At 33.5% G+C, this 60,948-nt stretch overlaps 3 protein-coding genes and 1 long non-coding RNA gene across 6 annotated transcripts; 2 read left to right on the top strand and 2 right to left on the bottom strand.

The window, feature by feature from the left end:
* Positions 1 to 3,158: 3,158 nt before the first annotated feature.
* Positions 3,159 to 4,809, bottom strand: LOC112729117 (uncharacterized). 2 transcript variants are annotated; one of them, XR_003166370.3, is made up of 5 exons: positions 4,671 to 4,809; positions 4,111 to 4,203; positions 3,918 to 4,032; positions 3,572 to 3,641; positions 3,159 to 3,443 (listed from the first exon to the last, which is right to left on the bottom strand). It is a non-coding gene; the product is annotated as an uncharacterized lncRNA (long non-coding RNA). The 2 variants fall into 2 exon arrangements; XR_003166371.3 differs by lacking the exon at positions 4,111 to 4,203 and having other exon boundaries at positions 4,671 to 4,808.
* A 10,434-nt stretch (positions 4,810 to 15,243) lies between these two features.
* LOC140176587 (uncharacterized) lies at positions 15,244 to 16,752 on the bottom strand. Its single transcript, XM_072208112.1, has 3 exons — positions 16,407 to 16,752; positions 15,850 to 16,286; positions 15,244 to 15,768 (listed from the first exon to the last, which is right to left on the bottom strand). The coding sequence occupies exons 1-3, from the start codon at positions 16,750 to 16,752 to the stop codon at positions 15,244 to 15,246; spliced, it is 1,308 nt and encodes a 435-aa protein (XP_072064213.1).
* A 5,940-nt stretch (positions 16,753 to 22,692) lies between these two features.
* Positions 22,693 to 27,813, top strand: LOC112726577 (uncharacterized). Of its 2 annotated transcripts, none has more exons than XM_029290524.2 (4): positions 22,693 to 23,576; positions 23,677 to 25,984; positions 26,077 to 27,096; positions 27,343 to 27,813. In XM_029290524.2, the coding sequence occupies exons 2-4, from the start codon at positions 25,325 to 25,327 to the stop codon at positions 27,670 to 27,672; spliced, it is 2,010 nt and encodes a 669-aa protein (XP_029146357.1). In that variant the 5' UTR covers positions 22,693 to 23,576; positions 23,677 to 25,324; the 3' UTR covers positions 27,673 to 27,813. The 2 variants fall into 2 exon arrangements, with proteins under 2 accessions (XP_029146357.1, XP_072064706.1); XM_072208605.1 differs by lacking the exon at positions 22,693 to 23,576 and having other exon boundaries at positions 24,794 to 24,924; positions 25,340 to 25,984.
* Positions 27,814 to 28,961: 1,148 nt separating this feature from the next.
* Positions 28,962 to 31,519, top strand: LOC112726576 (vacuolar-sorting protein BRO1). Its single transcript, XM_025776005.3, has 3 exons — positions 28,962 to 29,746; positions 29,834 to 30,886; positions 30,984 to 31,519. The coding sequence occupies exons 1-2, from the start codon at positions 29,087 to 29,089 to the stop codon at positions 30,554 to 30,556; spliced, it is 1,383 nt and encodes a 460-aa protein (XP_025631790.1). The 5' UTR covers positions 28,962 to 29,086; the 3' UTR covers positions 30,557 to 30,886; positions 30,984 to 31,519.
* Positions 31,520 to 60,948: the final 29,429 nt, after the last annotated feature.

The following is a 60,948-nucleotide window of genomic DNA, read 5'->3' as shown; positions in this document are numbered from 1 at the left end:
TTTGGAGAATGTTTGGAAGAAATGATAAGATCGATTTGCCACTGCGGGTAGGAAACGTGATAGGGCAGCTATTCTGCCTGCCAATTGCTGGACTTCTTTTACTGTTTTTGGACTTGTCATGGTCAGTACTGCACTGCATTTTTCTGGGTTGGCTTCTATACCTCTTGAGGTTAGCATGAAGCCAATGAATTTTCCTCTTTGGACTCCGAAAGCACATTTGTCTGGGTTGAGCTTCATGTTATATGCTCGGAGTTGGTTGAAGACCTCTATCAGGTCGTCACAGTGTGACCCTTGTGCAGGCGTTTTTGCCACCATATCGTCTACATAGACTTCCACGTTCCTTCATATCTGTTGTTGGAATACTTTGTCCATTAATCTTTGGTATGTCGCACCTGCATTCTTTAAGCCAAAAGGCATTACCTTGTAACAAAAATTACCATGTTCTGTTATGAAAGCTGTTTTGCTTTGGTCTTCTGGGTGTATCAAAATCTGGTTATAACCAGAGTATGCATCCATAAATCCCATGATGATGGGTTCCAGCCGTTTCTTGGCTTTTCCCTTTTGGGACTCCCCGCGGATCTCAGACCTATCTTGGGTAGGTCGGGAGGTCGCCTGTGTATGTGCTTCATCTTCGCGTTTTGTCGGGCTCCTTTCTCGATTCTCGTATCTTCGGGAGGGGGAGCGGGTGCGGGATCGGATGACGTCTCCGTGGGATCAGCTGACGTCTCCGTGGGATCGACTCTTCGCTGCTAGCTCCCTTTTGAGGTTTTGTACTCTGTGTCTAAGCTCCTGCATAATCTTGGCACTGTCGGCTCCCGTCCCTCCGAAGGGACGTCTTTCAAGGGTCTTGGTGTAGATTGGTTGGTTTGGCTGAACGGAGAATCGTGGTTGTTCGCTGGCGCGAGCTGTCAAACTCGCCCTACTCAGGCGGGCCCCTCCTCCTTCACGAAGTTCCTCCGACGTGGGGAGTCGCTCCATGTCTGCTCCAGGGTCCCCACAGATGGCATCAATGTTCGTTACCTGGGAGACCTTGGGTGCTCGACGGGTCGAGTGGTGATGAGAAGATGAGCGGGTGAGACCATGGGCTGACTCGGAGCAGGTGTAGAGATGCGGGCTGAGAGCTGGCGTCGCCGGAGGCGGTGTGGACGGTGGGGTGGCCACCTACAAGGACACTCTGACGATCAAGTCAGTGTCCGTCTGAGGAGACAGCCAAATTAGGTAAGATGTTACGTACCTTGGGGGGAGAGCTGGCCTCTTCCCTTATATACTGTGCTTGGGTGGGCCCGTAGGTGACCTAGCCCACTGGCCAGGAAGCTTCTGTGAGCTATCCTAATCCTCACGGGGATAGAGTCAGGTCGTTCCGGTTTTCGGATCGGGGCTTCGGGTGCTGCCCCGAGGGTACCGACCCGACCGGTTGCTGGGTGTGGTGACTTAAGCCGCTTGATGGCAAGTCGCGCGTGCTTCGGTCGGGTGCCGAGGACCGACCCGTCGGGTTCTCCCTATGTGGAGGATGCTTCGGGACTTGGGTCGGAGGTGGTGTTCCGACCCATCGGGTAAACCAGTTAGACTGTGGCAGTCCGTAACACATATTAAATTTTTTTTCCACCAATTACTATATTAAATGAAAGTAAATTACAATAGTAAATAAAAAGAGATTGAGTTAGCATAAAAGTAAAATAATTAATAAAATAATTTTACATCGTTCTACTTTTATTTCTTATTAACATTTTTTAATTTAGGTGTGTACGTGCGTAATTATAAATGGACAATTATTTTAGATTTAGAAAAAAAAGATAACTATTAGAATTTAGAATTGAAAGTGAGCGGAGCTAAGTCGAATTAGACCAAATTCAAACTCGACTCATAAAAATTGAGCTTGGCTCACGGCTCGATTCATTAATAATGAAGCCTATTTTTAAACTCAAACTCGACTCATCAAAAGCTCACGAGCTGGCTCAAATAATAGTAACATAATCTATAAGTTTATATCAATAAATTATAACTTATATATTTTAAAAATATTCAAAATGATCAATTTTATGTATTATTTATCTATCAATAAATTATAAATTTTTTATTTATATCCTACATTAAAATTATATATAAAAAATAAATATAAAATTTTTTATTTATAGATTAAATGCATATAGGATATGTGTATTAATAATTATAATAGATCCAACTCACGAGCTAATGAGATGAGCTTATCCAAACTCAAGCTCGACTCATTTAATTTATGAGCTCAATTCTAAGCTCAAACTTAGCTCACTAGCTCACAAGTTTAGCTTATCAAGTTATTAATGAGTCAAACTTAAACTGACTCATGAACTGGCTTGACTCACTTCTAACCCTAATAACTATATATTGAGATTAAAACTTTTATTTGTATACTTTTTCTTTGAAATTAGTTATAATATTGGATAGAAGTATAATACCACAACCAGCATATTATTTTATGATCAAGACTAAATAATAATTATGCTAAAAAAAACTGAATTTACAATGAAATTGTTATTCCAAAACCGAATCCAAAGAATTATCACACACACTACAAGAAATATCGTTAAAATTGACGGCTTAGCCGTCGATAATATTAAAATTCGACGGCAAAATAGACGGCGGAGTTGGTCGCTATTAAACTTGTCGATTTTGTAAAATACTAATAAAATCGACAGCTTGGATGACCGTCGATAATAATTTAATAAAATCGACAACGCTTCTATCTATAATATGAATTTGAGAATTTTACATTCTCACTAAAATCGACAACATCGCCGTCGATATTATTATATAAAATCGACGCCAATTTTGTCGATATTTGATCCAATAAAATCGACAATATTTTTGTCTATAATATGCTTACTAAAATCGACAACGTTGCCGTCGATATTGGATCCCTAAAATCGACAACGTTGCCGTCGATATTGGATCCAATAAAGTCGTCACAGTTGCCATCGACTTTATTATTCATATACCGACAAATTCTATGTCTATATTTGGATTTTGTTGTCTATTTTAAAATTAAAAAGCGACAACTATTCCGTCGATTTTAATAGATATGTTTTAATTATTTTTTTCTTTGAAAAATAGTAAACAATTAATGCAAATAAATATAAAAATAAAATTTATACAAAATATAGATAACAAGACAAATAAACTTTTAAATATAAAAATAAAATTTATACTAAATATTAGGTAATGAATTTACAAACTTAACAAAATAATAAATAATGAATTTACTAAAGGCTATGATTTTTCATAGAACAGAAGCATCATGAACATCTAATGATTACAATGCATGGACAATTACACTTAATTATTCTAATATACAGCCATTGAAATAGTTGACTCTCCATGATTCTACGGTGCTAATTTTTCATCAGATCATTTGTCTTATTTACCCAAACTTGATAAATATCTTGCAAGAACATAACAAAGTGGATCTGCAACAAAATATTGAACATTAAATACAGAATGAATCTGGATACCAAATATAGTAAAAGATCTCATTCTATGCAATGCAAAAAGCATAAGCTCCTAGCTTTCAAATTGTTATTTTGAAATGGAATACCTCCTTAAACTCATTTCGAAACTCCCTGACGACAGAAATCACTACCGTGGCAGCCTCATCATAAGGATATCTGAAATAATACAGCATTTTAGTCTTATGTAATAGTGATGAATTTGTCACATATTCTTATTTCAAAAAACAATTAAGGATATCCAAAAGAAACTGAAGAGTTTCCTTATAAAAGAAGTAGAAGCATAAATATCAGATTCTCACTGCCTAGCTTCAGGGGAAAAAAATGGGACTTTTTTCAAAGAATTACAACATAAACTTTTCCACCGACTATTAATTCTGTGTGATCATCAATAATTAATCACTATTAATAACCTAAATCTATGAGATTGAGCACCTAATAATGACCATTCATATTTGTGAGCGAACTAACTTGTCCAAAGACACCACATGATATAGTTGGGAATGCTATATACTGAATGTTTTTATCCTTCGCAACCCTCAAACTATTCCTGCAAATCAACGAGTAATAATAATAAACAAACACACACCAAATGGAGTAAGTAAACACAAACACAATGTGAAGCTACCTATAAGCACTTGAAAGAGAAGCAGGGTTACTATTAGAATTGTAGATTGGTCCAACAGTATGAACAACATGAGAAGTAGGCAATCTAAAACCACTGCATAACAAGCAACTTCAGATTACAACCTTATTATCACAAAGATAGGAAGTGATTTCCATTGTCCTAATCTGATCTCTTACCAATCAAATTAGTTGTCAAAATTTATTATTTTATTTAAAATGGAACATTTTCGTTATAGTTGTCATTACTAATTTGTCAAGGTCTTGTTCTGGATCAAAATCACACAACTCCATTGGTTGGTCCATAAGGTTAATTAAATTTTATGTATATATATTATTCCTCTACGTAATTAATCAATTAATTAATAATATTATTAGCTTATAAAAAATACATAGTATCATGCAAAAACAAAAGTAAATTATTAGATGATAAGAATTTATATGATGCAAGTCAGGAAAATCACAAAAAAAAAACTAAAATTAAAAAAAAAAAAAGTCAATCCCAAATCAAAGCCAAAAGTAAAATCAAATCGACAGAGTCAATGATGCAAAGAGGATGCCTACCTTTGTCGGCAGCAGCAAGAAGGTTGGGAACTGGCAGAAGAAAGGAGAATCTCTTATTACTATTTTTCTCTAAAATTAAAAGCCACTCAAAAAATATCTTGAGTTGAGTAGACAGATACAAATTAAGATATAAAAAAGCTATATATAAAAGTTTTTTAGTCTTAAATTTAAGAGTGAATATTTATTTTGGTCCAATATTTATTCCGAGGATAAAGTATTCTTTGATTATTTACTACCAAAAAACAGCTAATTACAGATAAAATTACAATTTTATCTCTTTTATTGATAAATTTTTGTTTATTGACAAATATTAATTTACTAACAAATTTTTTACTGTTTATAATTTACTAACAATTTTTTTTTGTTTTTGACAAATTTTTCATTCATAATTGCAAGTTCATTCTTCGAAACCATATCCCATCCCGGATATGATGAAATAGGATGAATTGAGACAGTATTTTGTAAATACATCATTATCTTAAATATATTAACAATTTCTTTACTTTTCGATTGTCCGAAAAAAACAAAAGAAACATTTTGTTCTTTCTTCGACAATTTCTGATCTCTAAAACCCAGATGCAGTTCTGACCATCTATTAGAGAAACACTGATTGGCCAAATTCATCAATAATTTTTTTTGTCAATAATTAGCGTCAAATTTTTCGATAAATTTTTTAATAATTTTTTTTATTTGCAATACACCCAAAAAAGCATTAAAAATTCTCTTTACCAATAGATTTATTTATTAATTTTTACCAATAGAATATAATAAAATTTTTATATATTCAAACATTTGAAGAAAATATTTCAAGAGAGAGAGAGAGTTGTATTTCTCTTAAATTGCAGCCACCACCAGTCACAACAAAAACACATCATGGTAACTTAATAATGAAGATTTATACTTTTAATCTAAAATAGCAAATATTTAAATATGGGTCTTTGATCTAAGCCAAATCCATCTTTTTACCTTCTCTTTTTGTTTTTACTTAGCTTGTAGTTTTTGTTATTTAGATCATTTTTTAGGTTGATTTATTTGTTATAATTTTTTTAGTGGGAGTACATAAGGAGTACATAGTATATAAAGTGTAATAAATCAATAGATATTTTTAAGAGAGATTTTTTCATTCTCTTCAACAATAAAAATAATTTTTTTTCTCTCTCTTAATACTTTCTGGTTCATCAAACTATCAAAATCACCGCTTGAAGAACATGAGATTTTCTTCAGAAAAGCTTAAGCTCGATTCCAAATCACATACTGATCCGGCAAAGGTTTGGGATTGGTCGCAAAAACATCCATGTTGACAAGCAGTAAAAAACTCTCTCTGATATAGTATATGTAAAACCCTAGTAACTTCTGTTATTGGGACATGTGTGATTGCTGTCGCTTCCAATAATGAGATATTTTCATAATATGCTTTAAGGAGGAAGAAGAAAGTTAAAGAAAATGTCATGCTCTAAGTTGTTCACGCTGTGATGTTGATGGTTTAATAAACTAGAAGAAATCGAAAGAGTTTTATTGTTAAAAAAAATGAAAAAAATTCCCTTTAAAAGAATATCTGTTGAATTATTACACTTTATATATTATGTACTCTTTATGTACTCCCACTACAAAAATTACAATAAACAAACCTACATCTACAATTGATAAAAAAAATAATCTAAATAAAAATTTCACATTGATGTTTAAATTTCAGGGTGAATATTTGCCGGCAATCTCTTCGACAATGACCTACTCATAACTTTTTATCATGGGTGGCGTCGAGGCGAAGGGCGAGATGGAGGCGGAAGGCAAGACCGAGATGGAAAATGTACCCCATGTGGGGACCGCAATGGTGATATTGCTGGCAGCATGGTCGATGATGATGTCGGCACCGATTATGAGAGGAAAACAACCGCGACAGCGGGGTAGCAAGTGACTTCTTAATTTTTATTTTTATCAAAGAAAGGTAATATACATGGATAAAAATGAAGGGATGTAAATTAGGATGATTCAGATAAAGATGCGTAAAACGTTTTTTTTTAGATATTTTTTAATAATTAAAATTTAATTTTTATAATTAATTAAATCGTATTATTTTTGTCAAAATTAGATCGAACAAATCGATTTGTCCAAAAAAATCGATAAACTAAATTTTAAACCAGTATAAATTAATATTTTTTTATAAAAAAATAACTACAATACCTTTTGATCTGTTGGTTATAACTCGATTAAGGTAAAACTAGAAATCGAAATCTTATTAAAACTAAATAAACACACGTTCTATATCAGGAGTAAGGGGAGTATGTGTTAAAATCAAACAACCACGTGCCAACTTAAATCTGCATAGAAATCTTTCTACAGAGCAGCTTTGAAAATACTTGTAACAGTCCTAAACACAACTTTATAAATACAAGTAACTCACTAGGTCACAGGTAGAATGAATAACTTCATATTTATCTCTTACTCTTACTAACTTGAGTGTTGGAGTACCTTCCCACTTCAAGAAAAAACGAGTTCGAGCATCAGAAAAACGAGCTATACCTTGGAGTCGGCCACTCACACAAGAACACCCTTGTTATAAAAAATGACTAAAATACTCATTATTATATATAATAAGAGTATTTTAGTTATTTTATATAAAAAATATTAATTTAGATCGATAAATAATATAGAACAGTGGCTTATATATATATATATATGAAGAGAGGGTATTGTTTTGTGTAGCAAAAAAAGATGTTAATGGAGAGTGCTAAGAGAAGATAATGTATTTGATGTGAATAATTTTAATTATTATGAGTGTTAATTTTTACAAAAAAGTGAGACATAAATATTTAATTTGGCACTTATCATTAAAAATTTATGAAACTTTTAAAAGATAAAAGTCTAGCTATGTTTATCAAAATCAGTGAAACCGTAATTAATTGTTTTGTGTTTATGCTATTTTCTTGATGTGCTGATGTATCCATTGATGATATTCTTGACTTTGGTTATCTGACAAATTTTGGGAGTGCTAGCTCCATGTCATGGCTCAGAAGAGCAAGAGGTACCTCAATGGACTCCAATACTCAATACTTAAGCAAGGGAGCTAATAGAGGGTGGGTATTTATAGGGAACTTGGAGGTTGGATCTTTGGGACTTTCTGTTGTAATTATATGTAAGCATGGAAAATTATCAACTTATATGCTAGCATATACTCAATATTTATTTTGATATATGACACTAAAAAAGTTGCCGTTTTCAAATTCCTTTAGCAATTTCTTACATCCTCAAAATGTGTGTCATTGTCAAAAAGGGAAAAATTGTATTTATATTCATGCATGAACTTAAATATATGCATTAACTTATTTTTATTTTTTAAGTTGGGTGTTGAAATTTTGTTCGTTGATGCTAAATTCTTTTGTATGCCTCTCATCTCGTAGTCATTGTTAGTTTTTGTCGCATATTGGTAGGTAAAACGTACCAGATTTCGTGACATATGTACTACGGAGAGTAGTTTAGTCTTTTCTTTTATCTTAGAGATACTACTGATAGAGCAACAAATATGCATATATTTTGGTAAATGTGAATGTTGTTTTTCAATATTAACAACAACAAAGTCTTGTCTCACTAAGTGGGATCGACTATATAGATCAATCGATGTAATAATTAAACTCTATCATATATCATGTCTAAAGAGAAACCATTTACATGTAGATCTTATTTGATCACCTCAATAAAAGGTTATTCTAGGTCTTCCTCTGTCTTCTCCTCTTGTATATTTTCCATCTCATCCAATTTCTATCGATCTTCTTCTCACATGTCCAAACCACTTGAGACGTGATTTTAACATCTTTTCCACAATAGATGCTACTTTTAATCGTTCCTTATTCTATCCTATTGTGTATGACTACTCATCCATCTCAACATCTTCATCTCTGCTACACTTAACTTATGTTCGTGTTCCCATTTGACCGCTCAACATTATGTACAATAAAGTATATCCAGTATGATAGCAGTGCGATAGAATTTACCTTTAAGTTTTAAAGCATGTTTTTGTCACATAAAACCATACGCACTCTGTCATTTTGTCCAACCTGCAATTGAATCATATGATTTACATCTTGTTCAATCTCTCAATTATCTTGTATAATACACACAAGATACTTAAAATTTTTAACTTTTCGTACATTAGAGTTTTTCCTTTGACGACCGAACTTATATTCCATATATTTTATCTTGCTATGGCTTATGTGCAGACCATACACTTCTAGAACTTCTCTCCATAAATCCAACTTCTTATTTAGGTCTTTCTTTGACTCTTCCATAAGGACGATATCATCGGCAAAAAACATGTACCATAGCATAGGTTCTTGGATATGCTCTGTGAGAACTTCCAAAACTAATGTGAAAAGATATGGACTTAAGGATGATCCTTGATGTAATCCTATACCAATAAAAAATTCCTCTATCACACCACCTTGAGTCTTCACACCGGTTCTAGTCCTATCATACATATCTTTAATTGTACGAATATATGCGATCCTTACTCTCTTTATTTCCAAAAGTTTTCATAAGACCTCCCTTGGCACCCTATCATATGCTTTTTCCAAATCAATAAGCATTATATGTAGGTCCCTTTTATTACTACGATACCTCTCCATCATCTTTCTTAACAGGTATGTAGCTTTAGTGGTGGATCTGCCTGGTGTAGAACTTAATTGGTTCTCTGTTACTTGTGTCTTTTGTCTCAACCTTCGTTATATCACAATTTCCCATAACTTCATGATATGACTAATGAGTTTGATCTCTCTATAGTTTTCGCAATTCTGTATATTCTCTTATTCTTGTAGATAGGTACCAAGATACTCTTTCTCCACTCATGTGGCATGCATCTTTTTTTATCTTAAAATCTCATTAAAAAACTTGGTTAACCAATTGATGCCTTTTTCTATAAGGTCCTTTCAAACTTCAATTGGGATATTATCAGGTTTTACTGCTCTGTTATTTTTCATCCATTTTAGAGCCTCTTTTACCTCAAAGTCTCGAATCTTTCGGTAGTAGTTAGAATTTTGATCTTCTTTTCTCGTGTACAACCGATCAAGACTCGGAAGAGTTTTTTGTCCTTTATTAAATAACTCGTAGAAGTAGCTCTTCCACCTTTTATTGAACTTCTCATTTTGAGCAAAAATATCTCCGTCTTTATCCTTTATGCACTTAACCGAATCCAAGTTTCTCGTTTTTCTTTCACGATTTTTTGCAATTTTATATATAATTTTTTGAACCTTCCTCTGTGTCTAAAGATTGGTAAAAGACCCTCGTATACTCTTAAATACTGTTTTCCAAATAAAGCAATTTTAAAGTTATGTGAAACTATGACAAGGTATGGTCGCTCCTTCTTTCTCTAATTTATTTTCTATTTTTCCCCTTGCAAAATAGTAGATTAGATATTTCCTTTGACTGGAATGTGGAAGAAAGTATATCTTTTTGTGGTTATATTTTTTCATTGAGAAAGTATAAGGAGCTAATGGAAATTTTGTACAATGTGTACAATGGAGATTTATTCAGTATTAGAGATATAATCATTAGTGTTACCTTTTTCTATCAGGTTAAACTTTTGGGATGAGTGGTTTCATGATATGACATCAGAGCTCTAGATTCGAAAGGTCAAGAGTTCAATCCTTAGTGAATCCCAAAATCAGCTACCCGGATGGTTATTCTGGATAGTATGGGTGATGTTCATTTTATTCATATTGGACCAAAGATTTAGCCCATTGTACAAATTATACACTTAGACCATTGGCTCTCTAGCAGTACTCTTTTTCATTTTAACAAATGTCCTCGTTTTCTTTTCTTGTTTGAGATCAATTAATTATTGCTGCTTAAAACTATTGCTTCTACTGTTACTCAAATCTTTCTAAATTTATTGTTTGTATATGCACAATTTTCCTGATGTGCTGCTGCATCCATTGATGAGGTTTGCCTTCTTCATTGCAGTTTTGGAAGGTAGACCGTGGTTATGTTTTCTCCTCTTTTACCTATTTAGTTATTCTCAAATATTTAGACAAAATAGAAATGAAATATGTCTAATCTCATAAATTCTCAATGCAATTGCTTCTGGAATCGAAGGACTCATTTAGTTCTTTAATTTAAAATTGGATAATTTAATATCATTCTTAATTGGGTTTGCCTCTTTGTTAATTCTTTTTCTTCCAATTTTTCTGATTTTGTTGACCCAATTTTCCATATCATCTGATCATGTGGTTTTCTTACTTAACCTGGTTGAAGATTTACCTCTCATTTTATATTGTTGATAGATGACTATTCATGATTAAATGAGTTTGATGTCATCTGGTAGAGTAATTTTTCTTCTGATGTCACTTTACTTGTTAGTTGATATTCAAATTTAATCAAAGCAATTTGGTTGAATGCATTTTTTTGGTCCTGAAATTGCTTAACTTCATTGTTCCATCAATTGATTATTACTTAACATGTTTATATCATATATATGTATCATATGCATTGTTTTGTTTTCTTGGGTATTAAATTTAGGCATTATCGTTAGGTGAGTCATGTATGTGATCATTGACATACTTATAAGATATGGATGTGTTCGTTCCACTGTTTCCTTTATATTATAGTGAGTTCTATGGTGTTTTTGTTATGGTGTCTAAATTACCTAACTTATTGTTTAAAGTAAAAAATAAAATATTTAAAGTAAAAAGTAAATCATCTAAAATTTATTAAATATTATTTATTTACTCTTTTTAGTAACTTAGGTACAATGTGATAGGCACCATAGCATTCACCTTATATTATATCCCATTATTTGCAGGCCTATGCTAAACAGATTCAGAGATCAATTAGCTGGATGAGAAGTTTATAAGATGAATTTTTTTTATACTATTCGATCAGCCATCATATCTCGAATTGTTGAATTGGTTGAACCAAGCAGGTGATCCTTCTTTATGCTACATTTATGGTTTATTTATTTCTATTTATGTTGCCTAAATATTCCTTATTTATATTATTCTTTTTCAATTGCACGCAGGGAGGGGACATTTCATATGGTTATCAGTCATTTTAGTAATGAAAATTGTCGAATGATCACTGAACTTCACTCTCATCCAAGAAGTACTGTTCCTTTATTTAAAGACACTCATTGAGCTTCACTTGTTTCGCACTCTAGACTTGTCTAATTTGAGAAAGGGCAATCTTTCTAAGTGATTGTATAGAGAATATATCTAAGGGAGCTACTCAAATGAAGATGCAAAAAACATCTTTTTATGAAGATGCTTTGTATAAAAGTGTGATTTATTGATTTGGCCACACTTTAAATAAAAACAACACTTTTATAACATATCAAAATCTAACCCTACACTCCATCATCTAAGGGTCAAAAAGAAAAATCATCACATGAAGATAATTATAATATCTTCATGGGAGTACCCACCTATATCTAATTTCCTCAAATACATTAGTGAGAATCCTATTTATGTACCTGATGATCTTATTGAGCTTTACCTTAGAAGCTAGTTCTTGTACCAATGTTTTTGCTTTACCTAGCTATATTACATCATTTCTTAGCTTGTACTGTGGTCTCGTTGTATCACTCTTCACTCTTGGTTGTTAATATTTTATATTGGTATATCTTTGTCATTATAGTTGTATTTATACATTTCTATTCATAAATGTACACATTATTATTATTATTATTATTATTATTATTATTATTAGAATAAAGTACGGTTTTAGTTCTTAATATTTAGATGAGTTTTATTTTAGACTTAGTCTCTAATATTTTAATCATCTTATTTTTATTTTAAAATATTTAAAATGATATCGATGCTATCTTACCGTCAAATTCATCACTAACAATTAACAGAATTGATGTACTATTAATAATGTTTTTGTTAGAACTATGTTTGCTCAACTTTCTTCTCCTGCCTTTACTTTCTCAAACCCAAATTTTATTCTTCTATTTTCTTTTTTTTCTCTCTTTTATATTATTAATTCTCCAAAAGAAGTTTGAGGAGGAAGAAAAAAGAAGTAGCAAAATAAAATTTGAACTTGTTAAAAAGGTAAAAAGAAGTTTAGTAAATGTAATTTTAATAAAAATATTATTAATAATACATCAATTTTATTAAATAATGTTAATAAATAATAAAATAATATTAATACTACTTTAAATATTTTAAAATAAAAATAAAATAATTAAAATATTAAGGATCAAAGATTTTTCCAAAACGTTGAGGATGAATACAGAACTTTACCCTTATTATTATTATTGAATCATTTACTAACAAATGACCTATTTATTTTTTAATTTTAATTATTGTAATAAAAGTAAAATAGTGATATTTATTCTAAAATTTAGTTATTTTTTACATTGAAAATAAATCACAGTATCCGACACTTGCGCGCATATATTAGATGCATGTTTCCATTTTCGTAGATTTTCTGCTTCGTCGTCCTGATCATATCGTCAGACACCGTCATCATGAGCAACAATTATCCGGGGTTGTTGAACCCGAACCCGGAAAGGGTTCTATCAATCCCATTGAAGAAGAGTGATCCGGTGGATCTGTACCGGCCGTTACGCGACTTTTTTTTTTGAAGAAAGTGAGCTCAACACATTAGAGTGGAGCAAACATGAAAAGATAACAAAACAGAAACCAAAATAAAGAGACATAACTCTGGGGTAGAATCCGTTGTCATCTCCGGCATTGCCATCAACAACCAAACGGATCAACGCCACACCATTCCTTATAACTCAGAAACGACTTATGCTTGACTCCATCAACACCTGTCTCCAATTTCTGGAAGATTCTGGTATTCCGTTCTAACCAAATATTCCAGATAACCGCAAAGAATCCTATCTGCCACTTCTTTCTCTCAGAACTACGACCAGGCACTTCCATCCAACTCTCAAACAGTTCTTTGACAGTCCCCGGAATAGCCCAAGCTCTGCCTGCACCCATCAACCAAGCACACCACACCTGCCAAGAAAATTCACAACCTAGAAACAGATGGTGCACAAATTCTATTTCTTTTTTACACAACACACAAATCGTATCACTATGTCGCATGATTCCTAGCCTACTCAGTCTCTCTTTAGTGTTGATCCTGCCTATTAGGACAAACCACGCAAAGAGCTCTACTCTTGGAGGAACCAATCCTCTCCAAATGGCACTAGTGAAGCTGTAGCTTGTGATGTCTTCTGGGAGAGTCTCTTTCTGCAGCACCTGCACAAAAGAATTAGTAGAATAGATACATGTTTTATCAAATTTCCATACAATTGTATCCTCTTTACTAGGCGACATTCTTACTACTCGCAAACGATCATGAAGTTGATTGAGCAACTCAAGTTCCCATTGGAATAACTCTCTCCTCCACTGAAAGTTCCACACCCACTCTATCACATCCCAGAACCCACAATCCCCTACCATAGATCCTTGTTGATTTGAGGCAGAGAAGAGTCTCGGAAAACTATCTTTCAACGGACCACCTTGTAGCCAATCATCCTCCCAGAAATGAATACGTCTACCATTTCCCAACTCCATAGCCAAACCACTGATCATCATATCTCTCCCCTATGGCCCTTTAAAATTAAGCTGACAAATATCTTTCCATGGCCCTCCTCTTGCAGGTAATGACTGTTTTGATAACATCACAGAAGGATTCAAGAGATTACAAGAACAGACAACCTTCTTCCATAGCGGGCAGTCTTCCTTCGAAAAATGCCACCACCACTTGAACAGAAGCGCCGTATTTCTAATCAACGCATCGCCACCCCCAATCCGCCTAACTTTTTCGGAGCTTGCACCATCTCCCATTTCACAAGTGGTAAACCGTTTTTCCCATCTTCTTTACTCCATAAAAACCTTCTCTGTAGCCCGATAATCTTGTCTGCAACCGCTTTTGGCATTTTGTACAAGCTTAGGTAGTAAATCGGCAAACTATTCAGAACGGATTTTATTAGAACCAGCTTACCAGCTTTGTTGAGGGACTTGGCTTTCCACAAACTGAGCTTATCTTCCACCTTGTCTATGATCGGTTTCCATGTCTTCACCAACCGTGGGTTTGCACCTAACGAAATTCCTAAATACCTTATTGGTAAAGTAGCTTCGGCGCAACCCAACAAACCACACATATTCGTCACCCAGCCCTGCTCACAGTTAACCAAAATCAGATTTGACTTCTCGAAGTTGATACTCAGGCCAGACATCCACTCGAAGCAACGTAAAAGCCTCTTATAGTTCAGTATTGTTTCTGTATCCTGTGGGCAAAATAAAATTGTGTCGTCCGCAAATTGGAGATGCGACAATTCTATGTTGTCCCTACCCACCAACAGTGGAGAGATGCGCCCATTCCTGATTGCCTCACCCACCATCCTATGCAAAACGTCAACAACCAGAACGAACAGAAAAGGGGACAGCGGATCTCCTTGTCTCAGTCCTCTCTCCATCCTGAACGGCTTGGTTGGTGATCCATTAATCAACACTGACATAGATGCTGTGGTCACACATTCCTTCACCCAAGCCCTCCACCGAAAGCCAAACCCCATTTTTTGGAGCACCTCATCCACAAAACTCCATCTCACTCTGTCGTAAACTTTCTAAAAGTCTAGTTTGATAATTGCTGCCTGCTTCTTACGCGACTTCAGCCATTGGACCGTCTCACAAGTAATGAGCGCACCATCATGTATCTTACGACCCTTGACAAACGCAGACTGCGTCTCTCCCACTAAGCCTGGCATTACTGACCGCATTCTTCTCACCAAGATTTTGGATATCACCTTATAGACACAACCAACCATGCTAATTGGCCTTAAATCTTTAATTTCCTTAGCTCCCACAAATTTCGGAGCTAGCGCCACCCATGTTACGTTGGCATCTATTGGTAGCTTCGCACTTTGGAAAAAATCCAGAATAGCTGCAGTAAACTCTTGGCCAATCTCACCCCAACATTTCTTTATGAAGTTCATATTGTAGCAATCAATACCTGGCGCTTTACTGGACCCACAATCCCAAACTGCCTCTCGAACTTCTTCGGGTGATGGTATCACCTCTAGCTCTTCTGCTTCCTCCTCATTAATCCTCCTTACCAACCCATCACGGATTCCAACCCTTAGATAGAGCTCCTATCGATATAGTTCTTTATAGTAACCTGTAATTGCAACTTTTATTCTGGCCTGGTTCCTCACTACTCTGCCATTAATTACCAAGGACTCGATTCTGTTGTTCCTTCTTCTAGCCGATGCTATATTATGGAAGTATCTGGTGTTCTTGTCCATGTCCCTAGCATGTTGAGATCGGGATATTTGCTTCCAATGAACCTTCTTTCTGGCATACCACTTCGCACAGCAAGTCACAAGAGCCTTCCTTCTAGCCTCCAATGTTCCATCATGACTGCCAGCACTAACCACGTCATCAATCTTCTTAATTTCCTCCTCGAATTTCTTTATCCTATTGTCAATGTCTCCGAAATTGTCCTTGTGCCATCTCCTCAGCGGAACCGTCAACGCCTTCAGCTTACTAGTAAACTGTTCATCACCCAAGTTCCTCCACTCATCCTTCACCATCCTCAGAAACCCTTCATGTGTGAACCAGGAGTCTAGGCTTCGGAACGGTCTTGGACCAGCACTAAGTCTCGCATCTTCTAGAATCAATGGGCAATGATCTGATAGCCCCCTAGGTCCACCTCTCAAACGAGTATCTGGGAACTCCTCAAGCTACTCCAAACTGACAAGAATCCTATCTATTCGGCTACAAGAACTACCTCGAAACAATGTGAATTTTCGATCAGTAAGCGGTAGATCCACTAGCTGTAAATCTTGCACCCATTCCTTAAAGTCTTCTGCAGAAGCCGGTAAACTAGCTGCGCCTTTTCTTTCCTCCAACTTTAGTATTTCATTAAAGTCTCCCATAAAGCAAAACGGAACCTGACACAAACCCACAATATAGCACAACTCCTCCCACATCATCAATTTCTCATTCCGAATATGTGCGCCATACACCAAACAGAATGCACAGTTAAAGTTATTTTTTGTCAGCATGCCTTGCACGCAAAGCCAACCATCTCCTTTATAGCAGTTCAAACGTTTAAACAGCAAATCATCCCACATTAAACCCACCTATCTTTGTTTGGTACAATGCATTCAACCCACAAGAGAACTCTTCTCAGCACAACATCCATTTCGAGAAGGCCTCTGTTCTCTTCAACCTGGGAGCGCTTGACTCCCAAATTGCTCTCTCCTGCGATCTCACCACCGTCCAAGGCCAGCGCATGGCCATAGACGCCTTAAACGATGCTTCACATTGGTTCTTAATACTAATGCGTGAGGCTGAGAAGGTATCTGCCACCACTGACTTGTCAATAAGCTGCCCCCAGATGCTGCGCGAGATATTAAGCGCTCAGATTGCTGACTTGCAATGCAATTTTCCTGGTTCCACTTATAACTCATTTTCTGCTGCACCTCCTGTATGAATCGTCATCTACCTTTTCAGTTAAAGTTTTCTTAGTGGATTTGATTTTTGTTAATCTTGATTTGTTAAATTGTTTGATTGGGATGATGTAGGTTGCTATGCTTTATCAGAAAGCTTTATTTCTGTCGACATTTGGGCCTTTAGCTGAGAATCTTGCTAAATCCTCGATACCTCGATATCTTTTGTCGAAGTTGAAGTCGAAAACCTCACATTTTAAATTTCCTTGTATTGATATCACTCAAAATTTTCTCAGAGGGTATTGTGAGGCTGAATCCCTGCTTCGAGAGGGATGTCTGCCACCATGTTTGGACCTTCTCTCCGAGGCTGGGCCTGTCATGATTATGGATGGAAATCTTGCGGCCAACCTTTGAGGCAGCAACGTTGACATAGAGAAAAACTAAACAAGCTTTAGGAATGAACTTTCTATTTTCTTTTTTAAATTGGATGTTGGAATTTTGTTTGTCGAAGCTAGAAGCTTAGAACTATTTTTGTGAATATATTATCCTCGTACTTTTGTTTGTTGATTTGTGAATATATTCCTTCTTATTCTTCACTACTAATTCGTAGTGATTTGTATGCCTCTGATCTCGTAGTCATTGTTAGTTATTGTTGCATGTTTGGTAGTTAGAACGTATCAAATTTTGTGACATATGGTAAATTGGTAATAAAGAGAGTGGTTTATTCTTTTCTTTTCTTATAGAGATACACTTTTAGAACAATAATGTACAACGAATTTTAGATAAGACATCCTAGTCTTGATAAATTTTTATTATTCCAAAAGTTCTTATTATAATTACAAGATTGATATGAATGATGGTAATCGCAGCAATGAACAACATCATGATCATGACTGCAATTACAATTTAATGTAGAAGTAGTTGTAGTTGTTTAGTTAAACTAGGGTATTTCCGGCACTGGTTCAAAAATCTATTTTATTTTTTTGTTCGTTTAATCTGTGTAAAAGAGTTATATGATACAAAAATATAACATACCAATTAAGAAATAATTAAATATTAGTGATGAGAAAAATAGTATATATAAGGACTACACTATTGTAATAGAGGCAGAAATTTGCTTAGATCTCATTTAGAGTTCCACCCTCAACTCAAAGAAAAAAACTGTTGTATGAGCAATGCTAGGGGCCAGCAACTTTTGTGATTTCTAGCCATTAAATAGCCATCAATGATGGTTTTAATGGTGTGAGATTAATGTGAGATTTCATTCAATGGCTCACTTTTCTTTGCTGGTTACATACTGGCCAGAATTTAACAAAGTTGCTGGCCCCCTAGACTTTTCCCTGTTATATTTCTTCTTCATATCAGTACGCATACTCGTATATTTTTCCATTTTTTTTAATTCTTCAATTCACAGCTCATATTACTACTTCATTGGTATATGTTTATTGTTTACCTTCTTAAATTCCTAGTCTAACATCATATATGAATAACAAATTTTATTTTGGTTCTTTGATTTATTTTAAATGAAAGTTGCAAACGTAATGAGCAGCTATATGTGGATACAAAATTTTCTTATTGGAATACTGCTTGCTAAACTGAAGACATTAATTGAAGTTAACCCTCTTTTTCGCGATAAGCTTCAGTTTCCTACTTTAAAGAACTCCATATAATCAAAAGTTCATAACAATACCTTGTCACGTTTAATATAAGATACACAGACAAAGAATGAAACAGGAAACACAATAAAATTACACCCAAATGTACCTATTTCACAGCATCACATGCATTAGCAAATACATACTTATGCAAAATATGAGAAGGCTTGTAGCTGTGTAAATGTGCTTTATCCTAATTATTACATACTTAAGATAAATAGTATAATCTAAAGCCTAAAAAATATTAAACAAACTATTGGATATGTTGGTTGCATAGAGGAGTTCTGAGAGTGTTATGGTCATCATTAGTGTCATTGGATATATCCCGTGTTTGAGTTTGGATAATTCGTAAATAGAAAATATTTGATAACAAAAAAATTAATCAAAAACTGCTAAAATTTATTATTTTTAGTTTTATTTAATGCACTTTGCAATAAATAAATATTAAATACGATAACTTTAGACTGTTTAGGCTGACTATTTTTTTTTCCGTCCCTAACATTACGTTAAGCCCCCCTTACCTATTGTTCACACATAAGCACCAATAAGACTGTAATTACACTATAAAGACGTAAAAGTGGAGCTAAACCCCAAAGTAGTCCCTGAGATTCACAAAATACACCGATTTGGTCCCTAACTTTTCAATTGCACTATTTATGTCCTTAAGATTAGAAAAAAAATACACCTAGTTGGTCCCTTCCCCTTTTTCCGTCCAAACTCCTTCCCGGCGGCAGTGATGTGGCAATTGATTGCCACGCTGGACAATAGAAAACGGCGTCGTATTAGATTTTGGTGCTAAAATAAGAAAACAACACCGCTTCAAGTAGGAAGGAGTTACCAAAAGTTAAAATTCCCATATTCAAAGAGATCACTTCGTCACTTCATCTTCTTCATCTCATTCGAACTGAAAGCTCCATAACCCTGGCATTCCCTAGTCCTGGTGAGGGTTTATGTGGTGAAGCAAATTGGAAATTGTCGAAACCTGCTCATCGTTGGTTCAAAATCGGTGAAGGAAGGAGCAAAACTTCCTCGCGAAGCCCCCTGACACAGAGGTATGCATGCAATGAATAAAATATTTTTTATTTATTTTTTATATTGTTAAGGTATCCATTGTTGTGAATTTGAGTTGAAAATTTTGTGTTGGTTGATGAAAAATTATTGAATGCAAAAGGAGAAACTCACCACCACCATTAACTGTTTCTGTTGATCTCATGCAAAGAGCAAGTGCAGCAACATCTTTTAGGTTGGCAAGCTTTCTGAAGTTTGTTCCAACTCCAGGGTTCAAAGCACCAAGGAAGAAAAACTCTAAATAATTGGATATACTAGCTGCTGATGTTTGATTGATTACATATGGAATTTAGGCATTAGTTGTTTTTTTCGTTATTTTCATTCAGGAAAAGCACATAACCAGACTGTATGGTTTATTTTTACTTTTGGTAGTTATAAATCTTTAAACTTGGAATTTTAATTGTGTTCCTTTTTGGTGGCTGTATTATGGTGTTTATTAGGAGCTACTTCATTGATAGTGTTTGACAATGTGTTAATTATAATCAAAATATGCTATTATCAATTTATTTGTTCTGTTCTATTTATTCAGTTTCGTTATTATCTTTGTAATCTATTTACACAGACCACACCAATAATCCAAACACTGCCGATACATTCATAAACAACACACAGTTGTTATATTTTTACAATCACAACTAGTACAACAACTAACAGGAAAAAAAACCATCAATCCTAACATTTGTATTATATATTTCTAGATCCTTAATTCAACCTCCAAATTGTCAATCCTTAAAGCAAGACTCACGCTCATTTCTTCATTGTTATATGCTGTAGCATCTTCAAAATTTCCATTATCATCTTCTACAACGTCTGCCCATCGGAAAAACTTACACCACCTTTTTCCACTACTCTATGAGCAGTAAATTTAAGGATTTTAGAGTTGGCATAAAAAAAAATCAACAATTCTTAAAGACAAACTCACGTTGTAATTCGGACATCCAAAGAATGGCTTGTCTGGGTGGGTATCCGTTCCAGACCATCGGGACACAGGGCGTTTCCCACACCCACACCGCTCTGGCACTCGCGAGGCTCTGCTGCGACTAGGCGCCCTTGTCGTTGATCGAATAGAACTCCCATCTCATTCATTTGCACGTCCAACCATCGTTCCAACCCGCACAGCAACGACAAAGAAATAGACACGGAGGAGGAGGAGGAGGAGGAGGGGAGGAGGAGGAGGGTTAAAAAGGGGCTCAGGGACCAGGGTTAAAAAGGAGAAGAAGAAGAAGAAGTGGTACGCTACTCCATCAGCAGTTAGGGTTAAAAAGGGGCTCAGGGACCACATTGGGTTACACACTTTTGATTGCCACGTCATGTAACTATTAGACACTCCAGCGTGGCAATCAATTGCCACATCACTGCTGCTGGGAAGGAGTTTGTACGGAAAAAGGGGAAGGGACTAACTAGGTGTATTTTTTTTAATCTCGAGGACATAAATAGTGCAATTGGGAAGTCAGGGACCAAATCGGTGCATTTTGTAAATCTCAGAGACTACTTTGAGGTTTAACTCCGTAGAAGTGAGTACAAATCCTTTCAAGTGTTTTTTTGAAATTTATGTTTGGGATGAAGGTAACAGCAATTGAACAATAGCTCAAGTGGAGTAACTTGCATATTATACCATCCTCTATTACAATATAGTCTAATAGAGATGCAGAGTAATATGCAGAATTACTATATATTCCACTAAATTACTAATGTTGGGCATTTGATAATGACAATGAGAGAAAGACTTATTTCCTTCCCCCTTTTTTTTTTTGGACGGGGACCCGGGCCAACAAACTAGCCCAGGCCCAGAACAGAGATCCATGCCCCCTAAACCGACCCGTTATCTCTCGAACTGACCCATTATCCGATGCAGAATCCTTCGATTGCCGTCCCCTTAAAAGACATGAGTTTAGCCAAGAGAAGCCTCATCTTGCTTTTAATGAACATGATCTTCTACCACTTTTTGTTTTTGATATTGGAGTTGCAATGATGTTTTTTTGAAATGTGGACCGCTGGAGTATTATTCTCAAATGTGAAACTGTTTAATTAGAGAAGTAGAAATTAGACTATCTGATCTGTAAAAATACAGAAATCGGACTGGCCGATTTGTGAGAGGTACATAAATCGGACAGTCCGATTTGTGTTAAAAAAAAATAAAAAATTTTACCTTCCACAATTTTAAAAAATACAAAAAATTACAATGTTAGAGTATATCACTACTTTTACTTTCATACCCAAAATAAGAGTCGATCTTCTACATCTTGTAGTCCCTCACACTAACAACATTAAAAATGTTCCTAAAAATGTTCATAAGTTTTTATGTAGATGGAGGGTGTGCACTATAGACTATTTGCATTTTAATTAATCAGTAAATATATTATCAGATATGTAAAAATAAGAAAGAAAGACTTACTTATCATGGTGTTCATAGATGATATGATGAACAAATTTATGTTTCGTGTAATGAGTACCTCATGAAATCTCTATATGGAGTGTATGAATATTGAAAAGCACAATGAAGAAAAGGGTAAATGTGTACAATATAAATAAGTTCTAATATGGTAACAGCAAGCCTCAAATGCATAGTGCTTGGTTAAAACGGTGAAACTTTATTTATATGATGAAAACTCGACAAAGCAAAATCGAACCTGGAATTTACTTTAAAATTATGAACTTGTTAGCTAAGTTGTTCTGGTTTTAGAATTTGGAATGAATTTTACTATATAGATTGCAGATTAAAGAAAAATATTAGTCATGTCTGAGTGAACATGGTTAAATTAATAACACCAAAACATAAGTTAAGTTATTAATAATTAATAATAATAATAATAATAATAACAATGAAAACATTTTTCTTTTCTTCTTCCAAAAATATTTAGCCTTTCTCTTTATAATCTTGGAATTTTTGTTTGCTTTTGGTTAAACCTTCCCCACCAGATGATGAGATAATCATGATCCATACTCAAATGCTGCACACCAAACTCGGAGAGAGAGAGAGAGAGAGAAAATAAAAAATAAAAAATGGAAGTTATTATGAGCATTTGCAAGGTGGTGATGGGAACCTTTCTCTTTGAGATTTTTTTTGTTCCAAACTTGATGCTTCTTTTGGGTGTTCAGAGCTGAGTGAGGCAGAAAGCGGTTGTTATTGGAAAAAGAACAACACTTTGCTATCCTCATTCTCTCAACAAACAAAAATTGTTGTCTCAGTCAGTGAGATTGCCAAAATGACAACTGGTTCTGATTCAGCTTCTTGTGCTGTTGTGTGAGTTATTATTACCATTACCCCCCACCCAAATGCCCTTGCTACTCTTCCAACCTCTCCCTTTTCATCATCATATACATAAAAAGCCACACTCTGACTGCTGCACCAACATAGATAACATCAACATCAACAACAACAACCTTGGACCACTACCACAGTGTCTGATTTGAGCTGGTTTGTTGAGATATGAAGTGGATTGCATTCAAAGTTCTAGTCTTTGTTTGGTTCTGTTGAAGGGAAACATCATAAAGCATCAAACTTTATGAGTTTTTGGAGCTGGATTGCTGGCAGAATTTCTGGGTCTGCTTCAGTTTTTTCTTTTGTGGTTAAACAATTTGAAGATTCATGGTGGGGTGCTTTTGGTGATGCTGTTTTTTGGAATGTTCTGCTGAAAGCTGGAACCTTCTTAAATTTGAATCTTCAAGTGAGTTTGTGAAGAATTGTGCAGCTTCAACAGATTTCTGATGATTCCATGAATCAAGTTTCTCACTGAGTGAAATCCTTTATCTTGCTAATGTGTGGGTTCAGCAAAAAGATCAGTTATGTAGTTCCTTTTTAGGGTCTTTGAACTGTCATAACATCATGGTATTAAGATATTTGGCATCATATGGTATTAATTTTCTTTTTTCACATTTTCAGGGTATTTGGAAAATCATTGCAGTATGTGGAGCTCTTTAGACAAGTAGGAGAGTATCCTCCAAAATTAAGTTGAAATGCCTGCTTGCTGTTTCTTACTTAATATATACATTCAATCACATTATGTTGTTTATCATGAGGTTGTTAATGATGATTGACCTAATTTTGTTTCATATACTCACTGAACATTTCTGTTATCTTTTTTGATTTTTAATTTTCCTTAGAGTAGTATCATTTTATTTCTTTTCACCTTTAGTCTTTCTAAAAATAGAAGTTATTTTATTATACTTTTTGAAAGAGGGATTGTGTTCATTGTTTGATAAATTAAGGACCATTGTATTTCAGGTAGTACACCTTACAAACGAGTTAAGAGCATCAGCCTATGATTTTACATGACTAGAATAGAGTTAAAAATGTGTAGTCACATTGCCTTCATTACTTATATTCTATTGGATCTGAAGAAACTAGAGATGCAATGGTAGTATATTTTGGCATTGTAGTCAGATTCTATTAATGAAATTGGAGAGAGAATTTTAGGCTCTCAATTGAGGAAACTGCTATGTCATGATCATTTATGAATTGTGACTGGTGTTTTATTTTTTATAAACTGTTATTGTCATGATCATTCTACCTTGCTCACTCATTACTTATTTAACCCATGATTTTAGTTTAGGTTATTTACCTACAAGCATACACTACTACTGACTATCAAGTATTTGGCAGTATGTTTTCATCCTTCCATGTATTGGTGACTATGTATTTTGTTGCGCTAAGAAATTTATCCTCTTTGGATCATAAAGTGAGTATTGTTTGACAAATGGTGCACTCTGTGGTGGTTTTCAGATGAAATTAATGAAAAACAATTAGTATATTAGCTGTTTTTAGAATTGGCTGAAGTAGACAGTGAGTCGTTTCTACTTTTCTTTGCTACTGAGAAAGTAATTTTCCCTTTCAACAATAGTGTTGCAGGCAAACATATTCATATATGTGTATTGTGAATAATTGTTTTTGGCAGTTTCTAAACTAATTGAACTGTGAATTGGTTGTGCATATAAACTAATAACTGTTTTTGGCAGTTTCTAAGTCAGTGCTAGTACCACTAGAAGAGTAACTCAGAAGTATGAAACCAGGATTTTATAATTTAGTTCTTTGTAATATGTTGTGATGTGATGTTACTGTTGAATTAGGTATCATGGATTATACTTGTTCATCTAACAACTCTCAACTATCAACTTCACGTGTCGACTGGAAGTGAGTTTCCACCAAATAACAAACTGTGCACTTATTAAGGAACTGGATTTCTTTCAAACACCTCCCCCTTTACACGATCTATTTCTCCAATGAATAACCGTATTTCATCTCTTTCAACTTCAGTACCTTCATATACATCCATATATATATATAGTCTGATTTTTATTAATAAAGTGACCATTATTATTATTATTAGCTAGTTTACTAACAAATGGCCCATTTATTTATTAATCTGATATAAGGAAAATATATATTCGTTACCAAAAGAAGAAAAATATATATTCCAAAATTTGCTTGTTGTTTTAGATTTGAAATTTGAAATAAATCACATACATACATACATTGGTTCCAATTTTCATCGATTTTCACCTTCCTGATCATATACTCAATCGACGTCACCATGGCCACGACCAAGGAGGATGCGGGATGGCTGAACCCGGACAAGATGCTGTCAATCCCACTGAAGAAGAGTGATCCGGTGGAGCTGTACAGGCCGTTACGCAAGTTGGTAGCAACAAAATACTCAGAGAGCGATGCAGAGAAAGTTGAAAGCGTTCTGGAAACCCTAAACAAATGCCGCAGTGACATGGTGGAGCGAGGGGACCTCTCCCTTCCCATGCAACGTGACTGCCTCATCCACTACTTCAAATGCCTTTGCATGGTTGAGCCACTCTTCACCGCTACCTCCTCCGACTCCCATTCCGAACCCATCGTCTTTGTCTGGTACGACGCCTTCTACTCTGAGCATGAGAATGGGGTCTCCTCGCAGCGCAACAGCATCCAATTGGAGAAGGCTTCTGTTCTCTTCAACCTTGGCGCCATATACAGCCAGATTGGAGCCTCTTGCGACCGCACCACCGCCCTTGGCCGTCACCTTGCAATGGATGCCTTCAATGCCGCCGCCAAATTCTTCTCGGAACTCTGGAAGGTTTTCGCCAAGGACATCTCCGCCACCCTCGACTTGACTCTCCTCTTCACCGAGACTCTGCACCACCTCTTCTCCGCTCAGGCTTCCGAGCTCAAATTACAGCAACAACTCCACGACGATTCGTTTAAATCGGTCTGTCTTGACTCTTGACACTTACTGATGTTGCATTTGTTTTTTCATTTTAGATTTTCAAAAGGATGATGTAGATGATGATGATGATGTAGGTTTGCAAGCATTATCTGAGTGCATATGATCTTATACTTGGTGATTCGGCTGCAATCAAGCATGTCTGCTTATTTGACGAAACTTGGATAACTCATCTTCATCAGAAGAAGAAATTCTTTCAGGCGGAGGCTCTTCAGAGGAAATCATCCATCCTACCCAAACCCAAGCGACCTAAAACATCCTCATCGGTCCAATCTTGTCCCCTTGATCATGATGCAGAATCCATCACCGAAAAATTAGTTAGAGGGATTTGCAGGCACTCGGACCTGTGGACACCCAAGCAACAACTAATATACCTTGACCTCCTCCTCTCCGAGAACAGCCCTTTCAAGATTATGGATGGTGGAAAGCTGGTGGCTAACCCATGGGACATGCCTCCTCCTTATCCAAAAAATTTCGCAATCCTCTCTTCTTCGTCAGGTATGCTGTCATTCGGTTTGAAGAAGAGTGAGCCCTTGGACCTCTATGAGTCCCTTCGCAGTTATGTTGCCCTTAAATACTCTGAGAGCGAGGCAAACAGAGTAGAAGGCCTTTTCAAAACGGTAGACAAATTGCGCAGTGAAATGCAGCGTAATGACCTCTCTCTACCCGTTCGCCGTGATTTCCTCATCCAGTATTTGAAATGCCTTTGCATGATTGAGCCTTTGTTCCCCATGACTACCTCACCCAATCCACCTATCTTTGTTTGGTACAATTCATTCAACTCACAAGAGAACTCTTCTCAGCACAACATCCATTTCGAGAAGGCCTCTGTTCTCTTCAACCTGGGAGCCCTCTCCAAGCGAATTGCTCTCTCCTGCGATCTCACCACCATCCAAGGCCATCGCCTTGCCAAGGACGCCTTAAATGATGCTTCGCATTGGTTCTCGAAACTGTGGCTTGAGGCTGGGAAGGTATCTGCCACCACCAGTGACTTGTCAGTAGAACGGGCCAAGATGGTGAAAGAGATAATAGCAGCTCAGATTGCCGAGTTGACATGGAATTGTCCTCATTCCTATTCTGATCTATCATCATCTCCGGTAGGCGATAATATGAACTAGCACGTGAATCTAAATTTAGTTCTTAAAATTTCAATTGTCTCTGTTTAATCTTCAAACTTTGCTAATGACTCACCTTTGCAAAGTTTTGGGGTCTAAATAAAAGCAATTGAACCTTCATGAAGTAAATTAATTCTATCGTGTATATATCATCATCTAGCTCTTCAGCTGATTATTTTAATTGATATCAATCTTGATTTGTTAAATTGTGTGATTGGGATGATGCAGGTTCCTCGGCTTTATCAGAAAGCTTATGATCTGTCGACACTTGAGCTTTTGGCTGAGAATCTTGTTCAATCCTCGATACCTCAATATCTGAAGATGAAAACCTGCCCTGTTGTAACTGATCTTGGTTATATCACTGAACAATTTCTTTCAGGGTATGGTAAGGCTAAATCCCTGCTTGTAGAAGGATGTCAACCACCATGCTTGGACCTTCTCTCACAGATCAGCCCGGTCAATATTAAGGATGGGAATCTTGTGGCCAATGCAACCTTAGAGGCACTAAGGTTGGCATTGAAGGACATGAACTTGCAGGAGTCCAAACCACCACAATAACATTACCATAGAGAAAAACTATGTGAGCTTTAGGAATTAACTTTTTTTTTTCTTTTAAACTAAATAAGCTTTAGGAATTAGTTACTCTTGTTCAAAACTATTCCTTCAAAATTTATTGTTTCTATCTACACAATTTTATGATGTGCTGCAAGATCCATTGATGAGTTCTGCTTTGTTTATTGCGGTTTTCTTTCTTACCCAGGTTGAAGGTTCACTAATCATTTTGTATTGTTGGTAAATATTCATGATTAAATTAGTTTGATGTCATCTGGTAAAAATTTCTTTTCTGATGATATGTGTTTCTATGATAACCTTGATAATCCCAAATTCAAAGTAATAAAACAAAAAAAATAATGAATTTCTTCTTTGGTATTGAATAATTATGTACAAAATCCAATTTTACTGTGTGGATGAACAAAATTTCTTCTAATTTTTTGGGCTTCCCCACTTTGTATTTTGAAAAAACTTTGCCTCTGTCAACATTTGTTCTATGAAGGAGATGATGATCATGAGATTAATAATGACATTGATGTTACGTGGGATCAAGATTATTCATCCTGCTTTGTTCAAACTTTTTTTTTTGGCTTTAATTCATTTCAGTAAATTGTTCGGTTCATAGTTTAGTCATAAAAGTATAATTGAAATAAGTTTTTCTTTTGTTGGCTTTTCATTAGAATAGTTATTAACTGCATATTTTCTTCTTTTAGTCTTATTATTTATTATTTGCAACTCTTTACTTAAAGGATTTGTATTATTGTTGGTTGAACTAGTGAAGAATGATAATCCCCAAAGTTTGATTATCTGACTTTGCAGTTTATATAATATCTGGACCATGTAAAATAAGATGTTTTTGGCATCTTCATGGGAGTAATTGCCTAAAAAGTAGCTACTCCAATGAAGATTTAATGATTATCATCATGTGAAGATATATCATTTTGACCATTAGATGATAGATTGTAGGGCTTGATTTTATTTGAAGTAAAAGTGTTACCTTTATTTAAAGTGTTGCTAAATAAATAAATTATACTTTTTAAACAAAGATCATGATGAGAAGATGTTTTTGGCATCTTCATGGGAGTAATTGCCTAAAATAATATTGTAGTTTTACATCATTTTGCTATTCATGTTGATCCATTATACCTTTTACAGTTTTACTTGTCCCAAATTTGCTAACTAGTGTTTGGCCCCGAATTATTATTATTTTGAGACAATGTAACTGTTGTGTTAAAAAGTTTTAAATACTAACATAAATTAACTAGTGGAAGTTTTATTTATAAATTTGAAATAAATCACATACATAGTGGTTCCAATTTTCATCGATTTTCACCTTCCTGATCATATACTCAATCGTCGTCACCATGGCCACGACCAAGGGGATGCGGGATTGCTGAACCCGAACCCGAACCCGGACAAGATGCTGTCAATCCCACTGAAGAAGAGTGATCCGGTGGATCTGTACCGGCCGTTACGCTACTTGGTAGCGAGAAAATATTCAGAGAGCGATGCACAGAGTGTTGAAAGCATTCTGGAAACCCTAAACAAATGCCGCAGCGACATGGTGGGGCGAGGGGACCTCTCCCTTCCCATGCAACGTGACTGCCTCATTCACTACTTCAAATGTCTTTGCATGGTTGACCCACTCTTCACCGCCATCTCCTCCGACTCCCATTCCGACCCCATCGTCTTTGTCTGGTACGACGCCTTCTACTCTGAGCATGAGAATGGAGTCTCCTCGCAGCGCAACAGCATCCAATTGGAGAAGGCTGCTGTTCTCTTCAACCTTGGCGCCATATACAGCCAGATTGGAGCCTCTTGCGACCGCACCACTGCCCTTGGCCGTCACCTTGCAATGGATGCCTTCAATGCCGCCGCCAAATTCTTCTCGGAACTCTGGAAGGTTTTCGCCAAGGACATCTCCGCCACCCTCGACTTGACTCTCCTCTTCACCGAGACTCTGCACCACCTCTTCTCCGCTCAGGCTTCCGAGCTCAAATTACAGCAACAACTCCACGACAACAACAACGCCGCCAGGTCCGCTCTCCAACAACATATAATTGCCGTTTCGTTTAAATCGGTCAGTCTTGACTCTTGATTGATTTTACATTTATTTTTTTCATTTTAGATTTTCAATATGACGACGACGACGATGATGATGATATAGGTTTTTGAGAATTATCAGAGAGCATACGATCTGATACTAAGTGATTCGGCTGCAACCGAACATGTCTTCTCATTTGACCGAACTTGGATAACCCATTGTTACCAGAAGATGAAATTCTTTCGGGTGGAGGCTTGTCAGAGGCGATCATCCATCCTACCCAAATCCCAGTTACCTAAAACATCCTCACTGGTCCAATCCTGTCCTCTTGATCATGATGCAGAATCTGTAACTGAAAAATTAGTTAGCGGGAGTTGCAGCCGCGCGGACCTGTCGATACCCAAGGTAGATGGAATAGACCTTGACCTCATCCTATCCGAGTACAGCCCTTTCAAGATTATGGAAGGTGGAAAGCTGGTGGCTAACCCATGGGACATGCCTCCTCCTTATCCAACAAATTTCTCAATCCTCTCCCCTCCCTCTCCCTCTTCCTCTTCCTCTTCGTCCTCGTCACTTATTCTGGCATTTCCCTTTAAGAAGAGTGAGCCCTTAGACTTCTACGAGTCCCTGCGCAACTACTTTGTGCTCAAATACTCTGAGAGCATGGCAGAGAGAGTAGAAGGCCTTCTCCAAATGCTAAACAAATTGCGTGGTGAAATGCTGCGTGACGACCTCTCTCTACCCATGCGCCGTGACTGCCTCATCCGCTATTTGAAATGCCTTTGCATGATTGAGCCTTTGTTCCCTATGACTACCTCACCCAACCCACCTATCTTTATTTGGTAGGATGCCTTCAACCCACAACAGGACTCTTCTCAGCACAATATCCATTTGGAGAAGGCCTCTGTTCTCTTCAACCTGGGAGCCCTCTCCACCCACATTGCTCTTTCCTGCGATCTCACCAACACCTTTGGCCAGCGCATGGCCATAGACGCCTTGAATGATGCTTCACATTGGTTCTTAAAACTAACGCATGAGGCTGAGAAGACATCTGCCACCATTGACTTGTCAATAAGCTGCGTCCAGATGCTGCGCGAGATATTAACGGCTCAGATTGCTGAATTGGAATGCAAATTTCCTGGTTCCCGTTATATATCATTTTCTGCTGCATCTCCTGTATGAATCGTCATCTACCTTTTCAGTTAATCTTTTCTTAGCGCATCTGATTTTTGTTAATCTTCATTTGTTGAATTTTTTGATCGGGATGATGTAGGTTTTAAATCTTTCTCGGAGAGCTTTACATCGATTGTGGAGTATGAAGTCGAAAACCCGCCGTTTTAAATTTACTTGTATTGATGTCTCTCATAAATTTCTTAGAGGTTATTGTGAGGCTCAATCCCTGCTTTCAGAGGGATGTCTGCCACCATGCTTGGACCTTCTCTCCGAGGCTGGGCCTGTCATGATTAAGGATGGAAATCTTGTGGCCAACCTTTGAGGCAGCAACGTTGACATAGAGAAAAACTAAACAAGCTTTAGGAATGAACTTTCTATTTTCTTTTTTAAATTGGATGTTGGAATTTTGTTTGTCCAAGCTAGAAGCTTAGAACTATTTTTGTGAATATATTATCCTCGTAATTTTATGTTTGTTGATTTGTGAATATATTCCTTCTTATTCTTCACTACTAATTCGTAGTGATTTGTATGCCTCTGATCTCGTAGTCATTGTTAGTTATTGTTGCATGTTTGGTAGTCAACGTATCAAATTTTGTGACATATGGTAAATTGGTAATAAAGAGAGTGGTTTATTCTTTTCTTTTCCTATAGAGAATCACTTTTAGAACAATAATGTATATATTTTGCTTGGCTTTCAACGAATTTTAGATAAGACATCCTAGTTTTGATATAGTTACAAGATTGATATGGTCATGACTGCAAAAACAATTTAATGTAGTAGTAGTTGTAGTTGTTTAGTTAAACTAAGGTATTTCCGGCACTGATTCAAAAATCTGTTTTTATTTTTTGGTTCTTTTAATCTGTGTGTAAAAGATTCATATGATACAAATATATAATATACTAATTAAAAAATAATTAAATATTAGTGATGAGCAAAATAATATATATAAGGACTACAATATTGTAGTAGAGGCAGGAATTTGGTTAGATCTCATTTGGAGTTCCACCCTCAACTCTAAGGAGGGAATTGTTATATTTTTTCTTCACATCAGTACGCATACTCATATTTTTCCATTTTTAATTCTTCAATTCACAGCTCATATTACTATCATTGGTATATGTTTATTGTTTATGATACGGCCGTTACAAATTCGATGTCATAATTCGGCATTATATACAATAATTCGGCATTATGCACTATAACTCGGCACTTTACATTATAACTCGACGTTATACGTTACAATCAGACTTGATATGATCGTTATTTACAAGCTATAATTCGGCGTCATCCGTTATAGCTCGTCCATTTATGAGCTATAACTCGACTAGATAAATGCTTCTATCATAACCGACGATCAAACGGCACACAACTCGGATACGTTATCCACCATTTTTAAGACCGACCTTAATGCCAAAAGCGTAACAGACGAAAGGTCCATCATATAAAGCAAGGTAAAGTATTATCTTCAGTAAGTTCGAATAATACAGAATACTGACTTAAACTTCGGAGTGCCTTTGCAGGTACACTCCCCCCTGTTTCTTACTCAAAGCTCTATGCGATTGGACATCCTCTTGGAGTAAAGCTCGAATTACCACAAAACTCAAAGGTCGGCACCGAAAATAACAACTCGGCGTCGATTCCCAGAGACCGAGCTCTCCCTCCAGGTATCCATACAAGAACAATTGGCGCCCACCGTGGGGCCTCGAAATAAACACCCTTCTTTCTATAGGTCCCATTTCCTTCCAATGGTTTCAAACTTACCTGCACCTTTGTAAACAAAGGTCATATAGTAAATCATTAAGGCCCGAAAAAGGCCGATCTATATCTGTTTTTTCGATCATTATCTGTCATCTCTGTATTTTTCAAATCATCTCTGGTATATTTATTTGCTGATCTATATCTGTTTTTTCGATCATTATCTGTCATCTCTCTATTTTTCAAATCATCTCTAGTATAATTATTTGCCGATCTATATCTATTTTTTCGATCAATATCTGTCATCTCTATTTTTCAATTCATCTGGTATATTTATTTGCCGATCTATATCTGCTTTTCCGATCAATATCTGTCATCTCTATTTTTCAATTCATCTGGTATATCTATTTGCCGATCTATATCTGCTTTTCCGATCAATATTTGTCATCTTTATTTTTCAATTCATCTATGGCATATCTATTTGCCGATCTATATCTGTTTTTCCGATCATTATCTGTCATATTTATTTTTCAATTCATCTATGGCATATCTATTTGCCGATCTATATCTATTTTTCCGATAAAAAATTTATCATCTCTATTTTTCAAATCATCTCTGGTATAATTATTTGCCGATCTATATCTATTTTTCCGATCAATATCTGTCATCTCTATTTTTCAATTCATCTGGTATATTTATTTGCCGATCTATATCTGCTTTTTCGATCAATATCTGTCATCTCTATTTTTCAATTCATCTGGTATATTATTTTTCGATCAATATTTGTCATCTCTATTTTTTAATTCATCTGGTATATTTATTTGCCGATCTATATCTGCTTTTTCGATCAATATCTGTCATCTCTATTTTTCAATTCATCTGGTATATTTATTTCTCGATCTACATCTGCTTTTTCGATCAATATATGTCATCTCTATTTTTCAATTCATCTGGTATATCTATTTGCCGATCTATATCTGCTTTTCCGATCAATATCTGTCATCTTTATTTTTCAATTCATCTATGGCATATCTATTTGCCGATCTATATCTGTTTTTCCGATCATTATCTGTCATCTCTTTATTTTTCAATTCATCTATGGTATATCTATTTGCCGATCTATATCTGTTTTACCGATCATTATCTGTCATCTCTGTATTTTTCAATTCATCTCTAGTATAATTATTTACCGATCTATATCTATTTTTCTGATCAATATCTGTCATCTTTATTTTTCAATTCATCTGGTATATTTATTTGTCAATCTATATCTGCTTTCCGATCAATATTTGTCATCTCTATTTTTCAATTCATCTGGTATATCTATTTGCCGATCTATATATGCTTTTCCGATCAATATCTGTCATCTTTATTTTTCAATTCATCTATGGCATATCTATTTGCCGATCTATATCTGTTTTTCTGATAATTATCTGTCATCTTTATTTTTCAATTCATCTATGGCATATCTCTTTGCCGATCTATATCTGTTTTTCCGATAAAAAATCTGTCATCTCTATTTTTCAAATCATCTCTGGTATAATTATTTGCCGATTTATATCTATTTTTTCGATCAATATCTGTCATCTCTATTTTTCAATTCATCTGGTATATTTATTTGCCGATCTATATCTGCTTTTTCGATCAATATCTGTCATCTCTATTTTTCAATTCATCTGGTATATCTATTTGCCGATCTATATCTGCTTTTCCGATCAATATCTGTCATCTTTATTTTTCAATTCATCTATGGCATATCTATTTGCCGATCTATATCTGTTTTTCCGATCATTATCTGTCATCTCTTTATTTTTCAATTCATCTATGGTATATCTATTTGCCGATCTATATCTGTTTTACCGATCATTATCTGTCATCTCTGTATTTTTCAATTCATCTCTAGTATAATTATTTGCCGATCTATATCTATTTTTCTGATCAATATATGTCATCTCTATTTTTCAATTCATCTGGTATATTTATTTGCCGATCTATATCTGCTTTTCCGATCAATATCTGTCATCTCTATTTTTCAATTCATCTGGTATATCTATTTGCCGATCTATATCTGCTTTTCCGATCAATATCTGTCATCTTTATTTTTCAATTCATCTATGGCATATCTATTTGCCGATCTATATCTGTTTTTTCGATCATTATCTGTCATCTTTATTTTTCAATTCATCTGTGGCATATCTATTTGCCGATCTATATCTGTTTTTCCGATCATTATCTGCTGATCCGTCACCTTATAACTCGGTCTTTATTATGCATTATGAGTTATAACTCGGCGTTAACTATCATTCATTCTTTTGCTTGTAACTGACACATTCATTACCGACTTAATGACCATCATTTCTATCTTAATGATCAAACGGTCATAACATCAATTCTATTCATCAATTTTATGCCTATAAAAAGAACCTTCTATATCTAATCTCAATAATACATTCTATATTCATAGAATTATTATAAACACAACATAACACATGATAACTTTCATTTCATGTCTTACATTCTATATTCATAGAATTATTATATACCTCTTAAACACTTACTGACTTGAGCGTCGGAGTGTCTTTTGCAGGTACCCACCCCTTGTTCTCTCATTGCCGACGTATACCTCATCTTGACCGAGAGCTTACAAGTATTCACCGGCGGACGAGTTATACACCGGCCAATCTCAACAAGAACAATTGGCGCCGTCTGTGGGGACGAGTAAAATAATTCCCACTCCCCTTAGGTTCATAAAACTTGATTTACATTCAAATTTTTGAACCAATCTCAACAATCTTATTTAATATTTTATTTAATACCTCTTATCAAATTTTAATCTATCGTAACTTTTTATAAAGTATGTACTTTATACATTCAAATTGCTTCATTTTTACGTATCATAATATTTCACATCTCATAATCGATCAATAAACCAATCCGAAAATAAACTCGGCTTTCAATCAATCCGAGAACAAACTCGGTTTTCAATCAATCCGAGCACAAACTCACTTATCAATTTTGCTTACTTTTTCAAAGTTCTCTACTTACACAAATAACATTATTTATTTTATTCATTGCATTTATATTTTGTGTAACTAATATTTACTGATTTATTAGTTATATTCAAACCTCAATATATGTTTTATACAATAATGACATATAACAACCATGTCAATTGAATTTTTATTTCATTAGGTACTATATTCTTATTGCTTAATGATTTTATTTATACAATTAAATGACAGTAATGATGAGTTCAAATCTTAAAATTAGATTCCATCAAAAATTAATTATATATCAATTATATATAACTGTTACACTATTCATTTTATGCTATTAAATTTTATGTTACTATTTGTTTATTGTAGAAAATTAAATAGACAATTTACTATTATTGCACGAAGAATATTTCTTGTCATACTATAATTGCTAGAAACATTATGCTAAATGTATAATTCAATAATTGTTATCTTATTGCTTTATTATCAAATTAAAGCATGTCCTACAAAACAAAATTTAAATATTCACATTTGACATGTATGACATTCATATATGTCGTCTTCTTCTCTACAATTATCAACTTTCAAGGTATATTTTTTTACTTTGAACTATTTTACTTTTACAATATATATTATTTAATATATGTTGCGACTTTATACCTATTCATTTTCTCAATTTATCTTATTCATGTTAGACCTTCACTATAAATTGTAAATATTCAATAACTAATTGCTTTGAGCGAGAAATTTATCAATAAGTTGTTGTGGGCTGAAAAAATTTCCAAGCAATTAACCATTATATCCTCGGATCATACAATCGTTTCCGTCAATGGATGTCTATTTCTGAACTTTTCAGTTCATATACAATCAAATGCTAAAATTATTTTTAAGCGGAAAAGTATCCCCCACACAAACTATCTTGATTGAATAACTCTTATCACTCAATTATTTTTTGAATAAGTGCCGACATAATAACCCGACTAAGCTTGGGGTTCACCATATCATTATTCACTTATCTTTTAACCGAGTTATAACTCATTTTATTTTCTAAGCTTAGCCTGGATCATATGATCGGCAGACAAAGCTTGGGGGCTGTGATCCGTCACCTTATAACTCAGTCTTTATTATGCATTATGAGTTATAACTCGGCGTTAACTATCATTTATTCTTTTGCTTGTAACTGACACATTCATTACCGACTTAATGACCATCATTTCTATCTTAATGACCAAACGGTCATAACATCAATTCTATTCATCAATTTTATGCCTATAAAAAGAACCTTCTATATCTAATCTCAATAATACATTCTATATTCATAGAATTATTATAAACACAACATAACACATGATAACTTTCATTTCATGTCTTACATTCTATATTCATAGAATTATTATATACCTCTTAAACACTTACTGACTTGAGCGTCGGAGTGTCTTTTGCAGGTACCCACCCCCTTGTTCTCTCATTGCCGACGTATACCTTATCTTGACCGAGAGCTTACAAGTATTCACCGGCGGACGAGTTATACACCGGCCAATCTCAGCAAGAACATCTGCCATCTCTGTATTTTTCAATTCATCTTTAGTATATCTATTTGCTGATCTATATCTATTTTTCCGATCTATATCTGTCATCTCGATTTTCCAATTTATATGTTATATCTATTTGTCGATCTATATCTGTTTTTCTCATCTATATCTGTCATCTCGATTTTTCAATTTATATCTGTTATATTTATTTGCCAATCTATATCTGTTTTTCCGATAAAAAATCTGTCATCTCTATTTTTTAAATCATCTCTGGGATAATTATTTGCCGATCTATATCTATTTTTTCGATCAATATCTATCATCTCTATTTTTCAATTTATATCAGTCATCTCTATTTGCCGATCTATATCTATTGTCCGATTTATATCAATCATCTCTAACTGCCGATTTATATAAAAAATCTCTATTCGCCGATCTATAACAGTCATCTCTATTATCCGATTTATATCAGTCATCTCTATTTTCTTATTTATATCAATAATCTCTATATTCCGATTTATATCTGTTATCCCTATTTGCTGATCTATATATGTTATCTGATTTTCTGATCTATATCTGTCATCTCTACTTTCTGATTTACATCTGTTATCTCTATTTGCCGATCTTTATCAGTTATCTCTAGTTGCCAATTTATATCTGATATCTCTATTTGCCAATTTATATCTAACATCTCTATTTGCCGATCTATATCTGATTTTTCGGTCTACATCTGTTATATCTATTTGCCGATCTATATCTATCATCTCTACTTTCTAATTTATATCAATTATCTATATTTTTGCCAATCTTTATCAGTTATCTCTATTTGTCGATCTTTATCAGTTATCTCTATTTGCCAAATTATATCTGATATCTCTATTTGCCGATCTATATCTGATTTTTCGATCTACATTTGTTATATCTATTTGCCGATCTATATCTGTAATCTCTATTTGCAGATTTATATCTGTTATCTCTGTTTGTCGATCTACATGTTATCTCTATTTGCCGATCTATATCTGTCATCTTTATTTGCCGACCTATATCTGTTATCTCTATTCGCCGACCTATATCTGTTTTTTCTATTTTCAAATCTATATCTATTATCTCCGTTTTCAGATTTATATCAATCATTATCCGAGCTATATCAATCATTATCAGTCATTATCAAATCTATATCAACTATCATCAGATCTATATCAACGATCTTCAATCAATTATCTATTCGCGATAATTCTTCAATTCAAAGTCGCATCGTTTACACATGCGCAATCAAACACAATCTTTAATCAATTATCCATTCGCGATAATTCTTCAATTCATAGTCGCATCGTTTACACATGCGCAATCAAACTCAATACTCAATTCCGAACTATGACTATCAACAGTCAACAAACTCAATCACATATCATACAAGTACAAACACTGATCCATTTGCGACAACTCTTCAATTCAAAGTTGCATCATTTACACATGCGCAATCAAACTCAATCAAATCACCAAACAACGGTGAACTAACTCAATATTCTCGTCCAACCAATTCACTTTTATCAAAATCGTCTCATCAACTATTCAAATTAACTATTCAGTTCCATGAAAAAATCTAACCGTTGCATCTATTAAATCAACGGTTCAAAATTACATTGGAAAAATCAAAGGCACAATCAATGACAAGACTACTACACTTTCCAATACATGTTAACTTCAAATCACGTCTGAAATTCAAATTATTCATTATTTTAATAAAGTAAGTTGATCTGGGGGCTCCATACCTATAACTCAAATCGCCGAGTTATAACTAAAAAAACTCAACATGCTTTATCAAAATATAGTCAGGCTAAGCTTGGGGGCTATGATACGGCCGTTACAAATCCGATATCATAATTTGGCATTATATACAATAACTCGGCATTATGCACTATAACTCGGCACTTTACATTATAACTCGGCGTTATACATTACAATCAGACTTGATATGATCATTATTTACAAGCTATAACTCGGGTAGATAAATGCTTCTATCATAACCGACGATCAAACGGCACATAACTCGGATACGTTATCCACCATTTTTAAGACCGACCTTAATGCCAAAACCGTAACAGACGAAAGGTCCATCATATAAAGCAAGGTAAAGTATTTTCTTCAGTAAGTTCGAATAATACAGAATACTGACTTAAGTTTCGGAGTGCCTTTGCAGGTACACTCCCCCTGTTTCTTGCTCAAAGCTCTATGCGATTGGACATCCTCTTGGAGTAAAGCTCGGATTACCACAAAGCTCAAAGGTCGGCACCGAAAATAACAACTCGGCGTCGATTCCCAGAGACCGAGCTCTCCCTCCAGGTATCCATACAAGAACAGTTTACATTCTTAAATTCCTAGTCTAACATCATATATGAATAACAAATTTTATTTTGGTTCTTTGATTTATTTAACATGTTCTAGCTTACACAGTTAAAATTTTTGTTTTTAAATGAAAGTTGCAAAAGTAATGAGCAGCTATATGTGGATACAACATTTTCTTATTGGAATACTGCTTGCTAAACTGAAGAAATTAATTGAAGTTAACTCTCTTTTTCGCGATGAGCTTCAGTTTCCTACTTTAAAGAACTCCATGTTACCGACTCTAATTAATCAGAGGTTCATAACAATACCTTGTCACGTTTAATACAAGATACATTATGCGTGAGTATATTGTCTATCTTTTCCTAGTGAATTTGCATCTAATTTATTGAGTTTAATTAAGAATTAATTATATTTTAGCCACTATGGATGCTATTTTGAATTTTGTGCAATACTGTTTATTTTAGGTAGCATTTGGCGGAATTTGATGGAGTTTCTGCAGAGAAAGAGAAGAAGCCAAGAAGATGACCAACGAATACCGACGCGGACGCATGGCTCACGCGACCGCGCGGAATGGAGAAAATCGAAATGACGCGATCACGTGCCTGACGCGATCGTGTGGACTGGAATCTGCACAAATGACGCGAACGCATGGACGACGCGGACGCGTCACATGCGCCACGTGCAGAAAATATAGAAAAACGCTGGGGGCGATTTCTGGGCTGTTTTGACCCAGTTCTTAGCCCAGAAATCACATATTAGAAGCTGCAGAATGGACAAATCAAGTGGCCCCCACCCATCAGCTGAAGACTTGTTAATTAATTTGAATTTAAATTCAAATCTTAAATTAGGAAAAGATATTATTTTAAGTTTAATTTTAAATATTAGATTTTAAATTTATTAGGATTAGTTATAAAAAGGGATCTGATGCCATCAGATTGCAAAGGGGGGTACATTTTTACCTGAATCCTTAATTTCTCTTTTCCATGAGCAACTAAACCTCCATTGTTAAGGTTAGGAGCTCTGTCTATTATATGGATTGATAATATTATTTTTCTATTTTAATTCATGTTTTGATTTATATTTCAATAATTGTTTTCGTTCTTTATTTTATGAATTTGGGTGGAACGGAAGTATGACCCACGTTCTATTTGAGTTTTTGTAAAACTTGGAAAAACTCTTTACTTGAACAATAACTTGAAAACATATTATCCTGAATTTCTAATTGTTTGTATTTAACGGGATATGTGACATATAATTCATTTATCTTTGAATAATTAGGATTCTTGTGGCATATAAACTAGGATTTGATCATCACCCTCTAATTGGAATTAATTGACCAAGAAATTGGCAGTTGATGAATTTTAGAGGAGACTAGGAAAGTCTAAGGAATTAGGGTCTAGTCATAAATAGTTTGCCATGAATTAAATCTTACATAATTAAAATAGTTAATAAGAAAAGTCAATCTAGAAAATAGATAACTCTAAAGCCTTAACTGCCCTCTCCATATATTATTTCCAACTTAATTACTTGCCCTTCTTCAATATTTTTTATATTGTTTAATCTCTTTTATACTGCATCTCAACACCAATTTTTGTTTGTCTAACTAAGCCTATCAAACACTATTGTTGCTTAGTCCATCAATCCTAATAGGATCGACCCTTACTCTCGTAAGATATTACTTGGTACGACCCAATGCACTTCTGATTAATAAGTGTGGTTGTAAAATACCGTATCAATATACAGACAGAATGAAACAGGAAACACAATAAAATTACACCCAAATGTACCTATTTCACATCATCACATGCATTAGCAAATACATACTTATGCAAAATATGAGAAGGCTTGTAGCTGTGTAAATGTGCTTTATCCTAATTATTACATACTTAAGATAAATAGTATAATCTAAAGCCTAAAAAATATTAAACAAACCTTGGATATGTTGGTTGCATAGAGGAGTTTTGAGAGTATTATGGTCATCATTAGTGTCATTGGATAAATCCAGTATTTGAGTTTGGGTAATTCACTAATTCGTGAATCGAAAATATTTTATAACAAAAAAATTAGTCAAAAAAGGGTTAAAATTTATTATTTTTTGTTTTATTTAATACATTCTGTAATAAATAAAGAGGAGTATTAGAAATCAGCAAATTGTGTGTTTTGTAGCCATTAATTAATCATTATTAGTATTTTTAATGGTGTGAGATTTTATCTAATGATATGAGATTACTCACTTTTTTTTTGCTGGCCAAATTTTGATAAAAATACTGACTCCCTAAACTTTCTCGTAAATAAATATTAAATAAGATAATTTTGAATTATTTCAACAATTTTTTTTTCTCCCTAGCATTACATTAAGCCTCCCTTACCTATTGTTCACATATAAGCACCAATAAGACTGTAATTACACTATAAAGAGGTTTTTTTGAAGTGGAGTACAAATCCTTTCAAGTGTTTTTTTGAAATTTATGTTTGGGATGAAAGTAACAGCTTGAACAACAGCTCAAGTGGAGTAACTTGCATATTATACCATCCTCTATTACAATATAGTCTAATAGAGATGCAGAGTAATCTGCAGAATTACAATATATTCCACTAAATTACATAATTTATGTTTCGTGTAATGAGTACCTCTGAAATCTCTATATGGAGTGTATGGATATTGAAAAGCACAACGAAGAAAAGGGTAAATGTGTATAATATAAATAAGTTCTAATATGGTAACACCAAGCCTCAAATGCATAGTGCTTGGTTAAAATGGTGAAACTTGATTTATATGATGAAAACTCGACAAAGCAAAATCGAACCTGGAATTTACTTTAAAATTATGAACTTGTTAGCTAAGTTGTTCTGGTTTTAGAATTTTGGAATGAATTTTACCATATAGATTGCAGATTAAAGAAAAACATTAGTCATATCCGAGTGAAAAATAATTTTAGTTTAAATAATTTTGTTGAGTTATATTTTTTCTAAAGATTTTTTAGCAAAAGTAAAAATAATTTTAGTTTAAATATCTCATACAAAAATATCTTTTTATTTATCTATTATATTTGAGAACAATAATATAAAAATATTTTTTTGTTTATTTATTATATAAAAATATTTTTTTAAGAAAAAAATTATTTAAAAAAATGTAAATAACTTAAAAAAATATTATTTTTAATACTTTTATTTTTATTACTAAAAATTTACTAAACACACTCAAAAAAATTTTAAAAAATATATTTATTAAAAAATATATTTTTTTATCAACTTATTGGCACTAAAACAAGCACTAGGGAATGAAATTGACTTTGTTCCAAGTTTCAACTTTCAACCATTGGAAAAAGATGAAACCCGGGATGCTTTAGAGCCAAAGGCAAAACTCTGGAAAAGAAAAAAAAAAGCAAATTAAAAGAGAAAGTAATTATTTTTTTGTCAAGAAGCTTTGGAAATGTTAGAACTCAGAATCCGCAGGGCTCCTATCACAAAAATATGCAAGTTTAATATAGTGTCAATGATACATTCTAAAACCACCGTTCATGTCATAAAAATTTTGAAATTTATTTTTCTCACAAATACGAATTGATAGAGCTACTAACCCGATTTATTGATTGGAGTTTATTCGGAGAATTTGCTAATCTATCCATCCTTTTGTCTTTTTCATTCCTTCTTCAAGACTTTACTTAATGGGTGAAAGGAGAAGAGGAATTTCATTCGCAAAAAGAAAAACTAGAATTCTGATTTTCTTTCTCTGAAAACTAACTTCCATCAAGTTAGTTATTTTTAAATAACTACTAACAATGTAACACACGAGTGCAGTACATGCTACATTTATTGCACATTGAAGTAGCTACAATGTCAAAAAAAAAAGGGACAATACTTTCATCCCATAAATAGATAACAATTTTATATATTCAAACATTTGGAAAAAAGATTTAGAGAGAGAGAGTTGTATTTCTCTTAAATTGCAGCCACCATGAGTCACAACAAAAACACATCATGGTAACTTAACAATGAAGATTTATACCTTTGATCTAAAACAGTAAATATTTAAATATGAGGTTTTGATCTAAGTCAAATCCATTCTTTTACTTTCTCTATCTATTTGTATTTAACTTGTAACTTTTGTTATTTAGATTATTTTTTTTATCAATAGTAAATGTAGCTTTATTTATTGTAATTTTTTTAGTGGGAGTACATAAGGAGTACATACAATATAAAGTATAATAATTCAGCAGATAGGAGAATTTTTTTCATTCTCTTTACCAATGAGAAGAACTTATTTTTCTCTTTCTTAATTCGTTTTGGTCATCAAATCATCAATATCACAGATTGAATAATTTAGGATATGAGATTTTCTTCAGAAATCTCGAACTTAGCCCAATTCCAAAGCACATACTGATCCGTTAAAGGTTCGGGATCGGTCTCATCAAACACATTGTAAGCAAAAGCCTCCAAGTTGACAACTGGAAAAAACATGTTTGATATAATATTTCTGAAATCAAGTCTTATGCCAGGACATGTGTGATTGGTGTTATTTCCAATAATGAGGCATTTGCACAATATGCATTAGGGAGGAAAAAAAAAACTGAAAGAAATCTCATGCTCTAAACTGTTTAAGTTGTGATGTTGATGGTTTGATGAATTAGAAGGATTAAGAAAGAAAGAAAAATAAGTTTTCTCATTGTTGAAGAGAATGAAAAAAATTCCCATTAAAAAATATTTGTTGAGTTATTACATTTTATATACGTACTCCGTATGTACTCTCATTAAAAAAGTAGAATGTTTAGCTTTTTTTGCTATTGGTGAATAACTGAATATGCAGTATTCAAATATATTAATGATCTCACATCACTTCTGTTACTACAGGTAAGCACGGGGATAGGAGCCAAAGAGCAAAGATAGCATTGTGTACCATGGGGGCCTCTGTTTTCAGGTTTACTATATGTATTGTTACACATTAGACTCTGGTGACCTTTTTCGCCTTTATACACACTCACACTTATAATGTGAATCATGAAATATTATCAAGTCAGTAATGGGTGCCAAATTTGAAACAATTAGTCAGGAATATGTCACATTAATGTCCTTGTTTTCATTCATTAGATTTGTTCTTACAAAATGCAGTGAAACTTTGATGTCATTCTTGCTCTTCTTATATATCTGCTATTGATAAAAAAAATCTAGGTAACAATTTCAAGGATGTCCTCCTCGTCTGCCTCCATCATCGCTGCTGCTACTGTCGCTGTCGTCATTGTCGTTCCCTCCATCATTGCCGTTGGGATAACCATTTTCGACGGGCCTGTTCGGATGGCCGTTGGCGGACGGATAACTGTTGGTGGACGGATAACTGTTGGCGAGCCCGTTCATATCCATGTAGAGGAAAAAGGAAAAACTGTGATAAGAAGTGTGAAGGAGGAGCTGAGAGAGGGAGAAGGACTAGTAACGAAGTGGGAATGAAGAGGAATGAAGGTGATTATAATGTTATCACAATACTTTGGATGGTGTCCGGAACACATGCAAGCATCGTGCATGTTCTCTAAAATTACACCATTTTTTGCGTATTCTTTATGTACTCCTATTACAAAAAATTACAACAAATAAACCTATATCTACTGTTGATAAAAAAAATAATCTAGATTACAATTTCACATTGATGTTTAAATTTGAGGATGAAGATTTGCCGGCAATCCGTTTCGACAATGACCTAGTTACAGCTTTTCTTTATCATGGGTGGCGTCGAGGTCGAGGTAAAGCAGCTTTTCTTTATCATGGGTGGCGTTGAGGGCGAGGGTAACGCCGACATGGACGTTGTCATCGACGGCGACGATGTGAGGAGATCGACATGGAAAATATACCACATGTCGTCATAGCCAGCTGCAATGGCGATTTAGCCGTGGACGACAGCAATAGCAGCAGCAATAATGACGACGACGACATCATGTATGTGGGGACCACAATGGTGATATTGCTGCGGCAGCATGGTCGATGATGAGAGTAAAACAGCGACAGCGACGATGGCAAGTGATTTTTTAATTTTTAATTTTATCAAAGAAGGATAATATATATGAATAAAACTGAAGGGATGTAAATTAGGATGGCTCAGATAAAATGTGTAAAACGTTTTTTAGATATTTTTTAATAATTAAAATTTTATTTATATAATTAATTAAATCGTATTATTTCTGTCAAAATTAGAATGGACAAATTCAATTTGATCAAAAAATTGATAAACTAAACTTTAAACTGGTATAAATTAATATTTTTTTATAAAAAATAAAATATATAAAGAGAATAAGAGAATTTAGTGTCTAATTTTCGTTTTTCCATCCTCACTCTATTGATAAACAATGATTAATATAACTGTCGTCTTAAAATTTGGTCAAATATGTAATTATGAGTTAATTTTTTTCATTTTTCGTGCAATTACTTCTTTATTCTACACATAATTTTTATCCGTGTTGTCTTCTTCTTTATTCTATGGAGTACATATAGTACTCTCTCTATCTTTATTTTACTTAATGAAAAAATAATAATAAATATACGCATGGAGAAAGGTAAAAAAAATAATAAAAATAAAAATTTAAAAATTAAAAAAAAAATAATGAAATAAAAGTTGATTTAACATATTAAATATAAAATTAAAAGAAAAAAATTTTTGACAATTAAAACTATGCGAGAAAAAAGGTTCTTTAAATTTAAATTTTTATATTTGTTTTAAATTAAATAAGATTAAAAAATAAATAAATTTATAAATATTTATAAATTTTTATCTTGATCGTTACATATAATAATAACGTAATGATTTTAGTATTATACTTAAATTAATTTAAATTTTATTATTCTATATATTAAAAAAATTAAATAACTTATAAAATTTTATTTTTTTTATTTATTAATAATTTATTATTTATTAAAATTTTTTTATTTTTATCTCAAATTTATAATTTAAAAAATATAAAAAAAATTTAAAAATATAAGAAAAAAATAACAACATAAAAATTACTATTTTGTTTTGAAATTAAATAAAACTTTAAAAAAATCTTAAAAATTTTATTATTTAAAAATATAAAAATTGATATATTAGATCTAAAAAAAGATTAAAAATTATTACAATAAGTATTAAGTTCACTTGGTCCAGTGCAGTGTTTGTTAACACAAAAGATTTTATCAGCATTGTTTTTCTTTAAATACTGGGAACAATTAATTTCTATCTTTATGTTTCTTTTAAATTAATTGGATCTTGAATATAAAATTTAGAATTATGCATAAAAATAAAAAATATTTTGAATATAATGTTTTATCTTTGTTTTAAATTAAATACTGTTAAAAAAATAAATAAATAAATCTATATAATGTTTATAAATAATTACTTTATAAATATTTATTTTGATTTTGTTACACATAATAATAATAGAATAAATTTTTTAATATTTTATTTAATTTAAATTTATAAATTTTATATATTCTGAAATTTAAATAACTTCTAAAAATTTTTATATCTATTTTTTAAATATTTTTTATTCTTAATTTTTAAATTATTTTATGAAATTTATAATTTTAAAAATAAAAATATAAAAATTAATCTTTTAAAACAATAGAAAAGCAGCTGAACAGACACGGTAGTACCTGTTGAGCTGCTAGTAAAAAATAACTATAATACCCTTATTATAAAAAATGACTAAAATACTCATTATAATAATAATAATAATAATAATAATAATAATAATAAGATTATTTTAATCATTTTCTATAAAAAATATTAATTTAGACTGGTTCAAGATTTAGTTCATCAATATTTTTGATCAAATTAATTTGTCTGATCTAATTTTAACAAAAATAACACGATTTAATCAATTATATATATTGAATTTTAATTACTAAAAAATATCTTTAAAAAAAGATGTTTTAAACGGCTGAGTGGCTCCCAACTAAGATTGTTATTTTCTGCTGTATAGTATATAAAATAAGATGTTTAACTACTTTTAATTTAAATTAGGTACACTATTTGATAGAAGTGTATGGAACAAAAACTTATATATATATATATATGAGGAGAGGATATTGTTTTGTGTAGCAAAGAAAAGATGTCAGTGGAGGGTGTTAAGAGGAGATAATGTATTTGATGTGAATAGTTTTAATTATTATGAGTGTTAATTTTTACAGGAAGGTGAGGCATGAATATTTGGTTTGACACTTATCATTGAAAGTCTATGAATTTTTAGAAGGTGAAAGTCTAGCTATGTTTATAAAAGCCAATCAAATTGTGATTAATTAAATAATAAATTAAATATAGATAAAAATAATAAAAAAATTTAATAATAATAATTTAATAATTTAAATGTAATATTTGGAGTTAGTAAATTTTTTCGAATTATAAAATCTGATCAAATTGTGATTAATTAAGTAATAAGGTGATTGGAATGTGAAAAAAAAGTATGTCTTTTGTAGTTATGTATTCTTTGATTTTAAGGAATGTCCTCGTATGGTTTTCTTGTTTCAGATCAATTAATTATTCTTATTTAAAACCATTGCTTTTTGTTTTACTTAAATCCTTTTAATTTTATTGTTTGAATTTACGCTATTTTCTTGACGTGCTGTTATATCCATTGATGATATTCTTGACTTTGGTTATCTGAAAAATTTTGGGAGTGCTAGCTCCATGTTGTGGCCCTCCAATACTCAATACTTAAGCAAGGGAGTCAGTAGAGGGCGGGTATTTACAGGGAATTTAGAGGTAGAGCTGGAAGTGAGTCGAGTTGAATTAAGTTAGACCAAGCTTAAGTTTGATTCATAAAAATTGAGTTTGGTTCACAGCTAGCCTCATTAACAATCGAGTCTATTTTTTAAACTCAAGCTCACCGAAAACTCAAATAATAGGGATATACTTTATAATTCTATATCAATAAATTATATTTTATATTTTAAAAATATTTAAAAAATCAATTTTATATATTGTTATCTATCAATAAATTATAATTTTTTTATTTATGTCCTACATTAAAATTATATATAAAAAATAAATATAAAATTTTAAATAAGATCATATATATATATATAATCGAACCAGCTTACGAGCTGAGCTTATTTAAACTCAAGCTCGACTCATTTAATTTATGAGCTCTCACGCTCAAACTTGGCTCACCAGGAGTTTAACTTATCTAACTATTAACGAATCGAACTTGAATCGACTCATGAGCTGATTTGACTCACTTTCAAACTTTCAACCCCTACTTGAAGGTTGAATCTTGGGGATTTTCTGTTGTAATTATATGTAAGCATGGAAAATTGTCAAATTATATGCTTGCAAATACTCGATATTTGTTTTGATATATGACACAAAAAAAGTTGCCGTTTTCAAATTCCTTTAGCAATTTCTTACATCCTCAAAATGTGTGTCATTATCAAAAAGAAAAAAAATTGTATTTTTATTCATGCATGAACTCAAATATATGCATTAACTTACTTTTTATTTTTTAAGTTGGGTGTTGAAATTGTTCGTTGACGCTAAACTCTTTGTGAATATATTATCCTCGTAATTTTGTCGGTCAATATGGCTGCGTTTGTTTACAGAAACAGAACACTGAAACAGGGATACAAAGATATAAAATTGTGTTTGGCAGAGGAGATATGGACAGAGATAATGTGTTCAGAGACACTGAATTAGTGTATTTTGTATCCATCCTGACAGGAAGGACACAGAGACATTAACAATGGACACAACTTATTTTTTATTTATTTTTTTATTATTCTTGTTAAATTTTTTATAATTATATTTTTATTATTATATTTTTCATCTCAAATTTTTTGAATGAAAAAAAATGAGAATAAATTGAATTTTCATAATTTGTTCTAATTTATCGCCAAACAGAATACAAGAACACAAAATTTTGTGTCTCTGTTCATCAGTATCTTGTCCTGTCATGTTCTCAATGTCTTGTCCTGTCCTGTTCTCAAAAACAAACGCAGCCTATATGTCAGTGTGTGAATATATTCCTGCATATTCCTCGCCAATTTGTATGTCTCTGATCTCGTAGTCATTGTTAGTTTTTGTCGCATATTGGTAGGTAGAACATACCAGATTTCGTGACATATGTAATAAGGAGAGTAGTTTAGTCTTTTCTTTTATTTTAGAGATACGACTGATAGAGCAACAAATATGCATATATTTTGGTAAATGTGAATGTTGTTTTTCAAAAACAATAACAACAAAATTTTGTTCTATTAGATGTGATAAACTACATAAATCAAACAATACAATTGAGTTCTATCATGTATTATGTTTACAGAGAAATCGTTTACATGTAAATCTTATTTGATCATTTTATGGATGGTCATTCTAGGTCTTCTTCTGTCTTTTCCCTCTTGTCCATCTTCTGTCTCATCCAACTTCTGTCGGTCTTCTTGTCACATATCCAAACCACTTGAGATGCGATTCTACCATCTTTTCCACAGCTACTCCAACTCTCTCTCCCTCTCTCTCTTATATCTTCATTCCTTATTCTATCCAATCGCGTATAACTACTCATCCATCTCAACATTTTTATCTCTGTTACACTTAACTTATGTTCGTGCTCCCATTTAGCCACACAACACTCTGTACCATAAAGTATATCGAGTCTGATAGCAGTGCGACTGAATTTACCTTTAAGTTTTAAAGCTATGTTTTTGTCACATAAAACCATACGCATTCTGCCATTTTGACCAACCTACTTGGATCTTATAATTTACATCCTGTTCAATCTCTCAATTATTGTATATGATGCATCTAAAATACTTAAAACTTTTAACTTTTCGTATGATGTTTTCTCCAATCTTCACCTCTGTATTAGAGTTTTTCCTTCGGCGGCCGAACTTAAATTCCATATATTCCGTCTTGCTATGGCTTATGTGCAGACCGTACACTTCTAAAGCTTTTTTTTTTTTCATAAATCCAACTTCTTATTTGGATCTTTCTTTAGATATGGTCTGTGAGTACTTCCAAAATTAATGTGAAAATGTATGGACTTAAGGATGATCCTTAATGTAATCCTATACCAATAGGAAATTCCACTATCATACCACATTGACTCTTCACACTAGTTTTAGACTCATCATACATGTCTTTAATTACGCGAATATATGATATCTTACTCTCTTCCTTTCCAAAACCTTCCATAAGACCTCTCTTGGTACCCTATTATATATTTTTCCCAAATCAATAAACACTATATGTAGGTCCCTTTTATTACTACGATACCTCTCCATCATCCTTCTTAACAGGTATGTAGCTTCAGTGGTGGATTTTCCTGGCGTAAAACTAAATTAGTTCTCTGTTACTTGTGTCTCTTGTCTCAACCTCCGTTCTATCACTATTTCCCATAACTTCATAGTATGACTCATGAGATTGATCCCTTTATAGTTTCCATAACTCTGTATATCCCCTTATTCTTGTAGATAGATACCAATGTGTTATTTCTCCACTTATCTGACATCTTCTTTGACCTTAAAATCTCATTAAAAAGCTTGGTTAACCAAATGATGTCTTTTTCTTTAAGACCCTTCCAAACTTCAATTGGGATATTATCGGGTCCTATTGCTCGATTATTTTTCATCTGTTTTAGAGCCTCTTTTACCTCAAAGTCTCGAATCCTTCGATAGTAGTCGATGTTTTTATCTTCTTTTCTCGTGCATAACCGACCAAGGCTCGGAAGAGTTTTCTGTCATTCATTAAATAACTCATAGAAATAACTCTCCCACCTTTCATTGATCTTCTCATCTTGAGCCAAAATCCCTCTGTCTTTATCCTTTATGCACTTAACCTGATTCAAGTCTCTCATTTTTCTTTCACGGTTCTTTGTGATTTTATATATACTTTTTTCTCCTTGTTTTGTGCCTAAAGACCGGTAAAAACCCTCCTACGCTCTTAAATGCTGTTTTCCAAATAAAGCAATTTTGAAGTTATTGTGAAACTGTGACAAGGTATGGTCGATCATTCTTTCTCTAATTTATTTTCTATTTTTCCCTTGCAAAATAGTAGATTAGATATTTCCTTTGACTGGAATGTGGAAGAAAGCACATCTTTTTGTGGTTATGTTTTTTCATTCTAACAAATGTCCTCGTTTTCTTTTCTTGTTTGAGATCAATTAATTATTGTTGTTTAAAGCTATTGCTTCTGTTGTTACTCAAATCTTTCTAAATTTATTGTTTGTATCTGCAGAGTTTCCTGATGATGCAATTTATTGTTAATTCTTTTTTTTTCCATTTTTTCTGATTTTGTTGACCCAATTTTTCGTATCATCTGATCATGTGGTTTTTTTACCTAACCTGGTTGAATGTTTACTTCTCATTTTATATTGTTGATAGATGACTATTCATGATTAAATGAGTTTGATGTCATCTGGTAGAGTAATTTTTCTTCTGATGTCACTTTACTTGTTAGTTGATATTCAAATTTAATCAAAGCAATTTGGTTGAATGCATTTTTTTGGTCCTGAAATTGCTTACCTTCATTGTTCCATCAATCGATTATTACTTAACATGTTTATATCATATATATGTATCATATGCATTGTTTTGTTTTCTTGGGCATCAGAATTAGGCATGATCGTTAGGTGAGTCATGTGATCATTGACATACTTATAAGATATAGATGTGTTCGTTCCACTGTTTCCTTTATATTATATCCCATTATTTTCAAGCCTATGCTAAACAGATTCAGAGATCAATTAGCTGAGTCAGAAGTTTATAAGATGAGTTTTTTTTATACTATTCGATCAGCCATTATATCTCGAATTCTTAAATTGGTTGAACCAAGCAGGTGATCCTTCTTTATGCTACATTTATGGTGTATTTATTTCTATTTATGTTGCCTAAATATTCCTTATTTACATTATTCTTTTTCAATTGCACGGAGGGAGGGGACATTTCATATGGTTATCAGTCATTTTAGTGATGAAAATTGTCGAATGATCATAGAACTTCACTCTCATCCAAGAAGTACTGTTGCTTTATTTAAAGACACTCATTGAGCTTCACTTGTTTCACACTCTAGACTTGTCTAATTTGAGAAAGGGCAATCTTTCTAAGTGATTGTATAGAGAATATGTTGAGCTTATTTTGATGATTGGGCAAACAAATAATGACAAATATTGGTTGGGTTAAAAGCCCAATATTATCTAATCTGGGTGCTAGTAATGCAGGTCCAAAATGTCTAATTTCATAATGCATCAGCCACTTCAAGTGATACATAACATGAGCCCATTATTTGCCAAAGAGCAACAGATTATTATATGAGCCAAGAGAGAGAGAGCAACGAACACAAGTTGGGAACAAAAAGAAAGAAGAAAAAGAGGACATCTGTCAACATCATGGGACAGCTGTGGCTCTAGCATAGAAACAAGACACCAGGACATCTCCACTAACCCAAGGACATCAGCAAAGTAACATTCAGATTATGGGTGAGTAAAACACAAACTTGTAAAGAGCAGAAGCAGCAGAGGGAGAAAGAAGAGCATGCCAGGGAAGAAAACAAATCCAAGGACAGCAGAGATGGTGGAATGATTCTTCGACAAGCAGTGGTAGTGGAGCAGAATGGAGCAAGGACTGCATGCCAGCTGAGACAGCTCCAATGGGTAGCTGGGATAAGGAAATGGAAGAGGCAAATTAAAGAGCAAGCTGAAGATAAAAAAAGAGACCTCATTACAACATTTGAAGACAAGAAAAAGAGAGCAAAAATTCAGAGCATCATATTCTCTCAACCGAGCTGAATTCTTTTTCTTCTAATAGTGCTTCATTTCTGATTTTTATTGTTATGACTATCTTGTGTCATCTTTTGTATTGAGAAAAGGCTAAATATGTGAGTTGAAAAAGCCATGAGAGAAGAGGCAAAAGAGATACATGAAAAAGCCAAATGAATTCTTTCTGTGTAATTTGGTTTCTGTGAACTAAGGTTTAGTTCCCCTTGCCAAGTTGGGATAGCACTTGGTGGTAAATTGAATCTGCGGATTCCCCATGCCAAGTTGGGACAACACTTGGTGTTTCTGAATCTGGCTAGGTTCCCCTTCCAAATCGGGATAGCACTTGGGAAGCTGAGCTTTGGTAAAGAAAGCTTAGTGGTAGATACTAGTTGAATTAGGTTGTAATTCAATAGTATTGGTGATTGTAATCTGTTGATTATAGTGGAAATTCCACCATGGTTGTGGTGGAGACTGGATGTAGGTTTCATGGAACTTAGAAACCGAACCAGGAAACATGCTGGCCTCTATCTCTTCTTCCCTTCTCTGTTTTATTTCTGAGTATGAGACAAAATAAAAAAATCTCCTGCATATTTAGCTTCCGCAAAAACAGAGCTTGAAAAGCTTCACAGCTTTGAGCTAACTTGATTCAACCCCCCTTCTCAAGTACATTCAAAACCATCAATTGGTATCAAGAGCATGGTCTCAACGAGTCAAGCTTCACAGTTTGGAGTAAAGATCCATGGCCAACAATATGGGTCCTAATATCATGGCGTTCACACTCACTGAAGGACAGTCAAATAACAGACCACCTTACTTCATTGGCAGCAACTATTCCTACTGGAAAGAGAGAATGAGAATTTTCATGCAGTCAATCAACTACAATATTTGAAAGATTATTCTCAACGGACCAGACGTTCCAACTAAGCAAAACACTGATGGAGAAGTCATGGAAAAAGAAGACAGTGAGTGGACAGAGGAAGAAAAGAAGAAGGTTAAACTCAATGCAAAGACAATCAACCTGATGCACTACACAATCAGTTTTGAAGAATACAGAAAAGTGTCAAGGTGCAAGACGGCCAAAGAAATATGGGACAAGCTCAGACTCACCCATGAAGGCACTAAACAAGTGAGGGAGACCATAATTGATATGCTGATGAAGGAGTATGAAATGTTCAACATGAAGGAGGACGAGAGCATCGATCAAATGTTCGAAAGGTTCTCAATAATCATCAACAATCTGGATGCCATGGGGAAGAGCTATTCTGAAGAAACCTTGGTAAGGAAGATCTTGAGGAGTCTTACTAAGAAGTGGGAAGTAAAAAGCACAGTCATCTCCGAAAGGAATGATTTGATCAAAATCACCTATGATGAGCTAAGAGGCAAGCTGCTAGCCTATGAAACTATTCACATGTCTCAAGACAAAGATGACAAAAAGAAAAGTGTAGCACTGAAATCAAGAATAACAGCCAAAGAAGAGGAATTTGATGACAGTTTCTCAGATGAAGAAATGGTGCTCTTTGCAAGAAAAATGAGAAGATTCCTGAGATTAAAAAACAAAGGCAAAGGAAGTTCTTCATCCAAAGACTTTAAGAAAGATCAAGCCAAGTTCACATATCACCACTGCAAGGAACCGGGTCACTTCCAGTCAGATTGCCCTCAACTAAAGAAAAGCGAAAAATCAAAGAAAGACAAAAAGAAAGTGATGATGGCAACATGGGAAGACTTGGAGAACAACACTAGCTCTGAAGATTCAGACCAAGAGGCTCAATTATGCTTGATGGCTGATCACGATGATGAAGATGAGGTAGATCTCTCTGACCTTTCTATTGATGAATTGCACTACATTATCAAAGACATTATTGTGAACTCTAAGAAACTCTTAGATAAATATGTCAAATGCAAGAAAGAAAATAAAGCATTGAGAGCAGAAAATGATTTTTTGAAAAAGGCTAAGGCAACCAAAGCTTGTGATGAAATTTCTTTAAAAGAAGAAAACAATGCTTTAAGAACTAAATTAAATAAATTCAAACTCAAGCATACAGTCACTGCCTCTACTAATTTGATTGCTGAAAATAAAAGGCTGAATGAACAAATTAAAAACCTGAATGAAGACTTAGCAAAATTTGTTCAAGATTCCCAAAATCTTAATAAATTACTTGCTTGTCAAAGATTTAGTTCTGAAAAATCTGGACTTAGATTCAAAGAGGAAAGTAAGGCTGTTTTCAAACAAAAGGTTAAAAAATTTGAAGCTTCTTTTTCCAATTTTTTCAAACCAAAAACCTTCAGCAAGCCACAAAAATCAGTGAGCAAGAATCATTGCTATAAGTGCAATAGAAAAGGTCATGACCCTCAACAATGCTTCATCTTTCTAAGGTCTTTTGGTAATGATAGTAAATTATATAAAGTTGTTCATGATTATAATACTCTTGGGCAACCAAGAAGATTTCACATAAAATGATCCAAATGGATTTGGATACCTAAGGTTAGTTGAAGAACATGCAGGTTTGCCTTACATCCAAGAAGAAATTGGACATGTGGTATCTTGATAGTGGATGTTCAAGGCATATGACCGGAAATGATACTTTCTTCATCAAACTCAACAAGTATGATGGAGGATTTGTCACTTTCGGAGATAATGGTAAAGGTAAAATAATTGCCATTGGTAAGGTTAGCAAAGATTTTTCTACTTGCATTGATAGTGTCTTTTTGGTAGATGGGTTAAAGCATAATCTATTGAGCATAAGTCAATTGTGTGACCTTGGATATGTTGTAACCTTTAGAAAAATAGATTGTAGAGTCATAAATGAGAAAATAGGGACTGTTCTATTTGTTGCAAAAAGAAGTGACAATGTTTATGGTCTCACACTAGATGATCTTAAAGTTTAAAATATGACTTGTTTCTCTTCAATGGAATCTGAAAAATAGATGTGGCATAAGAGATTAGGACATGCTAGCATGTTCCAAATCTCTAAGCTTGTTAAAAAGGGCTTAGTGAGAGGTCTTCTTAATATTAAATTTGATAAGGATATCACTTGTGATGTTTGTCAAATGGGTAAACAAACAAAAACATCTTTTAAACCCAAGGAAGAAATCTCAACTAAGAAACCATTGGAGTTGTTGCATCTTGATCTGTTTGGACTAACTAGGACTCAAAGTCTTGGAGGAAAAAGTTATGGCATGGTTATTGTGGATGACTACACTCGGTTTGGTTGGGTGTTCTTTCTTGCTCATAAACATGAAGCATTTTCTGTTTTTGAAAAATTCAGCAAAAAGATTCAAAATGAAAAGAGTTTAAAAATTGTTTCAATTAGAAGTGACCATGGAAAAGAATTTGAAAATCAATATTTTGAATCCTTTTGTGATGTTCTTCAATCAATTATCTATTCGCGATAATTCTTCAATTCAAAGTCGCATCGTTTACACATGCGCAATCAAACACAATCTTTAATCAATTATCCATTCGCGATAATTCTTCAATTCATAGTCGCATCGTTTACACATGCGCAATCAAACTCAATACTCAATTCCGAACTATGACTATCAACAGTCAACAAACTCAATCACATATCATACAAGTACAAACACTGATCCATTTGCGACAACTCTTCAATTCAAAGTTGCATCATTTACACATGCGCAATCAAACTCAATCAAATCACCAAACAACGGTGAACTAACTCAATATTCTCGTCCAACCAATTCACTTTTATCAAAATCGTCTCATCAACTATTCAAATTAACTATTCAGTTCCATGAAAAAATCTAACCGTTGCATCTATTAAATCAACGGTTCAAAATTACATTGGAAAAATCAAAGGCACAATCAATGACAAGACTACTACACTTTCCAATACATGTTAACTTCAAATCACGTCTGAAATTCAAATTATTCATTATTTTAATAAAGTAAGTTGATCTGGGGGCTCCATACCTATAACTCAAATCGCCGAGTTATAACTAAAAAAACTCAACCTGCTTTATCAAAATATAGTCAGGCTAAGCTTGGGGGCTATGATACGGCCGTTACAAATCCGATATCATAATTCGGCATTATATACAATAACTCGGTATTATGCACTATAACTCGGCACTTTACATTATAACTCGGCGTTATACATTACAATCAGACTTGATATGATCATTATTTACAAGCTATAACTCGGCGTCATCCGTTATAGCTCGTCCATTTATGAGCTATAACTCGGGTAGATAAATGCTTCTATCATAACCGACGATCAAACGGCACATAACTCGGATACGTTATCCACCATTTTTAAGACCGACCTTAATGCCAAAAGCGTAACAGACGAAAGGTCCATCATATAAAGCAAGGTAAAGTATTTTCTTCAGTAAGTTCGAATAATACAGAATACTGACTTAAGTTTCGGAGTGCCTTTGCAGGTACACTCCCCCTATTTCTTGCTCAAAGCTCTATGCGATTGGACATCCTCTTGGAGTAAAGCTCGGATTACCACAAAGCTCAAAGGTCGGCACCGAAAATAACAACTCGGCGTCGATTCCCAGAGACCGAGCTCTCCCTCCAGGTATCCATACAAGAACAGTTTACATTCTTAAATTCCTAGTCTAACATCATATATGAATAACAAAATTTATTTTGGTTCTTTGATTTATTTAACATGTTCTAGCTTACACAGTTAAAATTTTTGTTTTTAAATGAAAGTTGCAAAAGTAATGAGCAGCTATATGTGGATACAACATTTTCTTATTGGAATACTGCTTGCTAAACTGAAGAAATTAATTGAAGTTAACTCTCTTTTTCGCGATGAGCTTCAGTTTCCTACTTTAAAGAACTCCATATTACCGACTCTAATTAATCAGAGGTTCATAACAATACCTTGTCACGTTTAATACAAGATATATTATGCGTGAGTATATTGTCTATCTTTTCCTAGTGAATTTGCATCTAATTTATTGAGTTTAATTAAGAATTAATTATATTTTAGCCACTATGGATGCTATTTTGAATTTTGTGCAATACTGTTTATTTTAGGTAGCATTTGGCGGAATTTGATGGAGTTTCTGCAGAGAAAGAGAAGAAGCCAAGAAGATGACCAACGAATACCGACGCGGACGCATGGCTCACGCGACCGCGCGGAATGGAGAAAATCGAAATGACGCGATCACGTGCCTGACGCGATCGCGTGGACTGGAATCTTCACAAATGACGCGAACGCATGGACGACGCGGACGCGTCACATGCGCCACGTGCAGAAAATATAGAAAAACGCTGGGGGCGATTTCTGGGCTGTTTTGACCCAGTTCTTAGCCCAGAAATCACATATTAGAAGCTGCAGAATGGACAAATCAAGTGGCTCCCACCCATCAGCTGAAGACTTGTTAATTAATTTGAATTTAAATTCAAATCTTAAATTAGGAAAAGATATTATTTTAAGTTTAATTTTAAATATTAGATTTTAAATTTATTAGGATTAGTTATAAAAAGGGATCTGATGCCATCAGATTGCAAAGGGGGTACATTTTTACCTGAATCCTTAATTTCTCTTTTCCATGAGCAACTAAACCTCCATTGTTAAGGTTAGGAGCTCTGTCTATTATATGGATTGATAATATTATTTTTCTATTTTAATTCATGTTTTGATTTATATTTCAATAATTGTTTTCGTTCTTTATTTTATGAATTTGGGTGGAACGGAAGTATGACCCACGTTCTATTTGAGTTTTTGTAAAACTTGGAAAAACTCTTTACTTGAACAATAGCTTGAAAACATATTATCCTGAATTTCTAATTGTTTGTATTTAACGGGATATGTGACATATAATCCATTTATCTTTGAATAATTAGGATTCTTGTGGCATATAAACTAGGATTTGATCATCACCCTCTAATTGGAATTAATTGACCAAGAAATTGGCAGTTGATGAATTTTAGAGGAGACTAGGAAAGTCTAAGGAATTAGGGTCTAGTCATAAATAGTTTGCCATGAATTAAATCTTGCATAATTAAAATAGTTAATAAGAAAAGTCAATCTAAAAAATAGATAACTCTAAAGCCTTAACTGCCCTCTCCATATATTATTTCCAACTTAATTACTTGCCCTTCTTCAATATTTTTTATATTGTTTAATCTCTTTTATACTGCATCTCAACACCAATTTTTGTTTGTCTAACTAAGCCTATCAAACACTATTGTTGCTTAGTCCATCAATCCTCGTAGGATCGACCCTTACTCTCGTAAGATATTACTTGGTACGACCCGATACACTTCCGGTTAATAAGTGTGGTTGTAAAATACCGTATCAATACACAGACAGAATGAAACAGGAAATACAATAAAATTACACCCAAATGTACCTATTTCACATCATCACATGCATTAGCAAATACATACTTATGCAAAATATGAGAAGGCTTGTAGCTGTGTAAATGTGCTTTATCCTAATTATTACATACTTAAGATAAATAGTATAATCTAAAGCCTAAAAAATATTAAACAAACCTTGGATATGTTGGTTGCATAGAGGAGTTCTGAGAGTATTATGGTCATCATTAGTGTCATTGGATAAATCCAGTATTTGAGTTTGGGTAATTCACTAATTCGTGAATCGAAAATATTTTATAACAAAAAAATTAGTCAAGAAAGGGTTAAAATTTATTATTTTTTGTTTTATTTAATACATTCTGTAATAAATAAAGAGGAGTATTAGAAATCAGCAAATTGTGTGTTTTGTAGCCATTAATTAATCATTATTAGTATTTTTAATGGTGTGAGATTTTATCTAATGATATGAGATTACTCACTTTTTTTTTGCTGGCCAAATTTTGATAAAAATACTGACTCCCTAAACTTTCTCGTAAATAAATATTAAATAAGATAATTTTGAATTATTTCAACAATTTTTTTTTCTCCCTAGCATTACATTAAGCCTCCCTTACCTATTGTTCACATATAAGCACCAATAAGACTGTAATTACACTATAAAGAGGTTTTTTTGAAGTGGAGTACAAATCCTTTCAAGTGTTTTTTTGAAATTTATGTTTGGGATGAAAGTAACAGCTTGAACAACAGCTCAAGTGGAGTAACTTGCATATTATACCATCCTCTATTACAATATAGTCTAATAGAGATGCAGAGTAATCTGCAGAATTACAATATATTCCACTAAATTACATAATTTATGTTTCGTGTAATGAGTACCTCTGAAATCTCTATATGGAGTGTATGGATATTGAAAAGCACAACGAAGAAAAGGGTAAATGTGTATAATATAAATAAGTTCTAATATGGTAACACCAAGCCTCAAATGCATAGTGCTTGGTTAAAATGGTGAAACTTGATTTATATGATGAAAACTCGACAAAGCAAAATCGAACCTGGAATTTACTTTAAAATTATGAACTTGTTAGCTAAGTTGTTCTGGTTTTAGAATTTTGGAATGAATTTTACCATATAGATTGCAGATTAAAGAAAAACATTAGTCATATCCGAGTGAAAAATAATTTTAGTTTAAATAATTTTGTTGAGTTATATTTTTTCTAAAGATTTTTTAGCAAAAGTAAAAATAATTTTAGTTTAAATATCTCATACAAAAATATCTTTTTATTTATCTATTATATTGAGAACAATAATATAAAAATATTTTTTTGTTTATTTATTATATAAAAATATTTTTTTAAGAAAAAAATTATTTAAAAAAATGTAAATAACTTAAAAAAATATTATTTTTAATACTTTTATTTTTATTACTAAAAATTTACTAAACACACTCAAAAAAATTTTAAAAAATATATTTATTAAAAAATATATTTTTTTATC

The sequence above is a fragment of the Arachis hypogaea genome, chromosome 12 (assembly GCF_003086295.3).
Source record: "Arachis hypogaea cultivar Tifrunner chromosome 12, arahy.Tifrunner.gnm2.J5K5, whole genome shotgun sequence".
NCBI classification, from domain to species: domain Eukaryota; kingdom Viridiplantae; phylum Streptophyta; class Magnoliopsida; order Fabales; family Fabaceae; genus Arachis; species Arachis hypogaea.
The sequence above is the reverse complement of the archived record's forward strand: the minus strand, read 5'-3'. Positions and strand labels throughout refer to the sequence as shown.

What these genes read in the sequence shown, in the direction of transcription:
- LOC112726577 (XM_029290524.2), top strand. Translation starts at nt 25,325, where the DNA reads ATGGCCACGACCAAGGAGGATGCGGGATGGCTGAACCCGGACAAGATG. An exon ending in ACGACGATTCGTTTAAATCG is followed by an intron (nt 25,985 to 26,076) that starts GTCTGTCTTGAC and finishes ATGATGATGTAG; the next exon opens with GTTTGCAAGCATTATCTGAG. An exon ending in CTGATCTATCATCATCTCCG is followed by an intron (nt 27,097 to 27,342) that starts GTAGGCGATAAT and finishes GGGATGATGCAG; the next exon opens with GTTCCTCGGCTTTATCAGAA.
- LOC140176587 (XM_072208112.1), bottom strand. Translation starts at nt 16,752, where the DNA reads ATGTGGGATGATTTGCTGTTTAAACGTTTGAACTGCTATAAAGGAGAT. An exon ending in AAAATTCACATTGTTTCGAG is followed by an intron (nt 16,287 to 16,406) that starts GTAGTTCTTGTA and finishes CATTGATTCTAG; the next exon opens with AAGATGCGAGACTTAGTGCT. An exon ending in ACAACAGAATCGAGTCCTTG is followed by an intron (nt 15,769 to 15,849) that starts GTAATTAATGGC and finishes CTATATCGATAG; the next exon opens with GAGCTCTATCTAAGGGTTGG.
- LOC112726576 (XM_025776005.3), top strand. Translation starts at nt 29,087, where the DNA reads ATGCTGTCAATCCCACTGAAGAAGAGTGATCCGGTGGATCTGTACCGG. An exon ending in TTGCCGTTTCGTTTAAATCG is followed by an intron (nt 29,747 to 29,833) that starts GTCAGTCTTGAC and finishes ATGATGATATAG; the next exon opens with GTTTTTGAGAATTATCAGAG.